This window comes from Onychostoma macrolepis, chromosome 01, assembly GCF_012432095.1.
Source record: "Onychostoma macrolepis isolate SWU-2019 chromosome 01, ASM1243209v1, whole genome shotgun sequence".
NCBI lineage: Eukaryota > Metazoa > Chordata > Actinopteri > Cypriniformes > Cyprinidae > Onychostoma > Onychostoma macrolepis.
Window position 1 is genome coordinate 9,746,263 of NC_081155.1, and position 72,089 is coordinate 9,818,351.

The 72,089-nt window shown below is 36.6% G+C and overlaps 1 protein-coding gene and 1 long non-coding RNA gene across 2 annotated transcripts; both read right to left on the minus strand.

Annotated features, from left to right (window-relative positions):
* Positions 1 to 1,149: 1,149 nt before the first annotated feature.
* LOC131543559 (adhesion G protein-coupled receptor E3-like) lies at positions 1,150 to 7,702 on the minus strand. The gene is made up of 10 exons (XM_058781013.1): positions 7,687 to 7,702; positions 5,565 to 5,585; positions 4,972 to 5,091; positions 4,410 to 4,591; positions 4,149 to 4,310; positions 3,868 to 4,074; positions 3,557 to 3,790; positions 1,760 to 1,825; positions 1,584 to 1,675; positions 1,150 to 1,489 (listed from the first exon to the last, which is right to left on the minus strand). The coding sequence occupies exons 1-10, from the start codon at positions 7,700 to 7,702 to the stop codon at positions 1,150 to 1,152; spliced, it is 1,440 nt and encodes a 479-aa protein (XP_058636996.1).
* Positions 7,703 to 8,512: 810 nt separating this feature from the next.
* LOC131547222 (uncharacterized) lies at positions 8,513 to 12,811 on the minus strand. Its single transcript, XR_009272873.1, has 5 exons — positions 12,233 to 12,811; positions 11,771 to 11,858; positions 11,348 to 11,433; positions 10,474 to 10,501; positions 8,513 to 10,223 (listed from the first exon to the last, which is right to left on the minus strand). It is a non-coding gene; the product is annotated as an uncharacterized LOC131547222 (long non-coding RNA).
* Positions 12,812 to 72,089: the final 59,278 nt, after the last annotated feature.

Below are 72,089 nucleotides of genomic sequence, written 5' to 3' on the forward strand. Positions count from 1 at the left end.
ACTTCACTTTCATTCATTTAATTTCTCGTCATTTCCAGTCTTTCTGTGAAGAAATCCTGAACGAGGGTCGATGGTTCAGATGAAGGGAACCTATGCTTCCAAGACTCATGTATCCATGTACAATTTGAGCTTTTTTCAAATCTCAACATGGAACTTGCAGCAAAAGGAAAAAAGAAGTAGTTTCTCCAGGCTGGCACATGGCAAGAGATAATAAAAGCACACAAACACTTGGAGCCCCGCTCTTAATTTAGATTGTATAGTTCTCTTAGTTTCACATTGAAATGTCAGGCATGAGTGCATGAATCTTTGTTCTTTATTTTCAAATGATGTAAAAAGTTTTTCTTTCTTTCTTTTTTTTTTTTTTGCAGTACCATGTCAGTTGTAGATGACAGAATTCACATTTTTGATGTGAACTGTCCTTTTAAATAACATTTCACTTGACTATTGACTACAAGTCTGTAGCAATTGTTATTAATGACAGCCCGGTCTTTGTATTAATTTTTTCCCATGTATCTGAAAATGTTTTCAATCTTGACTGTTTCACAGTGAAGTTTATCTTTGTGACCACTATTTGGTGCAACACCAATATTGTACAAGTAGCTGCTCACGTTTTCTTTTTTCTGCCTGGTGCTGTTTAAAACTAAAACACATTGTTAAATTAATTGATGTAATAATATTTTTGTCTTCACCTGTTAAAGGCAGATAAAAGCTACTGAATGCACTTTTAAGAATGTTTACGTGAGGTAAAAATAAACCATGTTCAATTTGTATATATTGTGCTGGATTTATTTGCTACTAAAGATAGGCCTATGCTATAATTTTTTAGAAATTTCTGCAAAACGGATTGTCTGTTTATGGTACAGAAGAAAATGTAAATCTACAGAATTTTCCTTTTTAATGTTGGAAATGTCCGTACATTTAACAGAAAATGTCCTGGTAATTTTCTGCCAGTACATTGTTCTTTTTACGGATTTTTTTTTTTACAGTGTAGGGGTGAGGTCCTGTTGGGGTGTGGGCATGTTTGTTTTGGTGCTTTCAAATATCAACATCATTTGGCAAAAATCGCTTAGTGCACCTTTAACTTTTGAGAATGTTGTAATTTTAAAAATAACTAATTAGTCACTGCTCTTGTGAGTTATTATTTACTGACTAAAATAATTCTTCAAAATGTAACAATTTACTTTTTGTCAAAAAGTAAAATAAAAAAAAATAATATACTAATGTAATATTCACCCAAGTGGCTAATTTCAGGAGATGAAAAAGAAAAGATGGACTGAATATAGAGTAGGGAAAGCTGATTGTTTGGTTGAGTATGTGATGTCTGACCTCATGATTGAGGACACAGTAGATGAGGAAGATGAAGGTTCCCTGCTGCGAGTTCAAGATCAGGAAGAGGATCTCCAGCACCTTATTGCCATTAGTGAAGAAACCCAGAATCCAGGGGCAACCAAGAACCACAAACTGAGCCAGTGTTTTAAACACCATAATCCTGGGAGAAAGGAGAAAAGATAATGTATCTTTACTGACTATAATAATACTAAATGTGGTTTTCCTTTCAGCGATTACATTATAATGTTGATTACTTGTTTTTTTTCAACTGTGAAACTTCAGCGTTCAGTTTTGTGAGAGATGAGTTTAGACTGATGATGATGCAGATAAAGAGAAGTATGTTTAACTGCAAAGTAGAAAAACATCAATAATTAATCACCATGTTTTCCTTTTAATACGAATCAAAATCATGGAAATGAAACATGCTTACTGCTAGAATGATGCAAACAGGTGCCAGAAAACTCCAGATGAAGCCTTTATCCATCTTAATCCAGCAGATGTTTGGAAAAAGATACAGTTTGGAGTTTATGAAGGAATCAAGGCTGGACTGGGACAAAAAAATCGGCCCTGGCATTTTTTGGTCCTAGTGGCCCACCACCATATAAATATATATATATATATATATATATATATACAGTATATATAATATACAGTACACTACCATTCAAATGTGATTGAACAGTAAGATTTTGAATGTTTTTTTTTTTTTAAGAATTCTCTTCTGCTAACCAAGCCTGCATTTATTTTATCCAAAATACAGCAAAAACAGTAATATTGTGAAATAGTTTTACTATTTAAAATAACTGTTTTCTATTTGAATATATTTTAAAATGTAATTTATTCCTGTGATCAAAGCTGAATTTTCAGCATCATTACTTCAGTCACATTATTGTTCAGAAATCATTCAAATATTCTGATTTGCTGCTCAAAATACATTTATTATTATTATTATGTTGAAAACAGCTGAGTATAATTCAGGTTTCAGGTTTCTTTGATGAATAGAAAGTTCAGAAGAACAGTATTTATCTGAAATAGAAATCTTTTATAACATTATAAATGTCTTTATCATCATTTTTGATCAATTTAAAGCACCCTTGCTAAATAAAAGTATTAATTTCCATAATTTCTTTCCCAAAAAACAAAACAAAAATTATGCTGACTCCAATCTTTTGAATGGTGTATTGTATAATGTTACAAAAGCTTTTTTTATTTCAGATAAATGCTGATCTTTGGATCTTTCTATTCATCAAAGAATCCATTAAATATTTCTTGAGTAGTAAATCCGCATATTAGAATGATTTCTGAAGGATCATGTGACACTGAAGACTGAAGTAATGAAGCTGAAAATACAGCTTTGATCACAGGAATAAATTACATTTTAAAATATATTCAAATAGAAAGCAGTTATTTTAAATAGTAAAAATGTTTCACAATATTACTGTTTTTGCTGTATTTTGGATAAAATAAATGCAGGCTTGGTGAGCAGAAGAGAATTCTTTAAAAAAACATTCAAAATGTTACTGTTCAATAACTTTTGACTGGTAGTGTAGATATGTATCATTGCATCTAGTTGTTTTGGATAATAAAAAAACGTCAGGTCTGACAATATCGTGTCTTTTCGAATTTAAATCTAGATTTATTCGCATTGGCCCATGGAAACCTCTATGAACACACTTGAAATGACTTGGCCAAAAAATCGCGGTGGACGAATTTACGTTTTATTAAAAAGTGTTTGCGTATTCTGCACTAATGGCGCGCGCACACAGGATAGATGCCTGCCTCCATTGCGAGTCCCTATCAAGCACTTTACCGATTCAACTTCTCTCCTCTCCTCCTCCTCCTGGCTCTTTACGCCGCATCACTCACCGCAGAGCAAGCCTGTTCTTGATAAAGCTGCTGTGAAAGCGTGGGAAAAGCCGACGAGGAAGAAGTTGGGGTGAAGCGTTCTTTATATAGGCGGAGCAAAACACTTCATAGCGCCGTCTATAGCGCATTGTGATTGGGTAGTTTACGCTGTCAATACAGGAAACAAACCAATGGGCCACTGGCTGCTCGTAGTCCCTGCGTGATGGTCCTTGGTCAAAAAAATAAATAAATAAATACAAAATTCTGTCGGCCCCTTCAGTGCGTTGGCCCACCGGGAAAATGCCCGGTATGCCCGATTACCAGTCCAGCCCTGGAAGGAATGATACAGTTTGAGGAGAAAAATTAAAAAACACTAAACTCACTGTTTGCTGCCGTAGCCATCAGGAACCAGACCGACAGACACGCCCACTACAACCAGAGCAACCACATATCCAATCACACACAAGAATCCATTTCTAAGCACCTCCCTCTTTTTGGAGCTGATCTGTGATAGGTTCTTCACACAGATAAAGAGCAGCACAGCTTCAATGAACATCCACACAAAGCCAGAGAGAAAGAGGAAGTGCAGAAGGCCTGAGATCACGGCACACAACACCTGGAGACCATGAGAGACAGTTATGATGATTCTCAGTGAGGCTGTGCTGAGCTGTAGGGCTCCTTCATCATTCTCACCTGCTGAGGCCGTATGAGGCTCAGGAACCGCTGTGTGAGCAGGAACAGAAGGTGAGCCAGCAGAAGACTGATGCAGATGTTGATTCGAGCCACATTATTCACTCCAGGACTCCACTGACAAAGGGCAAAGGTCAACAGGGCCAAAGTGAAGAATACCAGCCCCACGATCACACACACCAAATTCAACAGCTCCAGCAGTGAGTCGCTCTGAGAAAACATGTCAGAGAACATGAGTGCCACATCTGTGCTGCTCTTCAGTGTTTACTAGAAATGTTCTGTACCTCTGGTGGGCGACTGGTTTGCATGATGAGAGCGAATGTGGACAGATGAACACAGGAACACACAGTGTAGCTGCTGTTGGTCTTTAAAACAGAACAACCATCTACAATCCACTCGCTGATATTCCAGTACACACAGGACAGAGAACTGCTGGGATCAAACTCCTGCAAGAAGAAGAAGAAAATATTAAAACACCGAATATTAGATGTTTTCAGATGTTAATCAGTGTTCAGATGAAACAAAAGCACATCTCAGTCTCTCACTCTGATGTGTCTGAAGGTGAAGTTGACTGGTTTGGTGAGTGTAGTGTTGGTGGTTTTGGGAAGAGTAGCTGAGATCACAGTAGACATCATGGTTTTAATCGTGTTGTTTGGTGTGTTGAAGAAGTCTGACTTCAGTAGATTCTCCATCGTGTTGAAGCTCATGAAACCCACATTAGCTGATCCTGTGAGACAGAAACAGAAGCTTATATGCAATACTATTATAGCTGTGTCTCATTTTGAAGGCTATCAAGAAAAGTAACTGTTATAAAATTGACTGTTATTCCTTGTGAGGTGTAAAATACTGCAATTTCTTTTTTACTTTGCAAATTAATGGTCACTTTTCTTAAATGAGACTGCCCCGATGACGAATGCAGCCTTCGAATGTGACCTCTGGAGGACGCAGCCTCTGAAATGAGACGCAGCTAATGTAAAACAACAAAGAAAATCTTTAAGTGTAGGCTACGTGATTTAGTTGTACGTCTCTTTCTTCAGTTTTTTTCTTTAACGTTTTTCTTTCTTTCTTTATTTGTTTGTTTATTCACACAAAAACATTTCTTCATACTTGTTTCATTGTTGTTCTTGGCGATCCCAATGAGATCGATGTCCATAGAAGAATTTGTCGTGTCAAGTCGAGGGATTTTCTCTAGGGTGACAACTGGTCCAACCATGAAGACTTCTGCCTCTGTTTAAAAAAAAAAAAGTAGTTATGAGCTATTTTACTACATTAAGGGTTTTTTTTTCTTTCTTATTTATTATTAAAAGGGTCATGACATGACAAATCACATTTGCCTTTCTCTTTTGGCATATAAGAGGTCTCCGTACCATTAAAACATCCTGCTAGTTTCATAGCTTAAAACATCCTCCTCATTATAAACAAAACATTTAATCAAGCTCCAAAAATGGCTTGTTTTGGATCCAAGGAGCAAGGTGACGTCACCTGGGCACCAGTGATGGGAATAACGGCGTTATAAATAAACGGCGTTACTAACGGCGTTATTTTTTTCAGTAACGAGTAATCAAACGAATTACTGTTTCCCCCGTTACAACGCCGTTACCGTTACTGCCAATAAAAAGTGGCGTTACTATTATATTATTATAATTTAATTTTTCAGTTCATCTGAATGGATGCGCAGTGTGTAGCTGTATTTGACGTACCATAAACTCTAGTGTGAAGCGCACGACTCGCCGTCGCTTTCTCTCACATACACACACGCAAAGAAAGATACAGAGCAAGAGAGTCTTTCATAACATGCAGAATTGACGCACTATATGTAAACTATATTCTTTGTTGTATTTTCCTGTCAAAATAACGGAGTTCCTTTTGGAATTCTTCAGCTTTTAAGAACTGCCGGTTTCTCTGGTAGTGGGCAGAACTAATGCGCAAACGACAATCTCATTGGCTGGCGTTCACCTGTTATCGTCCCTGTTTTGATCTCAGCAAATCAATTCGAGCGAACGCAGACAACGTGATTAATATTCATGAACCCAGCAGCTCATTAATCCTTATGCGTTTTATATTGATGACAAATATGCATTCATACTTGGTTATTCTAATTACTAAAGTTCTATCATCATATAATATTGAATTATCATAATATTATATTATAATGCTTGACTGACTGATACTAAGTGTCAGTAGATAAATAGTGTAGATTAATGTACAATGTTTTATAATAAAAATTTGTTCATTTTGTTGTGTCCATTTCATTAATTTAACATATTTAATATTGGGGGCATCCAAAGTTATTTGACATTTGAATTTTTTTTTTAAAAGTAACGCAATAGTTACTTTCCCTGGTAATTAGTTACTTTTATAATGATCCCAGCTAACAAAAATACGTAACTGTTACGTAACCGCAACGTAATCTGGTGACCAAAGTTACGTCGTGGCAACCGGAAAAGTGAAAGGTGCGATACGCCGCCACAACGTAACTTTGTGACGCCGCCAGTTCGTAACTGCGACGCCGTGGCAACGCTATGGATCAATAGTTGTGTGCTGGTAATCAGCTGGTAATTTGTTTATAATTATTTATTTTCTATGGGCGGACATGCAGTAGTTTAACCTAATTTATGTCCTCATATGCCCAAACTAATTTAAAGGCTTTTTCAACTGCTGTGAATGATGAATAGACTCAAAATGAATTCAGTTCATTTATTTTGAAAACACACAAATACGAACAGTAAAATGCACCCAAATTATTAATAAAAACATAGGATATACAGCGAAATATGAATGAAAGCATTCAGGACGTTCTGTGCTCAGCATCATTATAAACAGATATGCTAGCATAATATTTGCTAGCAGACATTTCAAATAATTAAGGAAAGATACCATAATCACAGAGGTATTGATATTAACAAAAGGGTAACACTTTACAACAAGGTTCATTAGTTAACAACATTAGTAAACATGAACTAAGAATGAACAATACTTCTACAGCATTTATTAATCTTAGTTAATGTTAATTTCAGCATTTACTAATGCATTATTAAAATCACAAGTTGTGTTTGTTAACATTACTGCACTGTGAACTAACATGAATAAACAATGAACAACTGTATTTTCATTAACTAACATTAACAAAGATTAATAAATAGTGTAATAAATGCATTGTTCATTGTTTGTTCATGTTAGTTAATACATTAACTAATGTTAACAAATGACACCTTATTGTAAAGTGTTACCAACAAAAGTAGACTGTATAAACATCATTTTTCAAAACAATAAATCTTTAAAATATTGAAAATGTTTATAAAACATAACAATGACCAATTATAGCCACATTAGAACATATTTCACTCAAAAATGTAAATTATGTCATTAATTACTTACCCTCATGTCGCTCCAAACCCATAAGACCCTTTTGTGCAGAACACAAATGAAGATATTTTTAACAGATGCCATGTGTACGCATAAAAACAGCAATAACAAAAATAGTATGTCTTTATTCACAAATCTCCAAAGCATTTTCACAAAAGCACCATGAGATGGCCAGCTCTCATGCCAACCCAACAGTGATGCATGATGGTGCTCTCGTGAACATGTTATTTTGTAAATAAAAATGCAAAGTTTTTTGTGCACACAAAACATTCATATCACTTCATAAATTGAGGTTAAACAACTGGAGTCACATGGGTTTACTTTAATGATGTATTTACTACCTTTCTGAGGCTTGAAAGTGGTAGTTGCATAAACTGTGAAATGGAGGGGCAGAAATTTCTCAGATTTCATTAAAAAGATATACATTTATGTTTCAAAGATGAACAAAAGTCTTACAGGTTCGGAACGGCATGGAGGTGAGTGATGAGAATCTTTGGTTTAACTAAGACATGAGGTAGATCTGTTTCCTCAGGCGCACCGGTAGATCTCTGCCTGATCTCTGATCTTCTGGTTCTTCTGCTCCTTCCACCATCACAATCCTGGATTATTGAGCCACAACAGAAGTTTCCACTTTGAATGCTTTAGCCTGGCGGTTTTTCACCAGCATCTAAAGTGAGAAAGAAAACAATAACCAAAATGTAAATGTAAAAATAATAATAATAAAAAAACAATGGTTGTCAAAAATGTAAAAGTACACAAGAGTTTTCCCTACTGTTTGGGCATTTCCACCTCAGGGCACAAAAGAGTGGAGACTCGCAGGATAAGAACAATTTTCTAGAATTTTTAACACAGTTTTTGGTCACTTCCTATACAGGGCTCCAGACTGCAACCAAATGGTTGCATTTTGTGACCGTTTTTTCTGCCGGTGCGACTAAATTTTGTGAGCAATCACACTAGCATGACCACTACGTTGCCCCACCTCATAAGCGCTGCTATTTCTGTTGCATATGAGAAACATCAAGCGGAACAAAAGCTAGTGAAACAGCGCTACTCGTTTGAGCTGTGCAGCACGGACCATTTATCAGCTCGGATCAGCGCAGAGCAATCAAACTTCTCCGAGCTCAGAACAGGTTTACTCAGGAAGCAGTGTTGATTTCGCGACACTGTTACTGCACAGTGCTGCAAGATCCAGTGAGAAGCATTCAAATTCTGCACAGAAATCTGTTATAAACAGGTCAAACAACGCTGGCATATAACCAGAAGTAGTAACGCTAACTATAACCGTGGTGTTGTGGCAGAAATAGTTGAATTTCATTACATTATGCATTTTAGGGTTTGTACAACCTTTTGAGAGAGAAATTCAAGCACATTTAAGTATTTCACACAACTATTTACAGCACTTTAAAACTTTAAAAAGCATACAATTAAAATGTTATTTTTAAAGGAATGACCAAAATATACTTTGTGGTAAACAAACACTTGTAAAATAAAAAAAATAAAAAAAGGGGCATCAAATTACCACTATAACCAGTAGATGGTGGCAGAGGAACACTTATAGGCTTATTAGTTATTCATTTGTACTTTTTACTTTATATTTTGAAATTATAAAATCACTATTATAAAATATTAAATCATCAAGAAATCAAATTTTGTAAAATATTTGCTCTTTTTTGTGTATGAAGTAAGAAAAGTCACAAAGTACACTGAAAAACAAACTCCTCTGACTGAATCACACAAAGCAAGAGAGCTCCTTTTATAATAACTGAAGTTGTTGGCCAGTTCCATATAATACTACAAACAAATAATGGTACATTTAATAAGAGTAGAATATGTTAATTTTCTATATAAAACTTACATTTTGCACGTTACTGTTGTTAATAAAAGTAAATTTTGTGCTTCCGAATTCAAGCTCAGTGCTTTACTGTCAAATGTGCATTACCAAGAAATAAATGTGTAATATTACTAGTAACTACACTTATTAACGCAAAATTATAATAATTTTATGATTTAATTATCTTTATTTTTAATACCCCCACACACCACCCCCAGCTTTACCAAATCTGCTTCTGGCGCCACCATCTGTAGAACTCAGTGGCGCTGGTGCCACTGCTCTAAAAAGTTAGTCTGGAGCCCTGCTATATACAGGTGCATCTCAATAAATTAGAATGTTGTGGAAAAGTTCATTTATTTCAGTAATTCAACTCAAATTGTGAAACTCGTGTATTAAATAAATTAAATGCACATAGACTGAAGTAGTTTAAGTCTTTGGTTGCAATATGCATTGCAAATGTGGTACAATTAAAATTACTATGCAAGTACTAAAAAAAGTCAGCTGCTGAAATGTTAAAAGGATAGTACACAAGAACCGTACAGAAACGGTGACTCTAAAATGATTATACAAACCAAACCAAATATAAATACTGAAAATGTGTTTGACATTAAAAAAAAAAAAAAAAAACTTACACAGCAAAAGATGCAGTGACCTGTGGCTGAATGGCCTTTGGTTTTATTTAGCTGTGATTGACACACAAACAAAAGGGGAAAAAAGATAATAGCATCATTGAATATGAGTCAAATATTGCATATTTTTTTAGGGAGCAAACTAAATTTTGTGACTGAGACAGCCCTTAACCACTGACTACTGAGCAAGGGACCTGAGTGATTGACACCCAGAGTTTAGGTCCACACCTGATCACACTCACCTGTTTGTGACTTTATAGTTAGTAAAACTGAAAAATGTATTAGTTTGTTCGGGTGCACTGCACTATGTTGGAGCAAAACTCTGCATGTAAGTGGACCTTGAGAGACAATGTTGAGATCTCCTGCAATCTATTCTGAACATGACAATTCAGAGAGGCAGGATGACTTCTAGATAGATGACTTACAACACTGGTGTCCAGTCCTGGGCATGGAGGACCAACCTTCTGCAGAGTTTCTGGTGATCCTTGCTCAGCTGCTCAGGTCTGCTTAATTGGGGTTGGAGCTAAACCAAACTAAAAAAAGAGAAAGAAGACAACCAATTAATATGTTAATTTGATGTTAAAAAGTTAAAGAAAGAAAGTTACAAATTTTGATTCATAAATATGCACAACATCTGAAAATGCACAAAGATGAGAAGAAAGCAATGTGTTTAATGAGAACTTTCAACTTTCACTGAAAAATAAGAAGCAATATTAAGTCACAGATGCATTTTTATTTATTCTTGTTATTCTTATTCTTATTCTTGAAATAAGTTATAATTACCTTTTGGTTTATTGATGATTTTCAGTCTCTGAAATAGAAACGTTCTATCAGTTATGGATGGCATCATACATACATCATATGTAATGATATTTAATAAGATTTCTAACACCGTGTCTACACCGGACGGCGCAACAAAATACAATATAACCTATTATTATATGATGTTGTCTACACTGGATGCAGTGCGGCACGACACAACAAATCCCTGACAGTAATCTGATGCCTCGTTCTATTTATGACGTACTAACAAAAAGTTCAAATAATTTTAACAGTCACTTTGTCGCATCCATTGTAGACACGGTGTGAGAGCGTGAAGCTTGGAGATAGAGAATGGGAATCTACGGCACTGTGCATTGCATTATGGGTATACAATACAAATCACCAGAGGAAAAAATGACTATTTACGTTAATATTTTTAAAAGCTTCTTGCATTTTATTAGAATAAACGAATTAATATTCAAATCACTTGTGTTATTAAAGTTTGTGGTCAGTTTATGTTTTTGAAATAAGTCTCTTATGTTCACCAAGAAAACTGCCTTTATTTGATCATAAATAAAAACAGTAATGTTGTGAAATATTATTATTTAAAATAACTGTTTTCTATATGAATATATTGTAAAAGGTAATTTATTCTTGTTTTCGCAAAGCATGATTTCTGAAGGATCATGTGACACTGAAGACTGTAGATTCAGCTTTGATCACTTTTTAAAACATACTGAGATAGGAAATTGTTATTAAAAAATGGTAATTTTACAATATTACTATTTTACTGTATTTTAATCAAATAAATGCAGCAGTGGTGAGCAAAAAATACTAATACATGATAAATCTGACCCTTAAACTTTAGGTAGTGTATATTTGAGGTATTACTTACTAGACAGATGGTTCATAATGTCTAGAGATGTTCTTCGACAGGAGATACGCTCTAACTCTTGTGCACGGCCATCAGCATGGAAGAATCTAGGAACATAAACAATCTGTCACAATACCAGGTTTATTTAAAATATAGCAGAGGTGAAATGCAGAAAAGAAAAATAATAATTTACAGAATGTACAATTTAATAACAGAATGTACATTTTTAGGTTTACTTATTTAGTAATGCTCTTACAGTGTTATTTATGTTTGGACATCAAAGCCCTTTTAAAATAACTAACAAGCAAACAAACAAACAAACGCGCGCACACACACACACACACTCACATGTATATATATATATGTATATATATATATATATATATATATAATTTTGCAAAAGAAAATGACAGATGCTTGGTGATATAGGCGATATCAGATCACCTGTGATGTGTATTTCTCTGTCAGCAGCTCCCTTCAGAAATGTTAAAATCAGGAACTTCTGTGTAATAGAGGGTTTTTTCTGACGCTTCTGAAATCACAGAACAAGTGGTATCAATATGTGTTTACCATGAAAGATCAAAACCTGTTTTCAGTTTCAGCACATTTTCACGCTCCATGTAAGTGACGTATCCGATTAACTGTACAGTGCATACTTTTAGGTTAAATTAATTAAGGTTAGCTTACTTCATCCGTTGACAAACTGCCAGCAAAAACTTTATATAAAAAACGCTCATCTACACATAAGATTACATTAAAAGCCCAAACTTTCATAAACAAGAGCTCTATAGTTAACGTTACCTCTTATAGTTAGTAAATATTCAACGGAAGCGTGTCATTTACGTGAAAGAAAGTGTCAGGAACGCTTGTATGTACTATTTGTGTAATTTTAGAGACTAAACTTACCTGAAATTAGTAAAAACAACAGTGAAAGACGAAGTTGCTGCTTGACAGTTGAGCTGCCGCCCCGTTTCCATGGTGACTTCCTCCACTCCTGTTCAGCGCGCGCTCGTCCATTAAAGCATGTAGAAGTCACGCAGAATTTTACGTAAATAATATAATATAATATAATAGCTTTAGAAATGGTAAACGTGGTGTAGAAACAACATTGAAAAAACATTCATTAAAATCTAGGGCATAGGAATTTATTTTTTCGTACACATATTTACACATGTATCGTGAGGAACAATTTTTTAACTTTGTTTTATGTATTTTTAAAATATATTTTCAAAATATATTTCAACATATTTAACAGTGCTGTATGGGTGTAATTGATGTGAATTTATTAATAGGGCTATACAAAGGCATATTAAAAGCAATCGTCCATATTCTGACTTGGTGAAAAGAAACACATTTTATAAGAAGGAACGTTCAATCTTGTGTCTGAAGTTTAATCACACTTTTTAAATAGCATTATGGTAATCAGAGAGCATAAAGAACGTACAAAAATTATGGTAATGAAATTACGTGCATACAACGTTGCAGTTACCCCAGATAGCACACGTACGTCGCGGGGACGTCTGTGCGATGTGTGCGTTTGCATCTGGGAGACGTATTTTTAAGGGCGTTTGCTCATCTGGAAAACGTCGCATAGACGTCCTTTCCCGACGTTCCAAGGACATCTGGTGGACGTATTACAGACGTTAATTATTAGAATGTTACGTCTATGAGACATCTGATTTACATAGCATAGACGTCGTTCATAATTAGACGTTTTAGACGTTCATTCATATTTACTGCTATTGATAACAGCTGCCGCTACACTGATTATACTTGCGTTTACACATAATTGATAAGTATGATAACTAAACCCGAGTATTTCCACTCAGAATGAAACAACACAACAGCTGTTGAATGATTTGTATCATTTTATTAACAGTGAATGAAAATAAGCAGTCATTTGTTTTATTATTATTATTATTTTAACCCTGAAACAAAGAAACAAACAACAAAAAAGCAAGTTGATTAAGACGGCGTTCTCCCTGGGGCCAAGCGGAGATAATCCTTAATATGTTTTTCAGCCTCTGCTTCAGTTGGCGAGGGAAGCACGGGATTCTTCATAGCTGCTCCTGTATGTTAAAAAGGTAAAACTAGAATAAGTTTAACAAAGACAACTTTTTTTCACTTATTGGTTACTTAAATCCGCAAAATAGGTTTTATTTAACTGGGTTATTATGAATTTGGACAATGATATACATAAGCAAAACATAAAAAATGTTTGCAACATCCTTCCTTTATTAAAGCCATAATGTCTGTGTCAGTATCAATTAAATGATCTCGAATTAGTCATATTTTTCATGCTTGTATAAAGTGTACGCCGACCCATACAAATCCATGCATTAACTGCAAAATAATGTAAAATAATAAGACATTTATTTAGTCTCATACGTCTATTTAATTGTTCATATGATCCCGAGGGCCGAGTTACTACATGAGAATGATCAGCCTATGTTAATAAAATCTAATTAATATAGAAAATTGATGTGCAGTTAATGCTTCTCAAGTGTTTTTACTGTCAGTCAGCGTTTTAGGTTGTAATATAACACGTGCTTTCAAATTGATTGGTCGCTGTTCATTTCCAATAGTGCTGAAATTCTGCTTCAGTCATAAAACTTTAAACTTCGCTATGCTATTGTCTCTCATGTAATCGGTTTCAGGTTCTTTTAGTGTGACTCCCAAATTAGTGCAGACACAACCTGAGTCGAATATTAATAATTTTAAAGTCTACTTCGAAAACTGGGCTGGTCAGATTCAAGGAATCGACTCTTTTGGAGTCGACTCCTCATCACTACTGCGCACGTGCTTCCAAAGATCATCACATCGCACGTGGAAGACATCGCCGCGGGAAAACTGAGGTACGTAGCCTGATTCATTGTCATTAATATACGTGGTGGTCAGCCAAATATATATTTGATTTTATATAAAGTAAATCGAACAGATAAAGTATTACCTTAATTTTGACAGATAGGTGTTTCTGTGGTTTAATCAAGTCGCGGTAAGAGCAGATTTTGTAGTTCATCAACAGTTCTCGGTCACTTAGCCTAATTGTGTTAATGTTAAAACAAAAGTTTCCATTTCTAAAATGCTCTTGTGTGTATGAAACAACATTTTACACTGTTTAAACGGCATGTATCTGCTGGTAGGCACATGCATCTTAATATATAAAGATATTATGTAGGCCTAAGTCTGTATGAAAAGTTCACGAGGAGTAATCACGCTTTATGAAGCTGTATCAACAGTTCCATCTTTAAAATTATTGCATGCACTGGTAACACTTTACAACATGGTATCATTTGTTAACATTAGTTAATGCATTAACTAGCATTAGTGAACAATGAACAACACATTTGTTACACTATCACTATTTATTAATCTTAGTTATTGCTTGTTAATAAAAATACAGGCGTTCATTGTTTGGTCATGTTAATTCACAGTGCATTATCTAATGTTAACGAACAACTTATGATTTTAATGCATTAATAAATGCTGAAATTAGCATTAACTAAGATTAATAAATGCTGTAAAAGTATTGTTAATTCTTAGATCATGTTAACTAATGAACCTTAATGTAAAGTGTTACCCTTACACTGTACACTGTTTTGTTTATTCTTGTATTTTGGTATATGTTTTAATTTTGTACAGCACTTTGGCCAACAGCTGTTGTTTTAAATGTGCTTTATAAATAAATATGACTGACTGACTGACTGACTGTACATTGGAAAACGTTTTGGACGTACCTATTAGGAGTGCTCCTATGTTTGTTTTCCTGATCCCTCGCTTTTCTCCCCTTCCACACCAGTTCAGCTGTTTGGCTACAGGACCAAAAACCTTGGAGCATATTCTCCATATGGTTTTCTTCAGTGTGTGTCCTCCACTGACAGATAACCTGTTCACCTTAAAAATAAAAGGTAATTTCAAAACATTACAGACAAGCACAAACATTATGGCCCTGTTTCACAGACAGGGACAGAGCTGGGTAGTTAGCAATGAAATCCATTACATTACACATTTTAAATAATGTAATCAGACTACTTTTAGAATTCTTTTAGATTACTTTTGACCTAACTCGTCTATCATATTGATTTAAATAGGATAATCAAAGTACCATATGAACATAAAAATACAAAAAGTAAGTAAATATATTTTAGCTGTTGTTATTAACAACATGAAGTGCATTAAACATTATATTATATCAAGGTTTCCCAAACTGGTGTTTGTGAAGGAACTGCAGGGGGCTAATGAGTTTAATGAAAAGCTAATAATGATTTAAATCACAATTAATATATATATATTAAATGTTAAAAATATTAAAATGAAAGCATTTTAGAATCAAATAAAACAAATTACTAAAAAAATTCTATATTTTATTTGTTTACCTGCATTTCATGTGACCATAACCAATGTCAGAGAACCAATGAACATGCAAAAGGGATACTTAATTATTAAAATATTTATTTTAAAATCTCAGGAGTACTTCAAGTAAATATATTAGGTGAAAGAGTATCAAATGACAAAAAAGTTTTTGAATTTGTGTATTTTACTGTTTGAAAGACAAAAGCCTTCCAAAGACATAGAAATACATGGTTAAACAACCTACAGGGTAATGATTCAAATAAAAATTTATGTGTTCATCATCAGTAGATGCAATGTTCTTAAACCTGAAATTATATCTAATTACAAGTACTTAATTTTTGGAATCTGATTACGTAATCCAGATTACATGTAATCAGTTACTACCCAGCTCTGGACAGGGATTAGTTTAAATCAAGACTATAGGTCTTAGTTTTGCTTTTATAAAAATGCTGTGTGCATCTTGAGACAAAACAATGGCACTGACATATTGAAAGGTATGTCATTGCAAGTTATTTTCAGTTAAGATAGCTCACACTTGCATTTTAGTCTGGGACTAGCCTTAAGCCTTGTCTGTGAAACCGGGTATATAATAGACATTATTTACTTCACTACAACTGTTAAACCTACAAATGTCAGTGATTTTTACCATCTTTTGCATCATTGCCTTTTCTGATAATTGTCTTTCCAGTTTGTCAAGATCCTCCATGGTTTTGAGAGGAAATACATCATCCTCACTGTCCACCACCAGCACTGGAGCATTGGAACGGCTGTTAGCTGCAAGGGACTGGACCACTGAAGTTAGATGTTTGATCTTCATGTCCAGTTCGTTGAGTGCCTCCAGAATCGCCCTCTCAACAGCTGCAACACAGTAGGTTTATCTGGGAGAGAGTTTTTATTAAACTATAAAATGTATAATTTTACAAATTTAGTATTTCAATTTAACGTACGTGTACATTGATTAGTGATGCAGCTCCATCGTCTCACACCAGAAGCACCTGCAAGCACAAAAAACTCTTAAATGTGATTAGGGCTGCAACAACGAATCGATTAAATCGATAAAAATCGATTACTAAAAGCGTTGGCAACGAATTTCATAATCGATTCGTTGTGTCGCGCGACGCGGAGACGTTTGATTATTAAAAAAAAAAAAAAAAAAACTTTAGTTGAGCGCGGAGCGGAGTGAACACACTCGGTCTCTCTCGCGCACGGATGCTAGCAGAGTTTGGCGCCTCATAAATAAAAAACAAAAAGTAAAAAAAAAAAAAAAAACGAGCGGAGGTAGAGGAAAGATACATGGCGGAGGCAGAGAAATCCGTGCGACCCAAGTCATCCAAGGTGTGGGAGCAGGGGCGGCGTTTGCGTATGGCAGAGTATGCAGTTGCCATACCCTAGCCCAGTCAGGTGCTGTGAAAAATTATCCAAACTTGAGTCGCTTATAATTCGTTTTTATTATTTTAAATCAGAGAGTTTTAAAAATAGTAAACCAATGATAAGCATTAAAATAACTCGTCAGTAAAACTTCGTAACGCCATTGGATCATCGAGCTCTCAGCGAGACCTCGTAACTTCACCCCGCCTCCGTTCAGATTGACGCGCCGCGCACAGCCTGGAGAAGATGAGATCTCTGCTTTTTCGCAATGCAAGGGTGAATAAATAATTGGTGTTTGAATAGTACAGCGTTTTCTTTACTCAAACACTATGTCAGTAAAGGATAATGTTTTTGTGTGTTTGAAGAGTGGAGAAGAATTAGTTATTTGCTGTCTATATACGTTTTAAATATCCTGTGCATTATGTGCATAAGCGCTTAATTTGAGATTTTGGCCAAGTGTATTAAACAACAAGAAAAAACTAAGCGCCCATATAGCTACAATCAAAGTTATATAACCTGTAAAAGTTGATGAAAGCATAATGCACTTGCTGCTTCAGATAACAGTTACAGCCGTTCTAACGACAGACAAAACACTCCATCTCCGTCATTCTCTGGTCAAAAACATTATTAACTCCATTTGATTTTTGTTTCTGCTACCGAGATATGGTTTAAATGGACTTGGTGACCAATAAATAGAAACAGGATGAAACTTTTTTTTTTTAAACATTAACAAAAATTTATAAATAAATCTAGCCATAATATCATTTTTATGTTTCATTGACTAAACAAATAAATAAAGGAGCAGCCATTTCTGTGCATGGATATTCTTCCTCCATCTTTCACCTACACTGACGCTAAAAAGAAGATTATGGGAAAAGCAGATTATTAATATTCATTAACTCATTACCATAGCTATTCTTAGAATTACTGATATCTTAAATAATATTTTAACTATTTTCACTAGTTGCATGGGCAATTTCTGATATCAACTGCCTTTGTTATCAATAATTACTTTGATACTCTTAAAAAAGCGAATTGCTGATATCAAGAATTCAATTAGTATGTTATGATGAATCTGGCAGATTCAGTAAATTTTATTTATATATTTATTTATTTTATTTTAATTTTTTTTTAAATTAACCCTTTTATGTCTTCATTAAGACATTACTATCATGCTGCATGATGTTTCTTTAGTTGATCTAAACCCAAATACTGAGAGGTATCTGACAGTCAGTCAAAATATATACTCACAAAGGCAAAGACGCTCTCGTGATGTGGCTCTGAAAAGAGCCTTTGGGGTGTATGTAGCTGCTGTAGACACCAACAAAAGAGAGAAAAAGAAGAGTGAATATGAGTGAGGTATGTGAGGTTTCATCAGTGAGTATTGATTAATTAGCATGTTATGATGAATCTGGCAAATCAGAGACGCAGGATGCTATTTATTTATTTATGTATGTATGTATGATTTACTATTTTCACTTACAACAATCAGACGGCAATCGACACTGAAAAAAGAGATAAGAGAATAATTATTTTCATGATAGTCTAAATAGATAATGAATTCCCATAGTTTATAAAGGCTCTGATGAATATGTATAATATCATCTGATAATGCAAGATGAGAAGAAGAATGCAGAGACCTTACAGCCCACTAACAAATAAGCCACAGTAAGATGCATTTTCATTCTTGAGAATCACAACAAAGAACAACAATTATAATAACAACAATTATTATTATTATGTTTTTACAAAATGAGGGATGACAGATTTCATCTATACAGGTGTAAAGGTTTATGAGTCTCTATAGGTGCACGCGCCATCATGTGAGAGAGCGATAGAGCTCACGCTCACAGTCAAACCTGTGACAAGGCACTACTATCCATACAAATATGAATAATGAAGATATTATTAAGAATAATTGTATAATTTATCTCTTTTAAGTAACGTTAACATGACAGATGACTCGCATAAGCGAAAGAGCGTCTCTCAAACGGACGGATTGGCTCCATTGGCAATGACGTCACACTGATGTAACGGCATTTAACAATGTTTTTTTTTTGAGCGGACTTTATACAAAAGGCGGAAAATCGTTGTCTATGTGAGATGTTATACATTTACCGGAAAAGACAGTCCAACTTTTATTACAATTTAATGGGTTTCATGAGTGAAAACGCCTGCTATTTATTTTAGCGGTTATTCCCATCAGAAAAACTAACTGTTCCCGCTCAGGACTATTTGTTATTATAATTACTCATAATTAAATTGTATTTCTTTCTTTATAGTTTTAAATGTCATTTACTTTTGTTGTCGGCCCATACTTTTAAAAAGTAATTTAACTAAATCGGTTAAGTAAAGAGTAATTCACCTCAGAAAAACGCACTGCTGGGGATGTCACTCGAAGGGGAGTCAGGTGTGCCAAATGGCCAATCCGCCCCTGCCCACATGATTGTAAAGCGCTTTGGGTGTACAGCAATACACAATAAAGCACTATATAAATGCATCATTCATTCATTCATTCAGTGTGCATTTAATTCATACAGTGAAGACTAAGCAGTGGGTTTTTTTCACATTTGATTATTCAGTTTGTGTTGATAAACCTAATATAGGCCTACCTGAAACCTTAAACCCCCACTTTGCAGTAATTTCAAAATGACAGTAACTTTTTGTTATGCTACAGTAAAACACTACTTTTCACTTTCAGAACATGCAAGGATGCTTTCTTTTCAAATTAGAATGTGAAACATGTATATTGGTTATAATTTGAAATATTTTAAATATAATTTAACTTTATAGTACACTCCTTAAAGGGGTCATAAACTGAGAAACCAAAATTCCATATAAGACATATAAGAGGCCATTGTAACTATAAAACATCCTGTAAGTTTAAGAACTTAAAACTGTCTTGTTAGTCTAAAAACAGTTTATATTTGTATTTATTTTAATTTGGTGCTTTATTCACTTAATTTTACCGCAGATTTGTTTACAAACAAGGCACAATTCGACACAGGATTTTTTAGAAAGATTGAAACTAAGAGACGATGCTGTCTTTTTTTTAAGCTTTTCTGAAGCTTATTTTTTGCAATAATCCAAAAGGCTATAGAGTCATTCTGTGTCAACTCAACCAGAGGTCCCTGCCTCAATTTTTTACATTTACATTTACATTTTTTCTGAAGAGAGATAAATTTAAGTTTATTTATTGAATAATCCACATTTTTGTAGGGGGGTGAAAATGGCAATTTTCACGTAATATTTGGAGCCAAATTACAGGAGGGTAAAAATGACTTTAGAAAGATAGCTGCATCTTTATATTATTTTTACACAGAAATTGTATGTATTAGTAAAATCTGTTGATTTTAGCAATTTTTGTTCCATTATAGGCCAACAGTGACCGTTCAAAAATGTTGGTTCCTCAGTTCCTTATGTTGTTGGTTTGTTGCAGTTCAGCATAGCAAACTTTGGCTGATATGAGTGTTTGTTTGTTTTTTCAATTTCTGTACCTGAAAACTACTGTTAATACCTACCGGAAAAGCGCTGTTTATTTTATTTGTTTGTTTGCTTTGTATTTATTTGTGCTACTGATTGTAGTTTGATTATTTGTACTTGTTTGACAATAGCCCTTTTTTTCTCTGTACATAGCACATACCGAACCCTATCGAAGCTGGGCTCTTAATACCGTGATGCAAACCAAAATGTGAGTAATTTGAACCATTACACCCCTAGTACATATGTAAATATATAAATATTTTTGCTTCAGCTCAAAACTGAAGTCCCAATGTAATAATCAAGATGCAAAAGATTGGGTTGCACGAATAATCAAAATAAAACTGAAGTCGTGATGTGGTGTATATAATTAAATATCGCTGCATGTTTCAGAATGAATCTCAAAACTGTGATCATCTACACACATCTAGCTTATGATACAGTGTTTTCTGTACTACATAAGCTTTACCTCTTTAAGTGCTGTATTAACTTCAATTCAGATATGTATTCTCATCCATGCATTGTTTTTAAATTGCTCTAACGTGTTAATAGCTGTAAGTAGTCCTGTGCTGCATTGAATATATTTACATACCACTATAAAAACAATACAGCAATAAAATATTGAGTAGACACTCTTATTGTCACCACAATATATATTTTCATACCACCCAACCCTAAAATAACTTTGTGTCAATCTTTATCAGGGTCTGGAGACAACTAGGGGGTGTCAACAAACTTCCAATGAGGACCATTAGACCACTTGAGAAGAATGACCTCATATGACCAAGCTCTAATGTTGTAAAGCAGATTTTGAGCTGATCTCATCACAACCCCTGGGTGCAGCAGCTGTGGAAATTACGGGCCAAACTTTGGGTGAGGACTTTTCTCCCACTTTCCTCCACCAAACCTCTTCCTACATGTTAGTTTTATAGCGCACTGTTGTCTATATTTGAATGGTTATTTTTTTTAGGCTGTAACCATTGATTATTTTAAAAATCAAATAATGTTTTAGATTAATTGGATTAAATGACACATTTTCTATAAATTTATTTTATAATTCTAAATAAAATAAAGTTTGTCCAGAGTTGAAAAGCAGAAGACAGTTTAACCCAATTAATTATAAAAGTAAAGAAAAACAAAAGGACAAACTGTTATGACTCATAGGTAGGCTATGTTTACACTGTCACTGTTTGGAAGTAACATAGAGACTCACATCTGTAAGTAAATGCAGATGTTTTCTACACACAACTGCTTACAATAGTGTTTCGGATGCTGTCTGTATGCACAAGTAACTGAAGTCCAGCAGTATTATTACCTCTAATTATAGCAATAGTGAGTAAAGAGTTATCAAAGATAGCGACAGCCATACTACTAAAAATCTTAAGACAACTGGCACAACAAGAGTCCAGACAAGGCATGACTTCATCTGTTAAATCTGAACCAGCAGCATCTTTTATAACTGGAGTAGATGGGATTGAGTCAAACACAGAGCACAAAACTTGAAAGGAGCAGAGAAAGTGCTTCAATAAACAAATATTATTTGTGGTTTGCCCCGTCAGATGCTTCAACAGATGCGTGTGGACTTGAGTCATGTTTCTCCAGTGAATAACTTACATTTGATGGTTGTGTCCTTGTCTAATTTGGAAATAATTGAAGCAAATAGGAGCATAATAATTCTGACTAAAATTGACATTTTTCTAAAATATTTACTTTAAATGTAGGTTTAATATTCTGTTTAGTACCCATACATGTAATTACTTCAGTTGTTACATGTAAAACAATTGCTTAGCAGCTATGTTCATTTACTATATTCAGAATATACGTGTATATACATGTGAATGTGTTCCCCATACCAGTTAACCAGCTATTCTATCTTGCTTTTGTTTGTGGAAAAAAGAGCGCAAGGGTTTGCGTTTAACCGCTTTATTTGCTGCACAATATCATATCAATGAGGAAAAAATTGTTTGTGCTTAAATTGGACACAATAAATAAACATTTTAATTATTTTAAAATGTATTTATTTATAAAAAGTTGGTTGCCTCAAGGCAACGGTTTTCCACAACGGACAAATATAATCATTTTCATGCAGAAAAAAAGAAATATAATATATATATTTTTTTTTTTAACCTAACACTTGGACAACCAGATTTATCTAATTTTTAATGTATTACACTTCTCATATTTAACAAAAAGTAGGCTAACAATTCATATCCAGCTGTTGCTCTCAGGCAACATTGTACCTTTGTGGATCACAAATATAACCAAACCATTATATCAATTATCATATAAAAAAATTACAATGAGTGTTGTTTCAAGGTAAAACATGAATAATCTCCATAACCTTATCCTAATATGCAGCTTATCCTCACATGCATGCACATACACACACAAGAACATGCATGTAAGCACAGGGGCGGACAGTGATTTAGGGGCCCTACACTAATTTCAGGTATGGGGCCCCTACTGTCAGAGAGTCACAGTCACCATCAATCACGCACACCAGATCACAATCACCTGAGTACTAACCACCGCCACCTGTCATCACTCAGCCCGAGCACTATAAGAAGGCACTCCTCCTGCACAGGCACTGTCTGCTATTGAACATTCATTGTGTACTAACCTGACTCTCTTCTGCTCTACTTACCCACCAGTCTGTCTAGCGATCATCCCCCGTATTCAACTGCTCCAATGCTCCACCGCTCCCCGGATCTCCACAGTTCTCCTGCGAGGAGCACAGGAAAGGATTCTGCTCACTAACCAGCTTCACGTAACCTGTTCACTCAGTGAGGCTTGCCATCAAAACTGTCTCTCCCATGTTCCCGTACCTCCTGCCAAAACCTCCCTTCACGTCAACTCTACCCTCGTGGAGAGTCCTGAACCCCAGAGAAGCCCCAAAATCCCATCTGACTATGTGGCGTTCCAGGATGTGTTCAGTAAACAGGCAGCCACCAAATTACCACCACATCGGCCATGGGACTGTGCCATTGACCTGCTGCCTGGAACTCGGCCCCCCAAGGGCCGAGTCTACCCCCTGTCCATCCCGGAGCGCAAGGCAATGGAGAACTACATCAAGGAGGCTCTCCAACAAGGATTCATTCGTCCTTCCACCTCTCCAGCGGCCTCGAGCTTCTTCTTTGTGGGAAAAAAGGATGGAGGCCTCCGGCCATGTATAGATTACCGAGCCCTGAATGAACACACCGTCAAGCTCCCCTATCCACTTCCCCTGGTCCCGGCCACCCTCGAGGAACTCCGTGGGGCCCACATCTTCTCAAAGCTGGACCTGCGGAGTGCGTATAACCTCGTTCGAATCTGGGAGGGCGATGAGTGGAAGACGGCGTTCATCACCCCTGCTGGCCACTATGAATACTTGGTCATGACGTATGGCCTTTCCAACTCGCCGTCCATCTTCCAGGGGTTCATGAACGAGGTGTTCCGGGAGTTCCTTCACAGATTTGTCATCGTGTACATAGACGATATCCTGATCTACTCCCGGAACCTGGCCGAACATCGCCACCACGTCACGCAGGTCCTAGAACAGCTCCGGAAACATCAGCTCTACCTTAAGCTCGAGAAATGTGAGTTCCATCGCCCCAAGGTCCAGTTCCTCGGTTACTTCATCAGTGCGGAGGGCATCCAGATGGACCAGGGGAAGGTCCAAGCCATTCAGGACTGGCCCCAACCACAATCCATCAAGGAGCTCCAGCGCTTCTTGGGTTTTGCCAACTTTTACCGGAGATTTATCTTCTTTACCCGGTTCCTGTTCACGATCACTTACCGGCCTGGAGACAAGAACGTCAAGGCGGATTCCCTCTCTCGCATCCATTCTCCTGAGGAGGCTCAGGCGTCTGAGCCCATTCTCCCTCCAGCCCTCATCGTCAGCCCCATCCAGTGGGATCTGGAGGATCAGATTCGTGTTGCCACCCTCTCCGAACCTGCTCCGCCGGGAGGCCCAGAAGGGAGAACTTACATCCCGTCAACCCTGCGGCCAACCCTTCTGGGCTTAGTACACTTTTCCCCGGGCTCTGGACATCCAGGCAGCCAGCGTACTCTCTCGCTCATCCAAGCTCGGTACTGGTGGCCCAGTATGGCCCAAGAGGTCTCCCGGTATGTTCGTAGTTGCTCAGTCTGTGCCACCACTAAGACTCCACATCATCTCCCGGCGGGCAAACTCACGCCCTTGCCGATCCCATGCAGTCCCTGGTCCCACGTCGGAGTCGACTTTATGACCGATCTCCCTAACTCTGAGGGGCATACCTGCATTCTCGTCGCAGTGGATCGATTCTCCAAGGCATGCAGGTTGATTCCCCTCAAGGGGCTCCCCACGGCTCTCGAGACAGCCGAATCACTGTTCCAGCATGTTTTCCGAAACTTTGGTATCCCAGAGGATATCGTCTCCGATCGTGGGCCCCAATTCATCTCACGGGTTTGGAAGGCCTTCTTAAACTCCTGAGCGTCTCAGTAAGCCTTTCCTCTGGTTATCACCCCCAAACCAACGGCCAGACTGAGCGGAAGATCCAGGAGATCGGGAGATACCTCCGGACATACTGCCATTCCAACCAGCACAGCTGGAGTCGCTTCCTCCCCTGGGCCGAGTATGCATAGAACTCCCTTAAACAAACCACCACTGGCCTCACCCCCTTCCAGTGCATACTCGATTTCCAACCCCCTCTATTTCCCTGGACCGAAGAACCCTCCGACGTTCCAGCTGTGGACCACTGGTTCCGAGCGAGTGAGAGAGTTTGGGACTCAGCCCATATCCACCTCCAACAGGCAGTACGGAGACATAAGACCTTTTCAGATGCCCGCCGGTCCAACGCCCCCATCTATCGCCCAGGAGATAAGGTTTGTCTCTCGACCCGGGATCTACGTCTCCGTCTGCCCTGTAAAAAGCTGAGTCCCCGCTATATTGGTCCCGCTTACGATCGTGAGGCAGATCAATGAGGTCACCTTTCACCTACAACTCCCTGCACAATATCGCATCCATCCTGTGTTCCATGTCTCACTCCTTAAACCCTTCTCCCCCTCAGCTCCAGATCCCAATGAACCGGCCGTACCTCCTCCTCCCGAGGTCTTGGCAGAACCCACCATCTACCAAGTACGGAATATCCTGGACTCTCGACGTCGGGGCGGTCACCTAGAGTACTTCATTAATTGGGAGGGATGCGGGCCCGAAGAACGGTCTTGGGTAGCCAGGGACGATGTGCTAGATCCCTCCCTTCTAGCGGAATTCCACCAGAACCACCCTAACTGCCCTGCTCCCAGAGGCCGAGCCACCCCTGGAGGAGGGGGTACTGTCAGAGAGTCACAGTCACCATCAATCACGCACACCAGATCACAATCACCTGAGTACTAACCACCGCCACCTGTCATCACTCAGCCCGAGCACTATAAGAAGGCACTCCTCCTGCACAGGCACTGTCTGGTATTGTACATTCATTGTGTACTAACCTGACTCTCTTCTGCTCTACTTACCCACCAGTCTGTCTAGCGATCATCCCCCGTATTCAATAGCTCCAGTGCTCCACCGCTCCCCGGATCTCCACAGTTCTCCTGCGAGGAACACAGGAAAGGATTCTGCTCACTAACCAGCTTCACGTAACCTGTTCACTCAGTTCACCCACCTTGTTTCTCTGCCTGGCTCTTCACCCCCTGACTCTTCCCAATAAAGATACTGTTTGTGCACTTACATCTGTGTCCTCTCGTCTGTGTGCTGACACCTACACAATAAAAATATGTGCTCTTTCACTCTCTTTCTCATAGTTTATAGTTTATTTAAGTAAATAATTAGTCAACCTGATGCTGTTCTAAAGCCATATTAGGCTACCTTATTTTACTTTATTTCTGGATCACAAAAGAAGGCATTATTACAAAAAGGATTCAAATGTCATAAAATTATCCCTTGCAACTCTTGACTGTTTTACTATCACTTTTTTATTTATTTTTTTTAATCAGTCTTTACTATCACTTTTTAAAATCAATTTAACACATCCTTTTTGAATAAAAGTATTATTTTCTGTCAACAACAACAAAACAAAAAAAAAAAAAAAAAAGAAAGAAAGAAAAGACTGACCCCAAACTTTTGAACAGTAGTATATTATTTAAAAAGATTTGTAATTTAAAGAAATGCTGTTCTTTTTTTCTTTTCTTTTTTTTTTCTTTTTAATCAGCAAAGAATCCTAAAAAAGTATCACGTTATAAAAAATATTAAGCAGCAAAACTGTTTCCAAAATTTATTTTGGAAACTTGACGTTTTTGACACACAGAAATACATTATATTTTAAAATATATTAAAACAGAAAAGCATTTTCCATTGCAATAATATTTCACAATACAACTGTTTTGTTCTGTATTTTTGATCAAATAAATGCAGGCTTAGTGAACGTGAGACTTCTTTCAAAAACACTGAAAACAGTAACGTGTCCATATGGCCATATGATAACAGAAAATATGGCTATAGAGCACGACAGCTTGAGCTAGCTAGCACATGAATAGCCTCATAAATAGTTAAACTTTAAAACTCCTTTAAATAACAAAAAAAAAAAAAAAAATCCCGCTGGATTAAGTGATATTGTACAGCATGCCGTCATCTCTGTCATTTACATCGTGTTTCTCCATTCACGGTTGTTCAATATTTACAATGTTTCTTATTCTGCTGTTGAAGAGCAGCTAAACTATTTTTTCATTGTTCCTTTAACATGAAAATAAAGATTCTATTCTATTCTATTCTATTCTGTTAATTCGACCAGAGATATTCAGCAAACTGTTTTAGTTTTCATTTGAACTGATCTCTGTCTATCTGATATCAATTTGATTTTGCCTCCCTGTCCTCAGTCTGCAAACATTGCAGTTCTTTCATATCGAGAATATTATAGTAATGACTTAAAATAAAACAGAAATTAGTTCAGTGTACATATGATGCAGTATATTTGTTTTAAAAAAGTTTATCGTTCGTCATCATAATGAATATCAGTGATTAGATGAGTATCTGTACGAGATTTCCTTGTACACAGCTAATAAACGTCAGCTTGAAACAATTAACAAAGTATTTAGGTTATGTATTTCAAGAGCGTCTTACCTGGTATGATCTTCATCTGACGACATGTGAATGTTTGTATTGAAGTTTATATGACCGTTATCTGCTCTGCCTGAGGAACCACATTTTGTAATCTCCTCCTGCTCAAATTCAAATTTTTATTCAAATCTATACACAAAGACAGAATACACGCCGAGATGCTTTTATACATATGAAACCTACACAATTACAAGAAGGTCAACATGTCTCATGTGCTGCACAACAGCTCCACATCCATCAGCTGGAAAAGGTGATCAAAAGCTGATCTTCATAAAAAGAGGAAACCAGGGGGAGTCTAGCTCTTTGCAGATTATCACAGTGCATATAAATGATCTTAATTGCCATTTATTTAATTTGAATGTGAAGTTTATGTATATTTTACTTTGACACTATACATTTATGTGCTTTTTAAAGCATAAAACCTTTGGACCCAGCAGATATTCACCTTGGACTGGAGAAACACCTTATAATTTTATTTCCATTCTGCTGTGACAAGATAAACACAGATCTGCCCACTACTTTACATTTTACAGCAAAGATGCAAATCCACCCAGGAGTAGACGAATGTTTGACGTCATTTGATCAAACATTTATTGTTTATGATTGATCAATAGTTTCTCAGTAACTGTAAAAAAAAAAAGCCCCCTTGTAGCAGGGGCCCATGAAAAGACACTGATCTGAAATCCCACCAAAGAGACTACTGTGTGTCAACAAAGTCCAGACATTAGAAACGTAAGACCGACAATTTTTGAAGAGATTCTGGGGGGGAAAAAATGCAGTTTATCAGTCAGAAATAATAATAAAAAAAAATATCAGGATTTAAAAATAATTGAGCCAAACCCTCCGCTAATATCTGCAGGAGTTTATCTCCCAAACTAGAAAACAGTGTGAGAATCTTTCCAAACAGCTGTTAAAAGTTAACATCACTGAATGCAGTAAGTTTGTCATACGAGTTTCAGAAAAATGAATGTGGATCAAGATAAATGTCTGTAAAGTGATTATTACACACCATGTGGATAATTATGATGTTCTGCAGTTAGCACTTGTAGTTGTGCTTGTTTGGTTGGACATCAGTTAAGCTGAAGTCATATTGAATATTAACAATGGTTTATTTTGTTATTCTACTTAAAAACAAAATAGAAGTCAGAAATCAGAAAGAGCTTTATTATCAAGTATGTTTACACACACAAGGAATTTTACTTGACGACAGGAGTTTCCAGTGCAGAAGAAAGTACGGACATAGTGCAGCATACATGATAGTGCAGCATACGTAGGAATAATACAGTGGAGATGGAATTTAACACTAATATAAGAAAAACAGAAAAATTAAATAATGCACTATATATGCCATGTGTAAAATGGGTTCTAATGAGTGATGAGAGATGGAAAAACCTGGCTTTCACATATTCCAAGAGATGGCCTAGATTAAAGGTGCAATAGACCATTTCAACGGATATTCGGCGGTTTAAAGAAGTGACTATTTGTTCCTTGGACGTTTCCGGTTAGTGTTTGAGCGCATTCAAAACAATGGCGGCAGGCGCTTGATGCACAGTGGGATTGCGATCATTTATTTAATCCTGCTGTTTAAAATGTAGAAATTAAAATTTGATCCTTGTTGCTCAGTGGTTGGGTGCTCCCTCTGGACTGGAACTAACATTCATTTATAAGTAATCGGAAATTAAAGGGTTCAATTTCCGAGAAACGCGCCTGGATTGCAGCAGTGAAGCAGATATACACCACACATTTCCATTCAGGTAAGGAAAAGTTCTTGCTTTTTTCCATTTGATTATTTGTATTTATTTACGTTAACTCTTCAAGTATGCATTTTTTGCACATCTGCTTTAATATTCGTGTTATTTATTGGTGTCTTTGACGTTTCTGTATTACTATATTCTTCTAACTTTCAAATCATTTCAAGATTCGTTGAAGACGAGATATGGGACATTATAATCGATGTAGAGGGGTATAAAGACCCCATTTCTAATAAGTAGAAGAAATTAATGGTCAGTTCTTATACGGGACGTCCCATACTATACGCATACCTCATATGAAACCATTTTACTGCAGCGTTTTTGAGATATCGGACATTATGACACTTTAGAGGGCTATAAAGACCCCATTTCTAATAAGTAGAAGAAATTAATGGTCAGTTCTTATACGGGACGTCCCATACTATACGCATACCTCATATGAAACCATTTTACTGCAGCGTTCACGAGATATGGGACATTATGACACTTTAGAGGGCTATAAAGACCCCATTTCTAATAAGTAGAAGAAATTAATGGTCAGTTCTTATACGGACGTCCCATACTATACGCATACCTCATATGAAACCATTTTACTGCAGCGTTTTCGAGATATCAGACATTATGACACTTTAGAGGGCTATAAAGACCCCATTTCTAATAAGTAGAAGAAATTAATGGTCAGTTCTTATACGGGACGTCCCTTACTATATGCATACCTCATATGAAACCATTTTACTGCAGCGTTCACGAGATATCGGACATTATGACACTTTAGAGGGCTATAAAGACCCCATTTCTAATAAGTAGAAGAAATTAATGGTCAGTTCTTATACGGGACGTCCCATACTATACGCATACCTCATATGAAACCATTTTACTGCAGCGTTTACGAGATATCGGACATTATGACACTTTAGAGGGCTATAAAGACCCCATTTATAATAAGTAGAAGAAATTAATGGTCAGTTCTTATACGGGACGTCCCATACTATACGCATACCTCATATGAAACCATTTTACTGCAGTGTTTACGAGATATGGGACATCTAATCATCTAACTATCTAATGTTCCTGACTCATAATTCGATTAGGTTTAGAGCTGAACTTTTAGTGAGATCTCCAGAAGCAAGACTGGGCATACTCTATGATCCATCCATGCTCCAAACTGCTACAGAGCAAAGACTCCATATTAGGTGTTTCGACAGTGTGTATAGTGTGACAGTTCTGACAGTGTGTGACTTCATTTTAGCTGTGCTGAGTAGGAGGTGCCTTGCATGCAAAGGCCATTATTTTTATCTACATATTTAAATCGATGTTTCTATAAGCCTCAAAATTGGAGAAATAATGTACTGTCTTTAAGAATTTTTGTATTTGAATGTATTCAACTTCAAACTGCCACAGTACTTCTCATTAGGTGTGCTGAAATAGTTGGAGGTACAGAATTAGCCCTTTTCTACTTATTTGAAATAATATTTCTAGTTTTCAATACTGGAAAAAATTGTGCAATGTCTGAGAATTTTCTTGACTTTGAACTCCAAATTGCTACAGTAAAATGTTTGTCCCATAAAATAATGTCCCATAAAGGGTGCAGATAGTTTGGGAGGTCCCTTTTAGGAATTGGTTGTTGATTTCTTTTTTTTCTTTTTACTTATTAGAAGGCATAAATGTACAGTTTTATAATTCTATAATTGAAAAAAATAGCATGCTTTTAAAAAATGATACAGTAAAATGTTTTTCTTTGATGTATGTATAGAATATGGGAAATGACTTATAAGAATCAACTGTTTTGGTACTGAGATTAAAATACGCAAACAATACAAACTGTTAAATTTGAACACACCTGTGTGTCAATTTAAGGACAACACATTTTGTGTTAATTTTAACTCAACCAGTGTGTTATTCTTCTTAACACAGGTTGATATTCTTCAAATATTTAAGTAGTGCACCTTTAAGAATAGCACATCTATGACACAAATTGTGTTATTTATGACACATTAGTGTGTTAAAAAAGGAATGTGTTAAAAACAACACAACCTGTGTTGAAACTTAACACACCTGTGTGTTTAGTTAAGGACAACACATTTTGTGTTAATTAAATTTTAACACAACCAGTGTGCTATTTTTCTTAACACAGGCAGTGTGTTAAAAATTTAACACACTAATGTGTCATAAATCACATGATTTGTGTCATAGATGTGCTATTCTTAACCAGTTAAAATGAATGCAATGCAAAAATATATATATATATTTATTAACACTTGACTGCTACATTTACACCAAGTCAATTTTCACATGTGATTTGAATACTGAACATTAATAATACAAAAAGTAGTTCACAAGCACTGTTAGAATGAACAACATCTACCCCGCTAGAAAGGTAAAGTTCTCAGGACGTCCCGCCGGTGTCAATGACGTTCCCACAATGTTTCCCGAGATGCTCATGATGTGGAGTTCTTTAAAGGGTTGGGCGACGTTATCTGGAGGACCTTCAGGGATTAACACTGCTCAGAAACAAGTGCTTAATGAGAATTAAAAGAGGTTTAGATGTTAGCTTCATTTCACAAAACGTCACCATCACCGTGGTCAGTGTTTGCATTAGTTGGGCTCTTGATCCTTAAATTTATAACATTAGTGTCTCTTTGGCTGTTATAAATCTGTGTTTACAAAACACTCTTATTATGACACACACACAAAAAAAAAAAAAAGCCAGAAAAAAACATGATCAGTTGGTTTTGGCTGATTAGTGATCTGCTTTTTAAAAAAAAAAAAAGAAAAAGAAAAAAAAAGGTCGTGTAAATCTGTGATTATGTTTGAAGTTAATTTAATTTAGTGTTTTTGTTTTAATCGAATAATTTGTTGGATTTAATAATAAAAAAATACATTTTGCACAAAGCATTTACAGTAGAACATCTGTGCAACTGAGACATTCATTTGTCATGAGACAAACATTCATCAAGAATCAGCATATGAATCTCAATGATGGTGACAATAAACAAAAAGCTTCATGCTGCAGTGCATTCTGGGTGCACCAATCAAAACTCATTCATGGATCCCAGAATGCATTGCAACATGAATAAATTATGCACCTGAATTGTCTTAGTATTTTCTTTTATTCTTATTATTTGCTTTAATTGTTGTTATTTTGATGTGACTTTTTAGAAGTTTGCTTTGTGATGTTCAAAGATGTTTATCTGAATATTTTGTTGATTGTCACCATTGTTGAGATTCATATGCAGATTATTCATGTCAATGTGTGCTTTTCGTGCCCAGTTGTTGTAATTGTCCAAACACAGTTAAAATGCTATCTGCAGAAACAAAAGTCTAAGCAAACTTCTATTTTCAAGTGTGAAAGGCAACATTCAATAAACCAAGCCACTACATGATGATTGTTTCCATCAAGTTGCTTTGAATGCTTTATAAACACAAAACTACAGCAAGAAAAAAAATAATAGCAATAATAATTTTGTAAATTTAAGGATCAAGAGCCTAAAATGATTAATATGAGGTGTGCATATAGTATGGGAAGTCTCGTATAAGAACTGACTATTGGTTTTTTCTACTTATTAGAAATGGGGTCTGTATACCCCTCTAAATCGAATGTTGCATATCTTGAAAACGCTGCAGTAAAATGGTTTCATATGAGGCGTGCATATAGTATGGGACGTCCCATATAAAAACTGACCATTCATTTTGAGCACTTATTAGAAATGAGCTCTTTATAGTCCTCAAAATGCAATAATGCCCCATTTCTTGAAAATTATGCAGTAAAATGGTTTCTTATGAAGTGTGCATATAGTAAGGGACGTCCCATATAAGAACTGACCATTCATTTATTGTACTTATTAGAAATGAGGTCTTTATAGCCCTCTAAAGTGTCATAATGTCCGATGTCTCGAAAACGCTACAGTAAAATGGTTTCATATGAGGTATGCGTATAGTATGGGACGTCCCGTATAAGAACTGACCATTAATTTCTTCTACTTATTAGAAATGAGCTCTTTATAGCCCTCTAAATTGAATAATGTCCCATATCTCGTAAACGCTGCAGTAAAATGGTTTTATATGAGGTATGCATATAGTATGGGACGTCCCGTATAAGAACTGACCATTAATTTCTTCTACTTATTAGAAATGGGGTCTTTATAGCCCTCTAAAGTGTCATAATGTCCGATATCTCGTAAACGCATGGTTTCATATGAGGTATGCATATAGTATAGATGTCCTCTATAAGAACTGATCATTCATTTCTTCTACTTATTAGAAGTGGGGTCTTTATACCCCTCTAATTCGAATAATGTCCCATAACTCAAAAACGCTGCAGTAAAATGGTTTCATATGAGGTTTGCGTACACTGTAAAAAGTGATCCACTATATTTACTCAATAAAATTGAGTAATCCACTATATTTACTCAATAAAATTGTGTCAACAGATTACAAGCAATATTATTAATTAAATTCAACACAAAACAATTAATTAGAATTAATCAAATGAGATGCTTATAAATTATCCATTCAAAATGAGTAAAATAGCACAAACAAATTAAGTAAAATTTAAACAAAAATATTGGTTTCATTGGACAAAAAACACTATGCTAGTGATACTATGTTATGCATGCCAGGCCAGTAGTTGGCGATCAAGAAACACTGTGCAAAAGCGTAATATGCATGCACATGGCGTCACCTTTTCACAAATTCATGTTTTGTTGTTTACATGGAGATGATACAGGCATCTTGTTCAAAAGCTTGTGTTTCCAGGCCCCCAAAACTGAATTATTGAAGACACCTGATGTTAACACAGAATCACTGAAGGAGAAAATCATGTTTTACCATTGGGTCACCATCACGGTGGTCAATGTTTGCTTTAGTTGGGCTCTTGACCCTTGACTCTTTAACATTAGATTTTGTTTGGCTGCTGTAACTGAGTTAGACAACAGTTAAGACAAGCCAAGAGAAAAGGTGATCAGGTGGTGTTGGTTATGTTTTGACATCATCATCTGACCTGCATCTCTGAGTTGGATTTACCGTATCGGTTTCTGCCATCCTGTGATTGTACAGTGTAGTGTCTGAAATTTTCAGCATAAACAGAGATTTAGAAGTTCTTCAAATCAAATAATAAAAAAAAGCTTTCATCTAGACACACAGACATCAAGTATCAGCGTGAGAACCTCAACAATGGTGACCATCAAATGCTGCAGTGCATTCTGGGTGCCACCAATCAAAACTCATCAATAGCTCCCATCATGCATTGCATATTTTTAGTAGTTTGTTTTGTGACGTTCAGAGTTGATCTGTTTATCTGAATATGCTGTTTATCACCATTGTTGAGACTCATACTCTGATTCTTGATGTCAGAGTGTGCCTAAAAACAATTTTAAGAAACCCTTTGGGTTATACTGAAACTTCAGATCTTATACTGTAGAATTACAGGACTGCTGCAATCAAAGTAAATCTAATTCAGAGATTCAGGTCAAATGATGATGACAATACATAATCAGCACCACCACACCACCTTCTCATTTGGCTTGTCTAACTGTTGTTTAACTCTGCAACAGCAGCCAAACAAAATCTAATGTTAAAGAATCAAGGGTCAAGAGCCCAACTAAAGCAAACATTGACCACCGTAATGTTAACCTAAAAATTCAGATTTTCTCCTTCAGTGATTCTGTGTGTTAACATCAGGTGTCTTCAATAACTGTTTTTGGGGGGGCCTGGAAACACAAGCTTTTGAACACAATGCCTGTATCATCTCCATGTGAACAACAAAAACATGAATTTGTGAAAAAGGTGACGTCGTGCATGTGTATTACATTTTTGCGAGGTGTTTCTTCATCGCCAACTACTGGTCTGGCATGCATACTATTCATTAGCATAGAGTTTTTTTTTTTTTTTTTTTTGCCAGTGAAATCAATATTTTTGTTTAAATTTTACTTAATTTGTTTGTGCTATTTTACTCATTTTGAATGATTAATTTATAAGCATCTCATTTGATTAATTCTAATTAATTTTTTTGTGTTGAATTTAATTAATAATATTGCAATACAGAAACATCAAAGACACCAATAAATAACACAAATATTAAAGCAGATGTACAAAAATTTTTTTTTTTAAATCCCGAAAAATGTCATTCTCTCTCAGTTCTGGGCGTCTAGAAGTAAAGCGCTCTGAAAGCGCGTTCCCTCTGTGTTGTTCATGTGATTACCGTAATCATAGTAATACACGCGCACTATAATTTCAATCGCGGCTGGCTTGACCGTGTTTTTCTGAACTGCGGCTGGCTTGACCGCGGTGATTTTATTTCCATTTTATTGCAAGCATTATGTGGGCTATAATTAAATATGAGTTTTCATTAGTTGTCTAGCTATCTTGTCAGCAGATAAATGCAGTAAGTAACACTTATAGAAATGTAAACTTGAATGTTGTATAGTGAAACAGCCAACTGCAGTAGTTTACAAAAGCTAATGGTAAACATCACTCATGCTTGTCTAATGTTAATTCCAACATGTACTGATGTATTAAACAATAATAGTATTATTTATAAATATTGTGCTTTAACCTCTTAACTGTCACCGTCCACCCTGTGGGACGCCTACCTTTACTTCACTATTTTACAATTAAATCCTAATCTAATCATGACAAACTATATATCGTTGGAAAGGTCTAAGACTCCTAAATAGGTAATTTACCACTTTTTCTGTTAAAAAATTATGTAGGAAAAGTAATAGATTAATTTATGACCAGAGGTGTAAAATCCAGGGTCAGAAAGTAAAAGTCCTGCCATGTGTTTATTCCACCCATGAACTCAGCAGCTGATTTCACCAGAGGAGGAACCAACTCATTCCTTTCAAGTCACAAGCAAGTTTCGAGTCAAATCCCAAGACCTCAACGAGTTGAGGTAATTAAGAGATAATTGAGAGACTAATTAAATGTTGATTGTGCATTAGTGATGAACACCTGCTGTTATTGAGAATTACAGAGGATCAGATGTTGATGTTTTATTGGTTAAAATGATGCCACCATCATGGAGATCAGTGTTTGCTTTAGTTGGGCTCTTGACCCTTTTAGTAACTGAGAATGGATTGCTTTTAAACAATTGCAATATTGCTTCACAACAAACATTTGCACATTGCTGAATTAAAATTCATTGCTTGAGGAAGCAGATGAGCTTACACTTTTGGCTTTATGTCACTTGAATGAACATCATGAAGGTGTCTCTCTTTGGTTTATTTACTGACGTTCAGCTGTTACAGAACTGCAGGAATTTACTATTAAACAAATGCCATCGTAATATTAAATATTGGAAAAAATTAAGAATTATATTGCTCAGGCTTTTAGACATGAACACTTATCATACGATCCTCAACAGTGGTGACCATAATTATTCATACTGTGGTGTTACCCAGCATGCATTGCAGCATGAAGCATTTTGTTGATTGTCACCATTGTTGAGATTCATACGCTGGTTCTTGATGTCTGTGTGTGTCTGAGTAGGACTGGAGTTTAAATATTTAAATGCATTAGATTTAAAATTCTTTCTCTATAACTGCTACAGTAGTAAATTCATTGCGTACTGTGGTTTCACAGAGTTGTTTATTCAAAAGCAGAACATAAATTTAAAAAATGAAAAATGTTGTATGTGTATATATATATATATATATATATATACACACACAGTACATTGGATGCAAACAGGTAAGCACCTGATGATTACCTCATCATATGAAAACAACTAACAGTCGCTCACTGCACAGCACTGATCTCTCCGCTTTACAACAGCACATGCATTGCTACAGAGAGATCTAACACAGGAGTCAAGGGTCAAGAGCCCAACTAAAGCAAACACTGATCTCCATGATGGTGGTATCATTTTAACCAATAAAACATCAACATCTGATCCTCTGTGATTCACAGTAACAGCAGGTGTTCATCACTAATGCACAATCATCATTTAATTAGTCTCTCAATTATCTCTTAATTACCTCAACTCGTTGAGGTCTTGGGATTGACTCGAAACTTGCTTGTGACTTGAAAGGAATGAGTTGGTTCCTCCTCTGGTGAAATCAGCTGCTGAGTTCATGGGTGGAATAAACACATGGCAGGACTTTTACTTTCTGACCCTGGATTTGACACCTCTGTTTATGACAAGAGTGCACCTGAAAAAAATCTACATCATGACATGAATTCTGACCTTTGTCACAGAAAGTCTTCTTAGTTGCCTTTTTCTCTATCACGAATTAGAAATCATAAGAAATTATTTATCAGTAGAAAACTTAAAATTTCGAAATTCATCCTTTGAAACCCATTTTAAAATCAGACATTGCATTACCATGTAAATGGTACATTAAAATCATGTTACAAAATATTTTCATTCATGAATTATAAAAAATTAAGTTTGGATAGTGCACTATAATGTCTCTGTTCAAAACTGTGGGTGACAGTTAAGGGGTTAAATTAGCTAATTGTTTTTCTACTTTTATCTTTAGGAAAGCCATCATCTGTAATGTCACTGAGTGCTACAGGGAGACAGGACAGTGCCGAACCACATGAGACCATATGAACACCCAGATGTGTTTGAGAACTTGAGGATGAAATGCAATGTAGTACTTAAAGCTGCTCATGGCCAGCCTGCTGCTTTTGATATTGATCACATGTTAATAAATTTGCTGGAAATTGAAAGTGAGACTTCCTGTCTTTTGTTTATATGCAGTACAGGTCAAATGTCTGGACGCATTACTATTATTATTTTTTTATGTTATAAGTCTCTTATGCTCATCAAGCCTCCATTTATTTGATCAAAGATACAGACAAAATCAGTAATATTGTGAAACATTATTACAATTTAAAATAATGGTTTTCTGTTTTAATATATTTATATTTATTTCTGTGATGCAAAGCTGAATTTCCATCAGCCTTTATTCCAGTCTTAAGTGTCACATGATCCTTCAGAGATCATTCTAATGTGCTGATTTGATATGGTTATTGTCAGTGTTGGAAACAATTGTGCTGCTTAATATTTTTCTGGAACCTGTGATGCTTCATACAGGATTGATTGATTGAATCCTGGCAGGGACTTTCAAAATATAGAAATCTTTCCTAGCAGCATGTCTTTACTATCACTTTTTGGTAACACTTTACAATAACAGTACATGAATTATCATGTACTAATACCTTAATTAATAATTACTTGACTATGAACTAATGAAGAGTTAAGACATGTATTAATCAAGAACTAATGAAGAACTAACTTAACTACGACATGAGTCATATGAATTACCTCATGAATAACACCACCTTAATTACATGTTAGTTCCTGCATGTTAGTTAATGTATTAATTAACACTTTGGGGTAAACTAAATCAAACATGCTCTAGAAGAAAGATTCATGAAAATGGCACACTGCAAAATTGTTTATAAATTTTCCACCTGCAGGTATGTTACAAACATCAGTGAATGACAGTGGATTTCTTGCAATATTTAAGTTTAACCTAACTCATCCAACGCACAATGATGCATTCATAATTAAAAACAACTTCATCTCATCCTGTTTGGAGTGATTCCACTGCTGCCCTCCTACAATAACGTATTCATTAAACAGATGCGATTTCCCAAATTAAAATCAGTGTTAGCATAGAGATGATGTTATGTTATGGATTGGTTTACTGTCTTTATATCATAATACACTCTCAGAAATAAAGGTACAGAAGCTGTCACTGGGGCTGTACCCTTTCAAAAAGGTACATGTTTGTACCAAAAGGGTCCATTTTGGTACTTTAAAAGTACATATTAGCAGAGGCGGACAATCCAGGGGTCAGAAAGTAAAAGTCCTGCCATATTTTTGTTCCACCCATGAACTCAGCAGCTGATTTCACCAGAGGAGGAACCAAGTCATTCCTTTCAAGTCACAAGCAAGTCTCAAGTCCTCAAAGAGTTAAAGTTAATGAGATAATTAAGTGACTAATTAAATGATGATTGTGCATTAATGATGAACACCTGCTGTTATTGAGAATCACAGAGGATCAGATGTTGATGTTTTATTGGTTAAAATGATGCCACCATCATGGAGAGCAGTGTTTGCTTTAGTTGGGCTCTTGACCCTTTTAGTAAATCAAAGTAATTTGCTTTTAAGCAAGTGCAGTATTGTGTCACAACAAACATTTGTGCATTGCTGAATCAAGAACTCGATGTAGCAGATTAGTTTACGCTTTCTGCTTTTAAATCATTTGAATGAGCATCATGAAGGTGTCTCGCTTTGGTTTATTGAGTTATATTCAGCTATTACTGAATTTCAGGAAAAAAAAGTCCTGCCAAACAAATGCTACTGTAGTGATTACATATTAGGAGGAAGAACAGCATCAGCTCAGGCTTTTAGACATGAACACTTATCATATGATCCTCAACGGTGGTGACAATAATAATTCATACTGCAGTGCATGATGGGAGTTTTTACTATGGTCTTACCCAGCATACATTGCAGCATGAAGAATTTTGTTGGTTGTCACCATTGTTGAGATTCATATACTGGTTCATTATGTCTGCGTGCGTCAAAATACCAGAAGAGTTTAAGTGTTTATATGCATTAAATACACTCGATTTCAAATGAATTCATCATAACTATTAGAACAAGTTCCTTGCACGCTATTTCACAAGATTGATTTTTCAAAACCTAAACATACAACACAAAGAACAAAAAAACAAACAATCAGTACAGCTGTAAAAGCATGGTTTCTCATTGTGCAGCCCTGATCTCTTTACTTTACAGCAACACATGTAATGCTGCAAAGAGAGATCTAACACAGGAGTCAAAGGCCAAGAGCCCAACTAAAGCACACACTGATCTCCATGATGGTGGCATCATTTTAACCATTAAAACATTAATATCTGATCCTCTGTAATTCTCAATAACAGCAGGTGTTCATCACTAATGCACAATCATAATTTAATTAGACACTTAATTATCTCATTAACTTTAACTCTTTGAGGACTTGGGATTTGACTTGAGACTTGCTTGTGACTTGAAAGGAATGACTTGGTTCCTCCTCTGGTGAAATCAGCTGCAGAGTTCATGGGTGCAATAAACACATGGCAGGACTTTTACTTTCTGACCCCTGGATTGTCCGCCTCTGCTAATATGTACTTTTAAAGTACCAAAATGGACCCTGTAGGTACAAACATGTACCTTTTTGAAAGGGTACAGCCCCAGTGACAGCTTCTGTACCTTTATTTCTGAGAGTGTAATGCACTGAAATCAGACGTTTGTCTTGAGTTCTTGCTCTTCTTTTGGGCCACTATTGCCCCTTCAAAATGTTAACCTTCCTCCTACCGTTCAGTTCCTTCTCCATCCAAATGCAGCCACATGACCTCTGCTCTTCCACTTTTTTACAAACCACCAAAAAACACCAAATATCTGATTTAGATGAGCTGAATATGTATAAAACATGTGTAATTGATAACTTTTTAAAGATGTGCCCTCCAAGACAAGTCATGACATGATACATTGACAACTCATGAATTCATGTTAAGTTATAAGTAATTAATGATGAGTTAATAATATTGTGCCCCCCTAAGTAAAGTCATGACATTATGATACATTAACAAGGCATGCATTAATGTTAAGTTAATGATGAGTTAGTAATATTGAAATGATAACATTTCGTTTTATTGTGTGATTTCTGCTGCCGGCTCGTTTACAATAATAGGACTACAAGTTAAACAAGACTTAACTTTAAACCTTAAAATAAATAACATTTTAAATGGTTTAACCTTTACTTGTCATGAAATGTTTACTTTGTTTGCCATGGGCCACAAAAGGTGTAATCTCCTACATGCTGTGACTGACAATAGAACTATAAAAAAAACACCAAAACCGCAACATAATTACGAAATGAAACAATTTTATTCGTGCGCTGTAATCCAGATCTTCAGAATCCATACGACTGCACTCAAAAAAATTACTCTTTGAATGAACATGAAAAAATCATGGAAAGGATTTCCACATGATTAACTTACTTTATTTCAGCATTATGCAATTCTGTTATTCCAATTTAATGTACTTACGTTGGGTCAACTTAATTTATTAAGGTTGATTCAACTTATTTACTATGGTTGGGCACAGCTTAATTTAATAGTGTCAGCCCAACTAATTAGCAATGTTTTGGACCAACTAATTTGTTTAAGTTAGCCTAACAAAAGTGCTTAATGCTGAAAGAAAGCCATTTAATCACATGGAAATCCTTTCCATGATTTAATTACATTACTTCAAAGAATAGCTTTTGAGTTGAATAAATTAAAACCTTTTTAACAAACTCTAATGGTGGAAACAACACACAACAAATGAGAGAAGGTGCAATCAAATTGTATTTCCAAAATTATAATGCACATTGTTTTACACAGTTGAGTTGCTTGTTGATAACACAAGGAAATATATCTCAAGTTTGTTATGAGAATACAGGGAAATGGGCCCTCTCACTCGCATCCCACTTAATCTACTCTTAACATTTGCACTTTGTACATCTTGCACCTGTGGTTTTATGTGATGGTGAACTCACACAGAAGTTAATAAAAAATATTTACCAGAGTTAGAACATTTTTTGCATAAATATATATTTAAATTTTTTACATTGAAACGTAGGGACATTTTTTTAAACACGTTTCAACAATGTCTACAGTATGGTTGGCATCAAGGGTAAAAACAAGACAAATGGAGATCTTACAATAAAGTTTAACTCCCGAAATTTGTAAATGTTTAAACTTTAAAAAAATTAAACATAGGTTAGTCTTAAAGGGATAGGCCGAACTATCCCTTTAATTTTTTATGAGAAACTGAAAAAATAATTCAGTTTTCCTTAAGTGCCAATAGACTGGACCTTGCATCAGAGAGAACATTTTTTTAATAAAAACAGAGCACAAAAAACCCCCAGATGAACTGAACACTATAAAGACAGGGCCCCATTTCCCAGTATATCACTCACATTCCCCTTCAAGATTTGCACTTACACCTGTAGTTTAATGTGCTGGAGTACCTAAACAACAAAACAGAAGGTACAAGTTTTCTGGTGTAGCTTTTGCTATGGCGATGTTTCTTAACGGGAAAGCAGTGTTTTGAGAACTTGTCTCTAGGTCACCTCTAGGTCACAGAAATGTTGATGATGGGTCCTGTCTCGACTTTTTGACTCGTAGATTCGCCTTTGACCGCTTCAGAGTGGCTGGCTACCGGCATTCACAAACATGTCCTTAAAACAACCCTTAACATTCGTTTTTAAAACTGTGCAACTCACTGAGTGGTTAGTGGCGTTCGTTGATGATTAAAAACAAATATATCGGCGCAATGTATGATTTCAATCCGTGTTATTTGCTATAGTGGAACAATTTTTTCAGATACCTCACAACCGCGTATAAACTTCCGCTCGATATTTGAGTCTGAAGCGCAGTAATATCAACGAGCAATGAGTCCTCCAACAGAAATCAATGGGATTTTACAAAATGCCAAATAAAACACGACAGAAACTGTATTTCGCTACGCTACTTGTTTTTAATCATCAACGAACACCACTAACCACTCGGTGAGTTGCACAGTTTTGAAAACGAACGTTAAGGGTTGTTTTATAGACATGTTTGTGAATGCTCGTAGCCAGCCACTCTGAAGCGGTCAAAGGCGAATCTAAACGAGTCAAAAAGTCGAGACAGGACCCATCGTCAACATTTCTGTGTCCACTACTCTAGTTAGTTCATCCTAAACAAACCAGAAAAGAGACTCAAAGTGCTAAATACCGGAATTAAGTCGCTTAATCATTCTCCTTTCACAAACTCACTTAACAATAAATGTAATTGCGACATCCATCATTATCCAATTATTTCCTGTCTCAGTCTGAGAAAGGTGAGGACTTCCCAAAAGTCGATGTGTTTATACCCTCCCCCTTATTTAAGTGACCCTACACAACAGCAAGTGACTTGATTTGGAGTGACAATTGGTTGTAAAGTTGTAGCAGGTAGGGGGCGGTTTGGGATTGCACTACAGTACGGTGCGTGTCACTAAGTGAGTGAGAGAAGATAGTTTTAATGGCCTTATCTTAACCTAATTTTAAATCGAATGGGAACACACAGGAAGCCCCATCCACTCCAACTCTGATAATCTCCATAGTGAACACATAAATTAACATACCAGGTATTGCTTCACCAGCTTCTCTGGATCTTCATTAAGGTACACGCAGAGACCTTTGAGGATGCATTCTCTTCTGACTTCAATAGTGTGAGTCTTAATATAAAGATCAGAGAAAAAAACAAAACACTATGAACACCATTTCAACAAACCAGCAGTGTAGGTTTACACACTTAAGAACTTTAAACTAAATTCACAGGAAGTCACAACATAAAAGTGTTTGCTAGTATTGTATACAGCTTAGATGTATGTAAATCCCTTTGGGATAGTATGTTTAAAAGTTTTTAAGACAAATCTTTGTTATTTTACTATCATTTACTACTTTGTGTTTTCCTTTAATCATTTCAAGCTTCAAATTAATGTATCTTAACCTAGGTAACCTACCTGAAGATGTCACCTAAGACATAATTTTGCCTGAAATGTGTGAAGAACAGACCATTCCACTTTATATCATTCAAGTTTTACGATAATCACAGTGGCCAATGTGGTAAGAATACCTGCCATCTCCATTTAAGACGGGACGATAAAAGGGACAGCTTTTGAGTGCTTTGTCAGACGTGTATAATAGTATACAGTGCCAATGCTTTTTCTGTGCTTCAAAACTGCATTCCAACAGATTGCAGAGTTTTATGATTTCAGAGCAGATTTTTCAGGATTTAATGATGCCCCTCACTCTTAAACAGATGACCCCTAATGGGGGAACAGATGTGGTGCTCAAAGTCATTTCTACAATGACCAAGTTTTAAGTGATTTTTGTCACTTTTACATTGGTATCATACCTGGGTTATGGGTGCCATGATGGTCTTGATTTTTTTCCCTTGAACTCCACCTTTCTTGGCATTCGCCTTCATCAGGTTTGCAGAGTGAACATCAAGCTCGGAGAAGAACTTTGACTGCAAATGGATCGTTGTGATTCTCTTGAACTCTGTACTCACCTACAAAAAACATAACAAAAAAGGTAGACAAAACTCAGTTACCTTTTTGGTACACATTTGAAATAGCAGTTCTATCTGTTCAAGAAATGTAAATGCATAATACATGTATTTATATAAATATTAGTTTACTTTGTCAGAAGGCCAGCAAATGCTGCTATTGCTGGCCTTCAGTAAATCCTCATCAGTTTGAGTAACCTCAGATTCTGTCAACATGTATTGTGACACATCCAGTGCAGTCATTCTCTTACCTCACGCACATTGAAGAGAGCTGGCCACCTCATTTTGAAATCAGCTATCATGGGGGCTGTAAGAATTTGTAAGGTTCTATCCTTCACTTATAAATTTTAGCTTTAGGTAACCAAATCTTAGAAATTCGGTTTTGATCTGATTAATTGATATTAATCAAAATTGTATAATTTATACCTTAATAACAACTCGTCCCGCGAGTATTAATACCGTATAATTCAGCAATGCTTCTTATTGTTGATAAGAATACAGAATTGATTGGGAAATTTGCCTGAGCAACAGGTAACACGATCTATGGCAAATAATTTAAGATTTGAAAATCAAGGCACCAGACTATTCATTAAAAATGAATCGAGCGTTTATTTACTATTCTAGGGTACAATACAAATAACCAAAACACATACACACACATACACACATTATGGCAAGATCAAAGTAGTCTGAAGGAAGGTAACTATTCTCTTTTCTTGAGAATAAGGACGACCTTGGGGACGTCACAAACGGAAGACTCAGTTATTGTTATCTTTTAACGATTCATTCAATTCAACCAGCTTCAGCGAATAAGAGATTTGTTTGTTTACTTATCCTGAGTTGAAATTGAAGGCTGTACTTCTTGAGGGTTTACTGGAGGGAAACCCAGGACTTTTCCGGCTGACGTTTGGTTGTCGCGTGACGTCACTCGGGATTCCTCCTTTGGATTTGATGACTTTCTGGTAGCGCGCGAATAGCGAGTTTGAAGATCTTACGCAGCCGCTTTGCAAGTTTTCTTTGGTCAGACGTGGCCAGGGTGTTGAAGTCTTTTGATGATCAGCCAGATGTTTCACAGCACGATCGAGGGGCAACGCCCAGACTTTCAGCCAAGTTTCTTGCAGTTTCACCAGTTGTTTCACCCCGTTCTTTGTTCTGAGCTTGGGTTCAAAGTTGGGGTGTCTGTTTTTATCGGACAGAATTAAGTCCATCCTATTCACTGTCTGACCCAATTACATTGTCTCTGTAGGGCGGAGCCCCGCCCAACACGACTCCTTTTTCGTGCATACATTATCTGCTAATAAATATGTCACATGCCAAATATCCTAGCAGATTTCTATAAAGTGTTATGATCATACCTTATGATGCTAAAAGTCAACATTCATCCTTTTCATCTTATTGGAATAAAAATAAGGCTTAAATCAATATCAAACATGAGGTACTTATATTGAACACCTATAATTTTACCTACTAAATGGTTTAAGTCATAGATTAAAATATCCTAAGTCCTGATAATTACAGTCAGATATATGAAACATAAAATACCACCTTCGTATATGTATTTTGTCTCTTGAATACATTGCTTTAATAGCAGCAGTCTTTTCGGGATTGTCCTTTTGAAGATCCTTTGTCCATAAAAGTTTGGGTGTTCTTTTCCTTTTGGGGAAGACGAGGAAAAAGGCACATTCCTTTAGAAGGCAGAAAGAAACCAGAGCTGAGGTTGTGAGGTCATGAGGAGTATCACGTTGTGTGTCTCTGGTGATCTTCTTTGCTGAGATGAAGTTGTAAGTCCGTCAAATTTTGTTTATCGGAAAGGTAGTTTATGGTAGCGAGGTCGCAGTATCGCGAACGCTCTGGTTCTGGAGCTTCTCCAAAGGAGTAATTATCTGTTGTTAAACTCCGAACAGATGTAGCGCGGGCCGCTCATCCTCACCTTATCATGTTTTACGAGTCTCTCGAGGTGGAAAGGGGAGTATGGCCGGACGCTAGTCTCTGAATGGAAGCGTTGGGTTGGTCATTTGCTCATTTTACGAGCTGATGAAGTTAGATTAGTTTCAGGGGAATGTTCTTAAGTTACTCATGTGTGTGCGTTCTTTTCGACCTCCGAAACTACCTCTTGCCTTCTGAGTGCAAAGGTCTTGTCCATCATTTACATTTACATTTATGCATTTAGCAGACGCTTTTATCCAAAGCGACTTACATTGCATTCAAGTTACAGTTTTTACATTTTATCAGCTCTTGCTTTCCCTGGGAATCGAACCCATGATCTTGGCGTTGCTAGCGCCATGCACTCAAAAAAATGATTTGGTCTAAATTGACATTTTATGTAATTCAATTGCATAACAATTTTCCATCCATTTAGATTACATAGTTTTAACATAAACAAATCAATAAACTTAATATGATTCATATCCATCAGTCATACGTGAATGAAACAGGTAAGATTTATGTAATAATTCAAAGCAATGTCCCCACACTGCTCAGTGTTCATGTGTTTCCACACTACAGAGTGTTCAAGTAGAATTGAAGCAGTGCTGGAGTTAAGATGATAATTATGTTATGATTGATCATTAATGATGAACAGCTGCTGTTATCAAGCAGAATCACCGAAGGAAAGAGAAACACAAGAACTACAACTGACTTCAGCCACAGCTGAAGATGAAATCAACTGAAATAAAAGAAGACTCTCAAGATCTGATTAAACAACTCCACATACAGCATCAGACTGACCAGATTGACTTTATTTCTGTCAGACTTCTAGAGAAGCTCTTATTGAGAATTAACAGAGGTTTAGATGCTTTATTGTTTTGTTTGAAATCACCATCAAAGAGACCAGTGTTTCCTTTTGTTGGGCTCTGGGCTCTTGACCCTTGACATGTTGGTGTTAATATTACACTGATTGCTTTAACTGTGTGTTTATATAAAACACACTTAAATTAGCCAGCAAAGCTAAGAAAAAAAAAAAAAAAAATAGAGTTGTGGGCAAATGATCCACCGACTTCATTTCAAGTCCAACATCTGATTGTATGAATGTAGTACTGCTTTAGATTTTTTATGTAGCTTCAGATCTAGTAGTCTTGTAAAATCAGATAATTTAAATAATTTACAAATCACTTTGTGCATAAAAAGTTTTCATCTGTAACCAGTGGTGGAAATGGCCAGAATTCACTGGGGGGACTCTAGCTTGGGGGGGGGGCTAGATAAGTTGTGTGTGAATTTGTACATATTACGTTGGATAAACATTTGCAGTTAGTTTTTAATATTACATTCTTGAGGACTCTATGCTTACATTTCTTTTCAGGAGCACTAGTGCTCCTACTTAAAATGAATAAATAAATAAATAAAAAATAGGAACAGACCTCCTGATCAATGACAGGAGGGTCATTCCTGGGATTCAGTAACATTTCAACTTGGAATATACATGTTTTTCAACTACATGTGATTCAACTTCTAAATACCCCACATCATTAGGCACATATCAAACTTCCAAAAAATATTCATCACATTTTAATATATCATATTCAGAATATCATATTTTCCCACCTCAGGCATTAAAGACCTTTTATCAATTTGAGTTTTTTTCCAGCTTTTTTTTTTCTTTCTGCTGCAAATGTGGGCACAATTTCTGATGTATGATGCTTGTCCACGTTTAAGTCAACATATTATGTCAAAACTTCTATTTAAAACAAAAATATGAGTTGTCATGATTTTGGAGTATATATATTTACTGAAACGATTCATTAAAATTATTAATAAATTAAGCAAATAACTCAACCCTGTAACAATGAGAAATACATATATTTGTGATGGGGTTGAGTGTGACGGGGTTGTGGCCACTACTGCTCATGTAGTGTAGGAGAGTAGACCATATATGGCAGCAATAAAATAAACACATTGTATATACTTATGAATGAAAATAAAATGTTGTAAAAGTAATAATTTTCCATCTTAATTTTATATGACAGGGTTGAGTTGTTAAGCTTGACAGTACCCTCCCTGACTATAACATGCCTCAAAAATATGAATAAAAAGCATGATTGCACTAACCATTTTCTGCACCACTATTAAAGAGACCTGGATGAAGTCACATATGAGTGGAGACTAAATTATTATGGGCGAAGAATGGTTAGTGTGACAGGGTTGAGTTCAGACTGAGAGACATAACTTTACAGTCTGTTTTTTTTTAGCAAATATTTTGCATTTTTTTAGAAAAATATTTTTTACAAGAAAGGAACACAAGTAAATGCTTACATTGTTGCCAAAATCACAGACACTATGCACATTTTGTACAAACTCAGGGACATTACAAAATGCTTGGTTCAAGATAGATATAAGACATTATTTTATGCTAAAAATATAAAAATGCAATAATTATTTTTATTAATTATAATGGGCATCCCAAAGTTTTGTGAACAGCTTCTAACAATTCATTTTGGTGAACCACCACTTTAGAAACTCTGGGGACTGAAATATTACGAATCCCAGGAATGACCCAGAAATGAACCTTCCTATTGTTATTTGACTCCTTGAAGTTTTATTTATTTATTTTTAAAACTTTGTAATGCCATTTTCTAACTTTATTAAATGTATGTCATCTTTTGTGCCAAAAAAAAATATATATATATAAACTTTTATCAAAAATTTTAACTACACAATAAATTCAATTAAAATAATAAGATATAACAATCAGGAAGAATAAGTTTCCAGTCAAATGAAATCAGCATCAACAATTCATCTTTGCATGGCACAGAAGAGCACAAATGTGGCATTAAGGAATATTTACAGAATTTAAGACATTTTTGACAAGACTCAGAGGTGGCATTAATGCATCTCATAATAACAATGTTATGAGATTAATGTTTTAAATATATAAATTTCAATGAATTAAATGACTCAATTTATACTTTAAAATGAAACAGAAACTGCCAGTAGGTGGCATCAAATCACTGTCTTTGTCACTGAATCATTCATTCAATCGATTTGTTCAAACGGCTGATTCATTTAGGAACGAAGCAAGTGACTCTCTTTATGAATGGATCATTGAATCATTGACTCACTAGATTTGTTCAAAAGCAAAGATTCATTCAAAACGAAACAGCGCTGTGTTAAAGGCTTGTGCAGAGGCTCAGCTGCAACTTTGTTTTTAAATATATTTTTGTTGACGAAATAGAGCAAAATAGACAGTGGTCCTAAAATGTAAGTCACTTAATATTAACTTTTGTATAAAATCAAAAATGTATAAACTGTTGTATAAATTAAATTTCACATTTGCAAACTCTCTATAATCATTAAAAGCTGTTACCCTCCGCTCATCGCTATCTCACAAACTTCCATTTTAATGAATGAAGCTCTCTACACACTTAATATATTATTTACATCGTCTCTACACTTTGTTTGTTACAATGAATGACACCAACTGCAGTCTGCTTTCAGGCTCTGTGCTGTGAGGAGCAGCACACGCAGCGATAGAGAAGCATTTCTATTGGCTGCAGTCTGCAGATATTAAATGGCAAAAGACAGCATTGCACAGCTGACCATAAACACAGCGCTACGTTTATATGCAGAACTGGGATCGCTTTCGTAGTCTTTTGAATGGATAAAATATAGAAATCACTTTAAAGGGTTAGTTCGCCCATTTAAGACATGAAGTTGTATGCAATCCTTACCAGCACTATAGTGCATACACACTGACCCACCCTTTAGTCACCTCCCTGGTCAGAGTTCTGGCCGCTGGAAGTTTTTCAAGATAGTACTCACGGTTAGTTTCCGGGGCCTCAAAACTGTGCGTTTTTACGTGAAAAAAGTATTTGCGTTTCAAAGCTTGAATAATTTACATCACAAAAAACACGCCTGACAAAATTCATACCTCAGTTTTAATCGGCACTATTTTCTTTCCATTTCTATCAATCCGCGCTGCTGTCAACGCGTCAACAGTGCGCACGTTCAGATCAGCTGTTGATAGCGCGACCGCTGACAACATGTCTGACTACGAAACTTCTGATGACGAAACCAATTTTAGCACAATGTCAGACGGAACAGATAATGATGAAAGTAATTTTCAGCTTGTTTACCGTACAGTTTAGACATTGGATCATAAAGTTAGTAAATAGAGCTTACCCGTGGTACTGGTACAGCAAAACTCTTTAAAATCATTTTTTTTCTTTTTCCTCCTTGGTTGGGGATGTAATCGTCTTCACTGAAGTGAGCACTGCACACACGGAAATCCTTGATTCTCGATATTTTAGCTCCCGCAGAGTAGCCGATGGCAACCAGCCAAAGCTGTCTCGTAGCTATATCCGAAACTGGAAAACGATGGAATCTGAACGGTGATCCCGGCACATTCTTGTGGTCACAGCCTGGGAATTTACAAGTTCGCACCATTGTTCATTTTCTACTTTTTATGTCGTTGTCATTCGATTGTGTAAACACAATGGAAGAGCTGATCTGAACGTGCGCACTGTTGACGTTGACAGCAGCGCAGATTGATAGAAATGGAAAGAAAATAGTGCCGATTAAAACTGAGGTATGAATTTTGTCAGGCGTGTTTTTTGTGATGTAAATTAATCAAGCTTTGAAACGCAAAAAAAATTTTCACGTAAAAACGCACAGTTTTGAGGCCCCGGAAACTAACCGGGAGTACTATCTTGAAAAACTTCCAGCGGCCAGAACTCTGACCAGGGAGGTGACTAAAGGGTGGGTCAGTGTGTATGCACTATAGTGCTGGTAAGGATTGCATACAACTTCATGTCTTAAATGGGCGAACTAACCCTTTAATTTCCAAATAAACATAGAAATGAAACGCCGTCCCCCCTCAAAATTCACTCCCCGGACTCCGTCCCCCCACTAACTATGTGCTGCTCTCGGGGCAGGAGTACTCAATAGGTCCGTATTACTGTTATTTTTACTGAACTATGTGCTGCTCTCATGGCAGGAGTACTCAGTATTAATTTCACTGTTATTTTTACTGAACTATGTGCTGCTCTCAGGGCAGGAGTACTTAATATTCATATTATTTTTACTGAACTATGTGCTGCTCTCAGGGCAGGAGTACTCAATATTCATATTATTATTACTGAACTATGTGCTGCTCTCAGGGCAGGAGTACTTAATATTCATATTATTTTTACTGAACTATGTGCTGCTCTCAGGGCAGGAGTACTCAATATTCATATTATTATTACTGAACTATGTGATGCTCTCAGGGCAGGAGTACTCAATATTCATATTATTATTATTACTGAACTATGTGCTGCTCTCAGGGCAGGAGTACTTAATATTCATATTATTATTACTGAACTATGTGCTGCTCTCAGGGCAGGAGTACTCAATAGGTCCCTATTACTGTTCTTTTTACTGAACTATGTGCTGCTCTTGGGGCAGGAGTACTCAATAGGTCCGTATTACTGTTATTTTTACTGAACTATGTGCTGCTCTTGGGGCAGGAGTACTCAATAGGTCCGTATTACTATTATTTTTACTGAACTATGTGCTGCTCTCATGGCAGGAGTACTCAGTATTAATTTCACTGTTATTTTTACTGAACTATGTGCTGCTCTCAGGGCAGGATTACTTAATATTCATATTATTTTTTACTGAACTAAGTGCTGCTCTCAGGGCAGGAGTACTCAATATTCATATTATTTTTTACTGAACTATGTGCTGCTCTCAGGGCAGGAGTACTCAATATTCATATTATTATTACTGAACTATGTGCTGCTCTCAAGGCAGGAGTACTCAATATTCATATTATTATTATTATTACTGAACTATGTGCTGCTCTCAGGGCAGGAGTACTCAATAGGTCCCTATTACTGTTCTTTTTACTGAACTATGTGCTGCTCTCAGGGCAGGAGTACTCAGTATTCATATTATTATTATTATTGAACTATGTGCTGCTCTCAGGGCAGGAGTACTTAATATTCATATTATTGTTACTGAACTATGTGCTGCTCTCAGGGCAGGAGTATTCAACATTCATATTATTTTTACTGAACTATGTGCTGCTCTCAGGGCAGGAGTACTCAATATTTATATCACTGTTCTTTTAACTGAACTATGCGTTGCTCTCGGGGCAGGAGTACTCAATAGGTCCGTATTACTGTTCTTTTTAGTGTAATATGCGCTGCTCTTGGGGCAGGAGTACTCAATAGGTCCCCATTACTGTTCTTTTTACTGAACTATGTGCTGCTCTCAGGGCAGGAGTACTCAATAGGTCAGTGTTACTGTTATTTTTAGTATACTATGTGCTATCCTCTATGATCTAACCATTGTTCATTCTTTTAAACAACACATTATATCAAGCATGAAGAACATTCAGTAAACATGGCTGTTAGCTCCCTGGCCATTCTTGACTGTTGTAAAACTGAAGCAAGTTGTCCCATAATATATATTGTATTCTACACTGCGTAGATATATATATATATATATATATATATATATTATTCATTTTTTTTATATAGTATTGATATTTTGGCATAACCTTCCTGTTTATTTTTACTAGTTTTAGTCTAGTAAATGTATGCATATTTTTAAGGGTATTCAATTTTTTTTTTTTTTTTTATATCATTACATTCATAAATCAGTAGACAATTACTGTATTATTGATTGATCTTTTATTTTATTCTTCAGTTACCTGGACGAGCTGGCAGAAATTCAACAAATCAAAGGAGCTACCACTGAAGAGGCTTCTGATGCTGCCGAGTCCAAAATGGTGCAAAAATGGAGATGTATGAAAAATGGTGTATGTTTGGTTCCACCTGATAAAAGCACATAATAGCCAGATTTGGATGGTAATTGGTTCTCATGGGGACGTAAGCGATTTTCAGCATTTACAGGGGTTAGTCTGTGATTTTATTGCCATCCGAATCCAGAATGTCAGTGTTTTTCTCCCACCATCCCTGTAAAAATCCCTGGCCGAATTAATAAAGTCATGTGGTAATTTAATTGCTGTCCGAATCCACATCTCTGAGAAGAAGAAATAGATTCAAAACTAACTGTTTAAATCCTTTTTGACCACCGTTTAACATGATATACTAACTGTTGTACTTTGCATGCATACTACTGAAAAAAAATACTGAAATGCTAGAAAGTATTTACAAGAACAATATTTCATAACTGCTCCACCACAACAATTGAGTGCTGTTAAGAACAAAAAGACCAGAAAGCATGTAAACATTTGAAATGGGTCATTATTATGGCAGTAACAGGTATACAATACAACTTTAAAATATGTATAGCCCTACAAGTACATCCATAAAAATGTAAACCAAGCAGCTTTGTTTACCTCATGTAAAAAAGAGGTTGCAACGCATTTCTGCTAATCTCCACATTTTTAATGACACCCATCATTTTGAGAGCTAAAATTTAAGAAAACTATTTAAACTATAGTGGGTCTATTTTCCTATTCTTAAACCAGAGATTTAAATAAATAACGAATAGTATATTACATTTAAATTTATTTATTATTCCAAGCATATGCCATTTTATTTATTTATAGCAGACAACCATGCGATTGGCCATGTCAGCAGTGCATTTCTAGGTTCATATGATCACACATCTTGCTTCTCCACTGTGAAAAAAGCATCAAATACATTTTTACATATGTTCACATGAGAAACAATTACAATCTGATAGGTCTTCTGTCACAGAGTTGACTTGTGTTATTTTTGTGAGTTGACTTGTGTTTAATGTGATTGCAAAAGATCCCAGTGTCAATCTACAGTATGTGCAACCACTTAATGTTCTCATAGTCTATTGCAGTTGCGCTTGCAATGTAAAAAATAGCCAAAATAGTTAGTTTTTTTCTTCTTCTCCGTGCTGTTAATGTTGTTTAATTCAATGTCAATTCAATTGTTTGTGTAAGAACAAAATTAAAGAAATTGAGATTGAAAATAATCAGTTTACAGGTCCAATATTACAATAAAATAATCAAGTATAATTCTGACTTCCTTCCATTTTTATACAATTACAAACAAATCCAGAGAATTAAATGCATGTATAATCCACAGGAACATTTCACAACAAAAAGGTATAGCAGGTGTATCATTAAACTGCTGTAGTTTGAATGTGCTCCCTTTAAACCAGGCCATAGGTTGGCTTGCCAGATATCTTCTCAAAGTCTCCAGACGTGTTTGCAACGTCTTCCTGCATTTGAAATGCATAAATAATCTGGTTTCAATTTACACTGATAGTCATGAAAAAATAAGAATTTAATTAAAAAAAAAAATTAAAACAAATGTATTTTACCTGAAGGGTTTAGTTTACGATATTGAATCATGAACATCCTCATTTTCATATATTTCCTGGACCACTTTATTTTGTGGAGCAAACTTGCATACCAGGAACATTACATTACTGACCAGCTCACTTGACAGCATCTGAAATGTAGCAATGTAAACAAACATAACTACTAGTAAAATCATAAGATCAAAGATAAAAATCAGATTTTCAACTTCCTCAAATGTGACAATTTCTTAAATGACACGTAATACATCCTTAAACACTGCTATTCCTAGAGCCTACTGTACTCTGGCCTCAGCTACAACTACAGTGATTGAGGGCAGATTAGAGTAGACATTTGAGGGACAGCCGATGAAGTCCATAGGCTGGCATTATGCAGACAAACCTAACAGGTAATTGCTAACAGGAAGTGAGACTGGAGTTTCTGACACTCACTTCAGCACAGCAGTTCAGAATCAATTCTTACTTTTAGGAGACAAAACTTCATTTGTCATGAAATTTGATCTTTAAACTTTTGCAGACCTTTTACATTTACAAACAGCTATTTTACAATGCATGAAAAGTAATATTTTGGGGGAAAAAATTATATGGGCACTTCAAATATCAACAAGATTCTCAACTAAATCTAGAGGAATTTACAAAGAAAGTCCAGAGATTCCCTTACTCCAAGTATGGACCAATGATGGCTTCTGCTTTTTCAAGAATGTTATTCTGCAAAGAGAAGAAAAACTACATGAAACAGTCACAGTCAATGACAGGTTTGTTGTCATTATAAGCATGTGAAAACGTAAATTAAAAAAAAATTTAATTGAATCTACAGTGCATTTGTGAGTTCTCCAGGACTATAGACAGAAACAATTATGAATAATATACAGAAAACAGATACCTTATATGTGTGTAGTTACCAGTGCATATTGAATAAGATAACAAATATACAGTACACTTTAGTTTTTGGTAAACCATCTGCACTTCATTGCAATAGTTCTACCATACTACTCTCTATACATCTACTAAGAAATACTACTAGAAAACATAGAGCTTATAACATGGAAAAAGTACCCTAGCAAAAGTCAATAAAGTTGTACAAATATGAATTGTAATAGAAACCAATTATTTTTCTTTTTTTTTTAAATTTACCTCATCAGGAAGCTGCTGATACAAAGGGAATATGGCCCAGATTTTTTTTTTTTTCCCAATTCTGGTCTTTCTGTCCTGAAATATATATATATATATATAAAGTATGGGTACAGAGTATTATTATTATTATTAGCTGGCAAGTTATATTCAACAAATCAGTTATAATAATTTTTTCTTAGACTACTGTATTTTCAGCTACGTACAGTTTAAACCAGGAGTGCCCAGTCCTGTTCCTGGAGATCTACCTTCCTGCAGAGTTCAGCTCCGATCCTGATCAAACACCTGTCTGTAAAGTGCTCTTGAAGAGCTTAATTAGCTGGATCTTGTTTGTTTGATTAAAGCCTGAAACACACTGCACGATTTTAGGCTGTCCCAGACGAAAGACTGCCTTCGTGAAGCAATCGTGGTGATTTCTGATTGGCCACAATTGTTTCACAATGCCAATCTTTCGCCTGGGACAGCCGGAAATCGTTTAGTGTGTTTAGGGCATATGGCTGAAGCTGAACTTTGCAGGAAGGTAGATCTCTAGGAACAGGATTAGTTTAAACCAAGGGTTTTAAAATTGTTCCTAGAGTCTCTCAAGGTAATCTAAGGAATAAGGAAAACTTTCAAAATGTGCAATGCTGTCGACTAAATAAATAAATAAAACAAAATGCTTGAGGTGGTTTTTGGCTTGTGTGATTAAGAGTAAATGCAAATAATGTGCAAATAAATTCCTCTATGCACATCAAAAAAGTCATGTAACTGTGCGACAGGGCGGCATAACCTGACTAACCAGCAGACCAATCTTATTGCACAGCATCTGAAATGTAGTTAAGGTCATTCTTAAATGCCCAAGCAAAGTATAGTCATACAGACATACTTTGATAAATGTAGCGAATAGTACACTAAAAATAACAGTGATATGAACCTATTGAGTACTCCTGCCCGGAGAGCAGCACATAGTTCAGTAAAAATAATAGTAATACGGACCTATTGAGTACTCCTGCCCTGAGAGCAGCACATAGTTCAGTAAAAAGAACAGTAATATGAATATTGAGTACTCCTGCCCTGAGAGCTGGGACGTGCAGAGAGTTCCTCAGGGGCAGGGGCTCAAATGTAAAAAAGGCAATATGAGGAAAAAAATAATTATAGGTCAAAAGATTGGATACATTACTATTTTATATTTTTGCAAGAAGTCACTTATAGTCAACAAGCCTGCATTTATTTGATCAAAATTTTACTTATTTACTTAATGCATTTTATGCAATGCTGATTTATTAGCAATGTTGAAATCCTGTGATACTTTTTTCAGGATTCTTTGACGAATAAAAAGTTAAATAAGAACAGCATTTATTTAAAATATAACTTTTGTAACAATATAGCTCAGTAAAGGTCAGTATTATTATTATTTTTTTTTTTTTAAAGAAATTCGTTTTTACTCGCAAGGATTTGTTAAATTGGTAGAAACAGTGATAAAGATTGACATTGTTAGAAAAAAAAAAATCTCTATTTTGAATAAATGCTGTTCTTTTAAACTTTTTATTTATCAATGAACCCAAAAAAGTATCACAGATTCCAATAAAAAAAAGCAGCACAACTGTTTCCAACATTGATAATAAATCAGCGTATTAGAATGATTTCTGAAGGACCATGCATTGAAGAATGGAGTAATGATGCTGAAAATTCAGCTTTGAATAACAGAAATAAATTATTAAATATTTTATTAAAATAGTATAAATCTATATTAAAATAGAAAAACATTATTTTAAATTGTAATAATCATTCACAATATTAGGCTACAGTTTTTTTTTCTGTATTTTTGATCAAATAAATGCAGGCTTGATGAGCATAAGACACTTTCATAATGCTGTATAATTATCAAAAATGGTAATATAATAAAGTCCTTTCACCTCACCATTTTGCCAGCCTACACTTCACATGATAGGCCTGTAGGTGGCACTTGGGCTTAAATAACTATGATAGTTTCATCAAATAGTAAACGGTGTATATCATACATAAATATAAGTGAATTGAATAGCCTACTGATTACCATTATTGGAGTTTTAGCGCTGCACGGTTTTGTGCAGTGCTTTTAGCATACATTTTGTAATTTGTATGTAATGTGATTTATAAAATGAGACAAACCACGGATCCAGATCGCTCCACAAATAAGTCTGTACCATGTAATTTTCAACCAATTTATGAATAAGAACAGAAAATAACCGCTCCACTTCAGGTATTTGAACTTCTCGTGCCAGATCATGATTGGTTGGTGTATTATACGACAAACGGGCATTGATGAATTATGTAGTATTCTGAAATATATAATATGTGGATTTTTAATTAAATCGACACACTACCTTTGATTATAGATGAAAAATGTTTAAAATATTGTTTAGTTTATTTCACTGAAAGAATCATGGCTCCAGAGCCTCGGTTTCCAAACAGACTGTGGAATATCAGTCGAGCAAAACGCACGAAACCCATAGCAACGCCTCAGATTGACAGATATGTAAAAATAAACAGGAATTTTCCGACTTTTGAGCGATTAGTTACTGTTTTGTTCAGATTGTCATGTTAATTAGAATTCAAATGCATTTTGTTTTATTTACCTTGTTTTATTTGTCTGAGAGGGGCACTTTTGAATAATTTTGAAAAAGGGCAGGGGCTCGAGCCCCCAAAGCCCCACCTTCTGCACGTGCCTGCCTGAGAGCAGCTCATAGTTCAGTACAAATAACAGTAATATGAATATTGATTACTCCTGCCCTGAGAGCAGCGCATAGTTCTGTAAAAATAACAGTAATATTAATATTGATTACTCCTGCCCTGAGAGCAGCACATAGTCCACTAAAAATAACAGTAATATGAATAATGAGTAATGTTACTCCTGGCATAGTTCAATAAAAATAACAGTAATATGAATATTGAGTACTTCTGCCCTGAGAGCAGCGCATAGTTCTGTAAAAATAACAGTAATATTAATATTGAGTATTCCTGCCCCGAGAGCAGCGCATAGTTCAGTAAAAAAAAATAATATGAATATTGAGTACTCCTGCCCTGAGAGCAGCACATAGTTCAGTAAAAATAACAGTAATACGGACCTATTGAGTACTCCTGCCCCAAGAGCAGCACATAGTTCAGTAAAAATAATAGTAATACGGACCTATTGAGTACTCCTGCCCTGAGAGCAGCACATAGTTCAGTAAAAAGAACAGTAATATGAATATTGAGTACTCCTGCCCTGAGAGCAGCACATAGTTCAGTAAAAATAACAGTAATACGGACCTATTGAGTACTCCTGCCCCAAGAGCAGCACATAGTTCAGTAAAAATAACAGTAATATGAACCTATTGAGTACTCCTGCCCTGAGAGCAGCACATAGTTCAGTAAAAGAACAGTAATATGAATATTGAGTACTCCTGCCCTGAGAGCAGCACATAGTTCAGTAAAAAGAACAGTAATAGGGACCTATTGATTACTCCTGCCCTGAGAGCAGCACATAGTTCAGTAAAAATAACAGTAACTAAAAATAACTGTTATTTTTAAAAAATAACTTTCCTGTAGCTCAAATAGTAGAGCATGGCGCTAGCAACGCTGAGATCATGGGTTCGATTCCCAGGGAAAGCAAGAGCTGATAAAATGTAAAAACTGTAACTTGAATGCAATGTAAGTCGCTTTGGATAAAAGCGTCTGCTAAATGCATAAATGTAAATGTAACAGTAATAGGGACCTATTGAGTACTCCTGCCCTGAGAGCAGCACATAGTTCAGTAAAAAGAACAGTAATATGAATATTGAGTACTCCTGCCTTGAGAGCAGCACATAGTTCAGTAAAAATAACAGTAATACGGACCTATTGAGTACTCCAGTAAAAAGAACAGTAATATGAATATGGAGTATTCCTGCCCTGAGAGCAGTACTAATGCTAATGCTAACGCTAACTGACTGATGAAATGTCACGGAAATTTGAACTAGTTATGTTGTCTCTCATATCGGTTTCACAGATAGCGCAGTAGCATTGGAAAAGCATGTTTTACTCCAGTTACCTCATTAGCAGCTTTGGTGCGATCAACTGATGAAGCAGTCAAATGAAAATACATACTATTTGTTCTGTGCATCTTTGTTCGCTAATTATCGCACTAAAGGTTTGAGATGGGTTTTTTTTTTGTTGTTGTTTGTTTGTTTCATTAAAATACATGGTAAATTCACTTACCTTGTTATAAATGCCTCCCACGAAGCGTCAGTAACGTATCTGTCTGATGTATTCCCTCCTCCACACACACACGCACGTTCAAATTTCCTGACCCCGCCTCTGCTTAAATTTCATTGGTTGAATCTGTGAACCAATCATTTTCCTTTCTGCCCTCAGAACATGTTTGAGTAAGTAAAACGCCCATCTGCAATATGTTCTTGAATGTCACCATTGTTGAGATTCATATACTGATTCTTGATGTCTGTGGTCTTTGTATTGCTACAGATGAAAACGTTATGTGCACAAAGTGATTTGTAAATTATTCAAATTATCTGATATTAACCATACTGCAAGATATGAAGCTATGCAGAAATCTAAAACAGTATAACGTCTACATAATCAGAAATCGGACTTGAAATGAGATCAGTGGATCATTTACCCACAACTCTTTTTTTACTTGGCTTTGCTGGCTAAGCGTGTTTCAAATGATCACACAATTAAAGCAACCAGCATAATATTAACACCAAAATGTCAAGGGTCAAGAGCCAAGAGCTCAACAAAAGGAAACACTGGTCTCTTTAATGGTGAGTTCAAACAAAACAATAAAGCATCTAAACCTCTGTTAATTCTCAATAAGAGCTTCTCTATAAGTCTGACAGAAATAAAGTCAATCTGGTCAGTCTGATGCTGTTTAATCAGATCTTGAGAGATTTAATGTCTTCTTTTATTACAGTTGATTTCATCTTCAGCTGTGGCTGAAGTCAGTTGTAGTTCTTGTGTTTCTCTTTCCTTCGGTGATTCTTCTTGATAACAGCAGGTGTTCATCATTAATGATCAATCATCACATAATTATCTTCTTAACTCAACACTGCTTCAATGCTACTTGAACACTCTGTAGTGTGGAAACACATGGACACTGAGCAGTGTGGGGACTTTGCTGTGAATTATTACATAAAATGTACCTATTTCATTCACGTATGACTGATGCATATGACTCACATTAAGTTTATTGATTTTTTTATGTTAAAACTATGTAATCTAAATGGATGGAAAATTGTTATGCAATTGAATTACATAAAATGTCAATTTAGACCGAATAATTTTTTTGAGTGCAGAAGCAGACAAAGTACAGAACTCCATTACTTGACTGAAAGATATTGCTGGTCAAACATTACTCCATTACAAGTGAAAGTAAGTTTTCGCCGGCAGAGGTTGCATTTTCAAAACAATAACAAAGGCGAAGGTTGATGACGCAATGAAGGACCCAGTCAACACATGAGATCACGCGATGATCACAGTGACATCACACCATTCTCATACGGTGATCCTCACAGTGTGAGTAATATATGAGCTCATTGTGAATTCAAAACGTTGAGCAGGTTAAGAGGAGGCAGCTCAAATATCAGTCGCTGGGGGACATTCTACTTCCTGTTTCTCAACACTATCACAGAGATATCACAGTGCTCTCACATGATGAGCTCATGAGTGCACGCCCAGCTAACAGATTTCTGTTATAAGAACCTTCTCCAAACATACAACTGACTTCGATGAAATCAACTGAAATAAACAAATCACCAGCTACACTCATTATTAACCAGACTGACTTAATTTCTGTCAGACATCTTCAAAAGTGCTTATTGGGAATTAACAGAGATTTAGATGATGATGTTTTATTGTTTTGTTTGATGTTACCATCATAGTGATTAGTGTTTGCTTTAGTTGGGCTCTTGACCCTTGACTTTATAACATTATATTTTTTTAGGCTGCTGTAATTGTGTTTGTAAAGCACATTTGTTATGGCAAGGAAACCCAAAAAGAGACTGCAACCAGGTGGTTTGTTATTGATGATAACAACAACACAGTCATCACCTAGATTCAATATGCAGTCTTGGTCTTGGGAAGTTGTGGCCTAATGGTTAAAGAGTCGGACTTGTACTCGTAATCCAAAGGTTGCGAGTTTGAGTCTCGGGCCGGAAGAGATTGTAGGTGGGGGGAGTGGATGTACAGCGCTCTCTCTCCAGCCTCAATACTACGAATGAGGTGCCCTTGAGCAAGGCACCGAACCCCCAACTGCTTCCTGGGCACCGCGGCATAAATGGCTGCCCACTGCTCCGGGGGTGTGTACTGTACACTTTGGATGGGTTAATTGCAGAGCACAAATTCCGAGCATGGGTCACCATACTTGGCCGTATGGCACGTCACTTTCATAATCATTTATGAAGAACTACAACAGCATAAGACACAAACATTATTAACTACTCTGTCATTTAAACACAAAGAGAAACATCAAGAATCAGTGTATGAATCTCAAAAATGGTGACAATCAAAAGCTTCATGCTGCAATGCATGCTGGGTACCTAGTATCTGTGTAGTGAGTGCACTTTGACCTCACATTAGTATGAGCACACAGTGAGGGCGCTGTGAGGTTACACTTTTAGCTCACTGTTACCTCACATTGTGACCTCATCACGAGTATCCTGTGAGCTCATGGTGACATCGCTGTGAGATCAAATTGTTGACTGGGGAGGATGTTCACGGATGAGGTAATGCATTATTATTTTTTTTATTACCTGTACCTTCCACAGTTATTCAAACAGCAAAAAAAATTATACAGAGAATGCGAGCAAAGAACATTTACATTGTCAAAGCACATTATCACTGACTTAAGTCTAGCGCGAGTTTAAGCACTCTCAAAAAACTCCCCTTATAATCAGTAAAGCTGTCTATACACAGTTTTATGAATGAATCTCTTACATCATACGTACATCTGCACTTTGTTGTTTATGATGAGAGAATTCGCGTCAGAGCTGAATTCAGTCAGCGAGCGCGTGCAGTGAACAAAAAACTCATCTAAATGCCACTGATTGGCCATTGCATCCCTAAGCTCGACAGACTCGTTTGTGATTGGCTATAATGCGCAACACTGTAAAAAAAAAACATTAAAAAAAGCATTCTCATTTTATTCCTGACAGCCGTAATGGATGTAGTTTAACTGTACAGCACCATTTGTGTCCATGTGTTGCCATAGTTTCTACAAGCGGAAACTGAGGATATTCAGTCACTGATAGGCAACAATGACCAGGGACAAGTCATTATTTAAAGTTGTTATTTCTCTGGGTTTACAAATCATTGGGAACTTTTGAGATAACATAAATACACAGCTGCATGAAATATATCACACTGTGAAAGTAGTTTTTGGATATTTAATTACGAAAATCATAAATATTGTGCCTTTAGGCAAGGCAAGTTAATTTATATTGCAAATTTCATACACAGTGGTAATTCAAAGTGCTTTACATAAAAGGAAGTGAAATAGTCATTAAAAATAATAATAATAACAAGAAATTAAAAATAATAATAATCACAACAATAAAAACAAAGTGATTTAAAAATTAAGAATTTAAAACATTTAAGAATAGAAAGTGATTATACAGTGCAATCATTTCGGACATAGCACAGTACTCATTCAACAAATGCACAGCTAAACAGATGAGTTTTGAGTCTGGATTTAAATGTGGCTAATGTTTTAGCACATCTGATCTCTTCTGGAAGCTGGTTCCAACTGCGGGCGGCATAATAGCTAAAAGCAGACTCCCCTTGTTTTGTGTGAACCCTTGGTATTTCTAACTGACTCGATCCTAATGATCTGAGTGGTCTGTTAGGTTTATATTCAGTGAGCATATCTCCAACGTATTTAGGTCCTAGGCCATTTAGAGATTTATAAACGAGTAAACGTACTTTAAAATCAATCCTAAATGTAACTGGAAGCCAGTGTAAGGACCTGAGGACTGGTGTGATATGCTCAGATTTTCTGGTTCTAGTCAGAATCCTGGCAGCAGCGTTCTGGATGAGCTGCAGCTGTCTAATGGTCTTCTTTGGAAGACCATTACAATAATCCACCCTGCTGGTGATAAAGGCATGAACAAGTTTTAAAGTCACAAAACATCTAATTCTTGCAATGTTTTTGAGATGATAGTATGCTGATTTAGTTACTGCTTTGACATGACTACTAAAACTAAGGTCTGTCTCCAGAGACACCCCAAGATTTTTGACTTGGTTTTTAGTTGATTGACCCCTAGAGTCAAGGTATGCATTCACCTTGAGAACTTCATCTTTGTTCCCAAATGCAATGACTTCAGTTTTCTCCTTGTTTAACTGAAGAAAGTTCTGGCACATCCAACAGTTTATTTCATCAATGCATTGGCAGAGGGAGTCAATGGGGCTGTAGTCATTTGGAGATAAGGCTAGGTAAATCTGGGTATCATCAGCATAGCTGTGATAGGCAATTTGGTTCTTTCTCATTATTTGACTTAGTGGGAGCATATACAGGCTAAACAAGAGTGGTGCAAGAACTGAGCCTTGTGGGACTCTGCATGTCATGGACGTCCACTTAGACTTATGCTCTCCTATACTCACATAATAACCTCTCCCTTCTAAGTATGACCTGAACCATTTGAGTACCATCCCAGAAAGCCTGACCCAGTTTTCCAGTCTCTTTAGAAGTATGTTATGATCAACAGTGTCAAACACAGCACTAAGATCTAGTAGTACCAGAACTGATATTTTGCCTGAATCAGAATTGAAGCGAATATCATTTATTATCTTAATAAGCGCGGTCTCTGTGCTATGATGTGCTCGGAGACCAGATTGAAAATTGTCCAGGTATCCATTTGAGTTTAAGTAGTTGTTCAGCTGATTAAAAACTACCTTTTCAATAATCTTACCTATGAAAGGAAGATTTGATATTGGTCTATAGTTGTTCAACATTGTGTTATCAAGATGGCCCTTTTTAGAAGGGGCTCAACAACTGCAGTTTTCAGGGAGTTTGGAAAAGTCCCAGAAAGAAGTGAAGCGTTCACCACTTCTAAGAGATCTGCTTCTAAACAGTTAAACACACTTTTGAAAAAAGATGTGGGAAGTGTGTCAAGATAGCATGTTGACGATGTAAGGTGCTATACTATTTCTTTCAAAATTTTGCTATCAATTGCTTCAAAAACAGACATAGTCACTTCTTTTTGAAATTGCGGTCGAATCTGTGTGACCTCTGCAAAAGTAGATATGCCAATCTCCTTTCTGATATTGTTGATCTTCTCAGAAAAGAGGGACGCAAACTCATTGCATTTACTGTCGGAGAACATTTCACTGGGGATTTGACTCGGGGGTTTTGTCAGTCTCTCCACAGTAGCAAAAAGAGTGTGAGATTTGTTTAAGGTACTGTTTATAAGGTTTGAGAAGAAGGTCTGTCTAGCTGGGGCTAGTTCCACATTGAAAGCATGAAGGCTGTCTTTATAGATGCTATAGTGAATTTCAAGTTTTGTCTTCCGCCACATCCGCTCAGCTTTTCTGCATTGTCTTTTCATACTCTGAACTACTGTTGATTTTCTCCATGGTGATTTTTGTCTGCCATTCTTCTTGCAGACCCTTGCCGGAGCAATATCATCAATAACATTCTTAACTTTTGAGTTAAATGAATCCAGGAGAAGATCAACAGAGTCTGCAGAAATGCTTGGTGTTAAAGACATAGCCTTCATAAATAGTGCACTACTGTTCTCGTTAATGCATCTCTTTCTGACAGAGACAGATCTAGATTCAGTGGTAAAAGAGATCAATATAACAAAGAAAATACAGAAGTGATCAGATAGTGCTACATCCTTAATAACAATGGATGAAATTTTTAGACCTCTACTGATGAGTAAATCTAGAGTGTGTCCAAGATTGTGTGTGGGTCCATGCACATGCTGGGTCAGATCAAATGTGTTTAAAACAGTTATAATTTCTTTTGCAGTTTTGATTTCTGCATTATCTATGTGAATATTAAAATCCCTGCAATAGTAAAACAGTCAAACTCTGAGGAAATCATTGATAACAGTTCTGTGAACTCTTCAACAAAGGCTGGAGAGTATTTTGGAGGCCTGTAAATAATGATAAACAGAATGCGTGGAGCACCTTTCAGCACAATACCTAGATATTCAAAGGACAAATACTGACCGAATGACACTTGCTTGCATTGATAAACATCTTTAAATAGAGCAGCTACACCTCCACCTCTCCTAACAGTCCTGCAGACACTTGCAAAATTAAAGTTAGGAGGGGCTGTTTCATTTAGGACTGTTTCACTGCAGATGCAAAATGTTTAAAAATGCTAACTTGATGGAATTACATTTTGTCTCTACAGCAATCTTAGATTGACGCATTATAGGCCGCAGATTAGATGGGTCAGCCGTACGGCTTGAGAAGGCCTTAGACTTTCTATCACGTGATAAAATAGAAATATCAATTGCTACAGGCACACTGGGTTCCAGTCTATGGCCACAGAAAATATTGAAGTTGTCGATGAAGTTGACTCCTTTTGTACTGCAGGTTATTTGTAGCCATGTATTCAGCCCAAGCAGCCGTGAAAACATGTTAGTTCCCCTTGCTGGGAGTGGTCCACTGATGAACGACTGAACTTCAAGTCTTTGAACTGTTTCAAAGAGTTCACTGAAATCCTTCTTAAGGAGTTCTGACTGCTCTTTCCGAATATCGTTCTTCCCCACATGGATGATGATTCGATTTGCAGTCTTGTTCTTCATCAGAATGTTCCGAAGTTCCTTGTTCACATCAGAGACGGTTGCTTGAGGAAAGCAGCATGTAGTTGTAGTCCTGTTCAGTCCTGTAGTCCTTATCAGTTTCTGATAACAGAGTCACCCACTATCAGAGTCCTGGGCTCGGCTGTGCTCTGAGCTGAGTGCCGCTGTCTGCTCGACCTTGAGCGCCTGTTAGTAGCGATGTTAGCTGCTGGCTGATTCGATCCATGTTTTGTCATATTTGGGGATTCCTCACCCACATTCATTAATGCTTCAAATCGGTTCTGGTAACACTTTACGGTAAGGGTACATGAATTACCATGAATTCATGCATAAATTAATGTGTGAATAATGCATTACTTCATGCATTAATATCTCATGAATTATCAGGAACTAACATGAGTTCAAAGTCTTTCATTCATGACTTCATGGATGAACAACACCTTAATTAATACATTAACTAAGGTGAGTACATCATCATGATTTATGATTTATTATGCATGATCATGATGTTTTCTTTGTTCACAAAAAAACAAGGTCTTTACTATCTATTGTGGATAAAGCTATGCTTATGGTACATTTCTTTCTTGAATTATTAAAAGAATATACAAAAATCCACATTACTTCATGCATGCATACAGGCTAGAACAGTATATCAATTAATGTGAGAACTAATGTTTTTCATTAAATATGATATGAGTTATCAAGCATGTTCATATCACTTTAGTTGAGGGGCCACACACATGATGAAGTCATGAGAAGTTAATGCTTAGTTAATGATGATTAATGTATTTCGATGTTAACAGAATTCACATACTGTGTTCTGTGATTGGCCAATGTACATTTACCTGCAGGCTACTATGAAGAAGATATGAACATGCTTGATAACTCATATCATATTTAATGAAAAACATTAGTTTTAACATTAATTGATATACTGTTCTAGCCTGTATGCATGCATGAGGTAATGTGGATTTTTGTATATTCCTTTAATAATTCAAGAAAGAAATGTACCATAAGCATAGCTTTATCCACAATAGATAGTAAAGACCTTGTTTTATTTGTGAACAAAGAAAACATCATGATCATGCGTAATAAATCATAAATCATGATGATGTACTCACCTTAGTTAATGTATTAATTAAGGTGTTGTTCATCCATGAAGTCATGAATGAAAGACTTTGAACTCATGTTAGTTCCTGATAATTCATGAGATATTAATGCATGAAGTAATGCATTATTCACACATTAATTTATGCATGAATTCATGGTAATTCATGTACCCTTACTGTAAAGTGTTACCTCGGTTCTTAAGATGTATAGGGGGTTGTAAAATGCCAGTGTTTACAAGTCTTGTCATAGCCGTATCTGGGGTAGAGGATGCTACCGCAGCAATACGAGATACTCGTGACAATCTGATGTCTCGAGTGCCTTTGGGTCTCGCTCCCTGTTTGTGCCATCGATTAGTCTGTCGATCAGCTTGTTCTTCTACACTTTGTATAAACTGTTGAGATTCACTAGATTCATAGGACTCACCGGCTGTATGCCGCGGGGGTCCGTGATGACGATCTGCTGTGTGTTCCACCTGTTTTGGAGGTCCAGCAAGTAACTTTGTTTCAAGAACCGCAATCCTTTGCAGATTCCCAAGATGGCGGCGCGAGTACATCGCGAGGCTCTGGGTCTCTCCAGATTTTGCAATTTTGTGGTATTTTTCTTACTCATCTCGGGCCTGTTCGTGCAGAACAGTTGTGCCTTTACATCGTACACCCGTTGTGAGCTTTTGGATATCGGTTTGCGAATTTCCGACATTTTTATGGACAATCTTCGACTCCTTCCTGAGATCGCTAGGACACCAGAGGCTATGCACCCTACCCGGCCAGGCGGAAGTGCTCGCAGGCGGCGTCGAGATCGTAAACAAAGGCGGGGGAAGCGCGGAGGACTAAGAGCTAAGCTAAGGCTAACACCACACCGGCTCTCTTTACCCAGCATTTTCCTTGCCAATGTACGGTCGCTAGTGAACAAAATGGAGGAGATTCGACTCAGCATCACACACAGCAAGAAACTTTTGAACTGTAACGTCCTAATCTTCACAGAAACCTGATTAAACAGCGGAATACCGGACACCGCTATTGAGCTAGCGGGACGCCACACACTCCGGGCGGATAGAACATTAGATGGCTCCGGTAAGACCAGAGGTGGTGGATTGTGCATTTACATTAACAAAGCTTGGTGCACAAACTCTGCTATTGTTGGGAGTCATTGTTCAGCTAACCTTGAGTTTCTCATGGTTAAATGTAGACCGTTTATCTACCGCGAGTTCACTTCCACCATTATAACTGCAGCCTATATTCCCCGGATGCTGATGCCAAGCTTGCTATGAAAGAACTTCACGCAGCCATCAGTAAACAACAGACTGATCACCCGGAAGCGGCTTTTATTGTTGCAGGTGACTTTAATCACTCAAACTTAAAGTCAGTGCTACCCAAGTTTCACCAGCATGTTTCCTGTCACACCAGAGGAAACAAAACCTTAGACAATGTTTACACAAACATGGCTGGAGCTTACGTTGCGACACCCCTCCCCCACCTGGGACAGTTAGATCACCTTTCTTTGTTCCTCACCCCCAAATATGCACCCCTCATCAACCGTGTGAAGCCATCAGTGAAGACCATCAAGGTGTGGCCTGCGGGGGCAGATTCCACACTCCAGGAAAGGTTTCTACACACAGACTGGAGTATGTTTGCTTCTCAAGCCACCAGTGGCGCTCACACAGACATTGACTCTTACACCTCCTCTGTATTGGATCATATCAATATCACCATTGACAGTGTTACAACCCAGAAACAGATCACCACATATCCAAATCAGAAGCCTTGGATGAACAAGGAAGTGCGACTCCTGTTGAAGTCACGCAACACTGCCTTCAGATCAGGAGATGCACAAGCCTACAGCACATCCAGAGCAAACCTGAAGAGGGGCATCAAAAAGGCCAAGCACTGCTACAAGCTAAAGATAGAGGGACACTTTTCCAACTCTGACCCTCGACGCATGTGGCAGGGCATTCAGGCCATCAGTGACTACAAACCCACCCACTCCACCCCCGCAGCCACTGATGTCAACTTCCTGAACGAGCTAAATTACTTTTATGCTCGCTTTGAAAGAGACAACAGAGAAACTGCCACCAAGCTCAATCCCTCAGCTGACCAACAACCAATCATACTCTCCTCCACAGATGTCTGCAAGGCACTGAGCCGGATTAGCGCGCACAAGGCTGCTGGACCAGACAACATCCCTGGTCGTGTTCTCAGGGCATGTGCGGAGCAGCTCGCTGGGGTTTTTACAGACATTTTCAATCTGTCTCTTGCCCAAGCAGCCGTACCAACATGCTTTAAATGCACTTCCATTGTGCCAGTGCCAAAACACTCTAGCCCGAGATGCCCTAATGACTACCGCCCTGTAGCACTCACACCCATCGTTATGAAGTGCTTTGAGCGGCTGGTCCTGGAACACCTAAAAGACTCTCTACCATCCACATTGGACTCACACCAGTTTGCCTACCGTAGCAATAGGAGCACAGAGGATGCAGTTTCCATGGCACTGCACTCTGTGCTCACTCACCTGGACAATAAGAACACTTATGCACGTATGCTGTTTGTTGACTTCAGCTCAGCATTCAACACTGTCATCCCAACCAAGTTAATAGCCAAACTTGGAGACCTGGGCATCAATACCTCAATGTGCAACTGGATTTTGGACTTCCTGACCAACAGACCCCAGAATGTTCAATCAGGATTCACCTGCTCCACATCCATCACACTTAACACTGGTGTACCACAGGGCTGTGTGCTAAGCCCGTTTCTCTACTCCCTCTTCACCTCCGACTGCAAGCCTGTGTATGGATCTAATTCCATTGTCAAGTTTGCAGACGACACCACGGTGATTGGCCTCATCAGTAACAACGATGAGACTGCCTATAGGGAGGAGATCCAGCACCTGGCCACATGGTGCACTGAAAATAACCTGCTCCTCAACACCACCAAAACGAAGGAGCTCATCGTGGACTTCAGGAAGGAGTCAAGAGGCACACACGACACCATCCACATCAATGGAATGGCTGTTGAGCGTGTCTCCAGTTTCAAGTTCCTGGGGATCCACATCTCGGCGGACATGTTGTGGAAAACCAACACCTCCAGCCTGGTCAAGAAGGCTCACCAGCGCCTCTTCTTTCTGAGGACACTGAGGAAGAATCAGCTCTCCTCGGCTATCCTGGTGAACTTCTATCGCTGCGCAATAGAAAGCATCCTGACCAACTGTGTCACAGTATGGTATGGGAGCTGCTCTGTTGCGGAGCGCAAGGCACTGCAGCGGGTGGTGAAAACTGCCCAGCGCATCACAGGGACTCCACTACCTGCCATCGAACACATCCAGAGGAAATGCTGTCTGCATCGAGCTCGCAGCATCCTTAAGGACTCCTCTCACCCAGCCCACAGACTGTTTTCTCTCCTGCCCTCCGGCAGGCGTTTCAGGTGCCTCCGGACCAGGACCAGCAGATTAAAGAACAGTTTCTTCCCCAGAGCTGTCTCTTTACTGAACTCTAACCCCCGTTGATCCACTTCCTCATATATTGTTAACTCTTCTCTCCTACCTCACATCGGCCTTATTTGCACTACTGAATGTAAATTTTTATTACAGTAACAACTGTTTACTTTTGTATCTTGCACTACCATACCTAAATTGGATTATGCTCATTTGCACTGCCGACTGTTGTTTACATTATCAATGTTTACATTAGCATTTTCATATCAATGGGGAAAAAAATTATTTGTGAAATTGGACACTATAACAATATCAATAAACATTTTCATTATTTAAAAATGCATTGATTTGTTAAAAGTTGGTTGCCTCAAGGCAACGGACAAATAGAATCATAGGACATTTTCATGCAGAAAAAGAAGAAACATTTATTGAAAACACACACATATACACACACATACATATATATATATATTAACCTAACATTTTAACAACAGATTTATTTAGTTTTAATGTATTACACATCTCATATTTAACAAATATAAGTACCATCGTGGATCACAGGTATGACTAAACCATTAGCCTATATCAGTTATCATATCAACAAATTACAATGAGTGTTGTTTCAAGGTAAAACATGAATAATCTCCATAACCTTATCCTAATATGCAACTTATCCTCACATGCATGCATATACACACACAAGGACATGCATGTAAGCACAGGGGTATTTGGGGGACCTACGCAAATTTCAGGTATGGGGCCCCTACACAATAAAAATATGTGCTCTTTCGCTCTCTTTCTCATAGTTTATAGTGTATTTACCCCTTCACAACTTAAGTAAATAATTAGTCAACCTGATGCTGTTCTAAAGCCAAACTTTACTTTTTTTTTTCCTTTTTTTTTTTCCGGATCACAAAAGGCGGCATTATTACAGAAAGGATTCAAATGTCATAAAATTAGCCCTTACAACTCATTCCATATTCCAAATATTCTTAAGGCATACAGTA

Excerpts from the sequence above, each read along its gene's own strand:
- LOC131543559 (XM_058781013.1), bottom strand. Across the intron at positions 4,311-4,409 it reads TCACCTTCAGACACATCAGA|GAGTTTGATCCCAGCAGTTC; the intron begins GTGAGAGACTGA and ends TTCTTCTTGCAG. Across the intron at positions 1,676-1,759 it reads CTGTTTGCATCATTCTAGCA|TTAAACATACTTCTCTTTAT; the intron begins GTAAGCATGTTT and ends TCTACTTTGCAG.